We start from the raw sequence: 72089 nt of genomic DNA on the forward strand, positions 1-72089 counted from the left end.
TCTTAGGGTCTCCGGCAGCAAGTGGGCTTGGGTCAGACCTGCACTGCTGTCTCTGGACATAGAGCCAACAGCCATCAACAAGCTCTTCTCTCCTCCGTGAACTTGTCTCATCCTCTCTGAAGGTGAACAAAACCAGCAAGATCGCCCACACCCGACAGCACCAAATTCCATAGATTATGCACAGTGGGAAGGACTATGTGGTTTTGCCTGCTCTGAAATCTACTGCTAATCGATTAAACCGATGACTCCGAGTTCCAGAATTACAAGGAAAAAAAGAAATAATCTCCCCACGGTCTCCACACCGCACAGAAGTTTACAAACCGCGTTCATGTCCTCCACCTTAGCCATATCTTCCTTTTTAACTAAAGAGTCTCAAATGTGTTGAGGAGGGTCCCTGGGGTGCACTGCTTACTTTATGGAGCTCGGAGTTGAAGTCTGGGGGTGACGATGCAATCGGGCCAAACTCCCGCCCCATTGCATTGCTTTAATGCGATAGGCCTGCCTCCGTTGGGTGATCTTCGGCCCTCTCTGCACAGTCGCTTCATGCTGTTGCAGGCGAGCGGCAAAAATACCATTGTTGCTGAGATCATAAGGCAGCTGGGCCTTGAGAGGGCTGAAGACTGCAGAATGGAGCCTTGGGCACTGTTGCATCACCCCCTGCTAAGGTGTGCAGCTGGCACCAGTCGCATTCCTCTAGTGATGCCACTGTGCTATCCTTTCCTTTTGCCAACCCTGTGGGGTCTTTCAAGCTTCAGAGCGCTGAAGGCCCTATTCTTAAAAAATTAAGATAAAAACTTGTAACGGTTATGCATCCTTTCCTTGGCAATGTTGCACCCCCTTCCCACTGATGCCTTTTTGAACAAAGATTTAACAACTGCAAGTTAAAGTTATACGAACACGAACAGCGATGCTTAAGGCTCAATAGAATACGGACAGCACTAAACTGGAAAGAGACACTATGGTAATAAGGATGGACTGTACTGCAGTTTTTCACACCATGTGTCAAGACACAGACTATATGACTAAGGGCGCAATCCTAACCCCTTATGTCAGTGCTTTCCAGCACTGACATAAGGGCAATGCAGCTCCGAGGTAAGGAAACAAACATTCCCTTACTCTGAGGAGGCCTCCGTGAGTGACCCCCAAATGCAGGATGCAGTACATGTCCCATTGGCACCGCTATGCCAGTGCTGGAAAGCACATGCACTTGAAACAAAATACACACTTGTATCACACTCAATGTGTTTCAAGTGCAGGAGTTGTGAAGTTATTAAAGTTATTAAAGTTCCATCTCACAGATAAAAGAAAAAAACAACAGAATCATGCTCATTTTCTAAAAATTCACCCATGAACCAAAATGATCTTGAAAAAGCAAACTATTTTCAGGGATTATTGATTCCAGATCTGTCAGGGAAGCACACTTTTGGGTCTACTACATAGTGTGGCTTGGCTATAGACAGTACTGAATCTATGCATTCAAGGAATACACAAGACATCCTTCCTATCCCTGGATGTTCAAAGTCATGTCTGCAATGACACTGCTGGGCCAGCCAGCGCGGGGGGGGGTGTGTGTGTGATGTGATGGCGCAATCACGTCAAACCCCCCCACACACACATCATTGCATCGGCCCCCTGCCTCAGGAATGGCTTTGATTTGGAGTCAAACAGAGAGGTGGGCAAGCAGGAGGGCCCCTCACTTAATTCACCACTCTGAACACTGGAACAGCAAGTGCTGTGCAACCTCTCTCCCTGCCCCCCCCCCAGCAGAGAGCATGAAAAACCTCCGGAGGGAATGCATGGCTACTCTTCTTTTTTAAGTTTCTATATGCACCAGTCAGGGATGTGCGATGTGGTGGGGTGGCAGGTGAGGCTGAACTGCCCTGTTGGAGTTTCCAGAAAAACTGCTGCATGTGCTCCAGTCGCTTTCTGAGTCAGAACAGTGGATGGAAAGCTTGTGTACTCACAGTGGCGGCTACGGCGATTTTTGGAGGACTTTAGGCAGTTCTGCCTCATCTGCCGCACCCACACTGCACATCCCTGACTTGCGCTAGTCAAAGGAGGGTGATGCTACCAAAACTTCACGTAAAGACAGCAAGTGTGGAGATTCTGCAGGAGTTGGGCTTAGACTGGGAGATCCAGGCTCAAATCCTAGCTTAGCCATGAAGCTTCCTGGGTGACCTTGGGTTAGTATCTCTCTCTCTCTCTCAGCCGCATTTACCTCACAGGGCTGTGCTGAGGACTAAAGGAGGGAAGGAACCATGTATACCACCCTGAGCTATTTACTGGTAGGCAACATCTAGTTGCCATCATACATTTTTGAACACCAGTGTTCACCAGGCATTCCAAGCAGAGGTGCACTGGTGCTTTAAAAATGGGTGTACTTTTGTATGCAATTGTCACACATTTGCTGCAGGAAACACTGGATAAAAACAACAGCCTTGTAGCACCTTAAAAAAACAAAACATTTCAGCATAAGCTTTCATAGGTAATGGTGCACTGCTTCTATTGTTTTCCCCATAGCAATGGCAAAGTGCGAGTCTGCCTTAAAATTGCTCATCTGTTCTGCTCCTCACTGCCTTGAGGCCTAGCCCTCGTCCTCACATACACTCACCCACCCACCCCAATAAGGATTCAGCAGTCTGCTTTGATCCACCCACCCTCAAATAGCTGTAGACAGCAGACTGGTTGGTTTTCACAACTGCACACCAAGCCCTTCTCTCCTTCCCTCCTCTAGCTTGCTCAAGAAAGATGTGCTCTTCCTGCATTATGTCCTCTATCCTGATGTTACATAACAAAGTTTAGTTCTAAAGGAGAGCAAAGACAAGAACAAGAAATTCATCATTCTACAGGAGGGCAAAAGGTTTTTGCCACATCATACACATTGCAACACTAAAACTTACATCATATTAAAGATTCTAAAAGCTGAAAAGTGATGACTCAAGGAACCATGATGGATGGACGAGAATCCTCCCCACCAGTGGAGTAGCTAGAGAGGTTGCAAGGCATTAAGTTTTGCAGGGAGCATCACTGTGGTGTGCAAACTGCCCCTCCCCTTTGGAGCCATTCCGGGCAGGGGGGGCCAAACAAGAGGGGTACACCTGGCTCTGAAGGAGAGGGGCAGCTTGAATGCTTTGGGGAGGCTCCCTGCAAATCTTAGTGCCTTGCAGACCCTCGAGCTATGCTACTGGATGCACACTGCAGAGCTCTGGGTGGGCTGGGGCTAGTTCATGTACATTGGCATCTCAGACAGCTTGCCCAGTAGAGATGAATGGATATACGTAATTTTCCTATTGCCAAAAACTAGAAAGATGCATCTGCACATATGAAACTGTGTGCAAATTGGATGCTATTGGATCAAAGACTCGAAAGGAATCACCAGCTTAAAAAACAGTAGTACTAAGGCAACAATCCTATCCACACGTTCCTGGGCATAAGCCTCATTGAACACAGTGGGATTTCTGAGTAGGCTTGTGTAGGATTGCACTGTAAGATTGATTGTTCACTTTCTCTGTCTCTACTTGACCAAAACAGAACATCAGAAGCCGCAATGAATACAGAGTCAGGACTTGGCATTCAGTGTTATCTACAGTGACTGGCAGTGCCTCTCCAAGATTTCAGATAGGGGTTTTTCCCAGCCCTACCTGGAGATGCAGCCAGGGATTGAATCTGGTGCCTGCTGCATACTAGGCAGGTGCTATACAGGTAAGCTACAGCCTCTCCTCTTAACAAAACAAAGTAAGGTTAAAAAGAAAAATACAGAACATGATTATCTGTGTTTGTACAATCTGGGTATCCCCCATTGGCAGTACATCCATCTTAGTGCTAAGCCATTTTGTAGCCCCCCTTCACACAGCCACTTGTACAAAAGCATGGGTGGTTTGCAAGCTCCTTTGAAAATATTCTTCTGGCTTCTGCGCAAAAGGTTTTGGCGGTGCCTAGGACATGCTATGGCAACAGCAATGAGCGTTCACTCTTTGAAGCCTGGAACCAGGGCCTCCTCCCGCCCACCCCCCTGCTTACTCCCCAGAGTTCAAATAGCCTGTTCTCTTGTTTCCCTTTTCTTGCAACCCATTCAGATGGAAAAAGCTGTTAAATCTGCAGTTTGAACTGATAGGTGCCTGTTTTCCATTGGTCTATGTCTCCATTCAGCATCGTGCGCTCTGTGAACATGACGTTTCCCTCTGCATCAATGAGGATGACTGTATTCGCCCTTTTAAAACAGGGAGAGAGCAAGACAGAAGAAGAAAAGATTAACCAGGTTTTCCTCTAACCATTTCCTGAGTGTTGCAAATTCTTCCAATAAAACTTACAAAAAAAAAAAAAAAGAGAGAGACTCACAACTTATTACATGTAATTAGAGGTGTGAGAAAACAGTTTTATATTTCAGTGGATTTTGGTGTTAGAAGTGCAGAAAGTGGTGCTGTTTTTATTCAAAATTTACATTATAATTATAGATTATAATTACTTTAAAAGTGCACTAGGTAGGTGATATCAGGGGTATAGTGTTAGCAGATGCAGCCACAGTCATTTCCCCACTAAATCAGTGGTTCTCACACATTTAGCACTGGGACCCGCTTTTTAGAATGAGAATCTGTCAGGACCCACTGGAAGTGATGTCATGACCGGAAGTGACATCATCAAGCAGGAAAATTTTTAACCATCCTAGGCTGCAATCCTACCCACACTTACCCAGGAGTTAGTCCCATTTACTACCTTCGTTAAAAGAATATACATAGTGGCTTATGAAAAGTACAGATCCATAAAATTTACCCAATGCAGTCACATGCCATGGTAGAATCAAGTCTAATATATTGAAAATAAAACATAATGTTTCAATAAACATTGAAAATAAATGAATGGGGACCCACCTGAAATTAGCTCACGACCCACCTAGTGGGTGCCGACCCACAGTTTGAGAAACACTGCACTAAATAACAAATATTTATTATTTATTATAAATGGTAATAAATACCTACTAAACACCCAGTGGGTAATAAATACCCACTAAACAATAAATAAATTAAAAATTTTTTTTGCAGATTCTGGATCTTTGGGGTTTTTTTTTTTTACAAAAATGAGAAGTGCAGAAAGCCATATAATGTGTTTTTATTTAGTTTTCATCATTTTGTCCCACCTCTACTTTATCATGTATAATGCACAGAAAAATATATGCAGGTTAAAAAGAGAAGAGTAAAATGCATTCTGTTCTTCCTCCTTTCACACTACAGAACTGAAGCTGCAATCCTATGTCCACTTACCTGGAAGCAAGCACCACTAACTACAGTGAGACTTACTTCTGAGTAGACAAGCATAGGATTGCACTGTTAAACTCTGGATTTGCTTCACTGTTGAATTTATTGGTGCAGGTATTGGCAACCTTCAGTCTCGAAAGACTATGGTATCGCACTCTGAAAGGTGGTTCTGGCACAGCGTCTAGTGTGGCTGAAAAGGCCAATTCGGGAGTGATAATCCCTTCCACACCGGGAGCAAGTGCAGTCTGTCCCTGGTCTGTCTCCCTGGCTATGGGCCTTCCTTCTTTGCCTCTTTGCCTCAGACTGTTGGCAAAGTGTCTCTTCAAACTGGGAAAGGCCATGCTGCACAGCCTGCCTCCAAGTGGGCCGCTCAGAGGCCAGGGTTTCCCACTTGTTGAGGTCCATCCCTAAGGCCTTCAGATCCCTCTTGCAGATGTCCTTGTATCGCAGCTGTGGTCTACCTGTAGGGCGCTTTCCTTGCACAAGTTCTCCATAGAGGAGATCCTTTGGGATCCGGCCATCATCCATTCTCACGACATGACCAAGCCAACGCAGGCATCTCTGTTTCAAGAGTGAATACATGCTAGGGATTCCAGCACGTTCCAGGACTGTGTTGTTTGGAACTTTGTCCTGCCAGGTGATGCCGAGGATGCGTCGGAGGCAGCGCATGTGGAAAGCGCTCAGTTTCCTCTCCTGTTGTGAGCGAAGAGTCCATGACTCGCTGCAGTACAGAAGTGTACTCAGGACGCAAGCTCTGTAGACCTGGATCTTGGTATGTTCCGTCAGCTTCTTGTTGGACCAGACTCTCTTTGTGAGTCTGGAAAACGTGGTAGCTGCTTTACCGATGCGCTTGTTTAGCTCGGTATCGAGAGAATGAGTGTCGGAGATCGTTGAGCCAAGGTACACAAAGTCATGGACAACCTCCAGTTCATGCTCAGAGATGGTAATGCAGGGAGGTGAGTCCACATCCTGAACCATGACCTGTGTTTTCTTCAGGCTGATTGTCAGTCCAAAATCTTGGCAGGCCTTGCTAAAACGATCCATGAGCTGCTGGAGATCTTTGGCAGAGTGGGTGCAAGGCTTATTGGTGCAAGGCTCTGTGATTTTCAACCAATGTGGTGTGAATGGTCCACAGATATGCCACAGGAGTTGGGGAGGGGTCAGCTGGGCCATTGGGAGATATGAGCCCCACCCAGCAATGTGGTGTGCTTTGTCAACAGATGGTGTGTCTTGACAATTTTAGCACCTTGTCAGCATGCAGTGAGATGAAAAAGGTGGAAAACTGCTGGTCCACACAGTGTCAGAGGACGAGAAGACAGTATTTAAAAACAAACTAAACAAAGGCTAATAATTTAATTGCCATGTTCTATGCAGTCCTAGTCCAAATATAAATTTTACCTGGCAGCAATGGTGCTGGCATGAATGCCTCTGGTGCACATTCCCCTGCTACCCCCTGCTGCCTTAAATTAACTCACCTTTCCAATCTTTCCTTTGATCTCAGGCAATAATGCCAGATTTCACACCAGGAAAGAATACTGCTGTTCCAGTACTAAGGATAATGATGAACAGTTCCATACTGGCATCTCAGTGTGTCTATTTTTTGCCAACACACACACCCCAGGAAAGTGACAATGGTTATATCCACTGATAGATTTGCGATATGGAATTAGAATTGTTCTTAGTTTCTGTTTGACAGACAATTGCGTTCACTAGTAAGCAAGGGATACAAGTCAATCAATACTCTTGACAAGGAATGTCATGAAATGCCCCTTGTCAAATTGGAACATTTCAATACAGGCATCTGCCGCTTAACAACAGTTCGCTTAATGACGGACCGCACATATGATGGTGGTCAAAGCACAATAAAGATGCTCTTAATGAGGCAATCCGGTCTCCCATAGCCTGCAGCAGAGTGTCTATTTACACAACAGAGAGGCTCTTAATGCAAAGAAGAGGCAATCTATCTCCTGTAGCTTGTGCAGCCAGCTAGTGTCTGGCAGGGAGTGTCTGTTGACACAACAAAGGCACTAGATTGGGATGAATGTTCACTTAGGGCGCAATCCTAACCCCTTATGTCAGTGCTTTCCAGCACTGGCATAGCAGTGCCAATGGGACGTGTGCTGCATCCTGCAGTTGGGTGTCACTCACAGAGGCCTCCTCAAAGTAAGGGAATGTTTGTTCCCTGACCTCAGAGCTGCATTGCCCTTATGTCAGTTCTGGAAAGCACAGACAAAAGGGGTTAGGACTGCGCCCTTAATGACCTAAATTGCATAACAATGGGGAATAGGAGAATGTATCCCAGTCCACACACTTGTACAACAATTATACATGAAGCACCAGAAAAATTCTCCTGAAACAGAAAGACACAAAAACAGACAAAACAAAACACCAGAATGATGTTTGGTCTCATGGAAGCCAAACTCTGCATTCTGCTGAAGTATAACAAACGTTTATCCCTTATGTTCTTCGGTCATTACTATTCTGTTTGGCTGTTTTACTATTACTACTACAAATATTTAAACACCACATTTCAACAACAACAACAAAAAGAAGTTCAAAGTTGTTTACACAGCAAAAATAAATAATAATTTATTGAGCCACTGTTACTTTAGGCAGACTGTGTGGATTAGGTCTTTGGTTTTAAAAATTTTCTAGATCACCAGCCAGCATTCTCATTTGGGTGCATGTGGCCTTTTTTTTTTTTTTTTTTAAATCTTGCATTTGGATTAATCATGTTTTTCCTTGCAAAGGAGCAGTTTGATGTGATGTTCAAATTGGAATCTCTCCCAGCTACAGTTTGGAGCAATGGCTCCAAAACTGGGAGAGAGGGGATGAGGGACAGACTTCTTTGGCATCCAAGCCATGACAGATTCTCATTTTAAAAAGTGGGTCCTGGTGCTAAAATGTTTTGGAAGCACTGATCTAGTAATTCGAGTACAGCATTAGGTCCAGGGAAGCCAAAATTCAAATCTCCCTTCAACCTTTGGCTAACCACTGACTCCCACCATAACTGACCTCAGAAGGTTGTTGTGAGGATCAATGTGGGTGGAGAAACAGAAGAACCATGTGTGCTGCCTTGCGCTCCTTACAGGAAGGGTTCTGAAGTTTCCCCGAACCATTTTAAAGGAGCCTGTGCTAGTCAAGGGGACCATTTTGAAGGTCTCTGCTGTCTTTGGAAGGTCTGCTGGCTTCCTGAAGGTCTCCTACTGGTAGGTAAACTGCCCTTCTCCCAAGCCCCTTGATCCAAATGGATCAATGGTTCAATACCCATTGATTTGCTATCTACTGGAGTTTTCAGGAATCTAACCCCAGTGAATAATGAGAATGGACTGTAAATAAAATAACAGAAAGAGGGGATCAGAACATACAGAGACAGAGCGGTGGGAGAAGTTTGTGAGCCCATGACACATATTCAGTCCTTCAAACCACAGTTGAGAGGATTGGGAACCTTATGTCTGAAGCAACCCTAACTGTTCAAACAGTTATAAGCATTAAAAAAATATGCTGAATATTAAAAAAAAACCCTTTGTAAGAATGAAGTTGAATCACTGACTGATGAAAATGAAAGTTAACGGACAGTAGGGTTTGTGGGCACAAAGTGTTTTACCTAGTTCCATAGTCTGGACAACGAACACACACAGCTGCATATTTGTTCAGGAAAGGAAGGACAAATTCTTTCCCCTGATTCTCCATTGCAGGGTCTGGCAACTGACTGGAAAGGAAGGAAAACAGACACACATCACATTTTGGCTCTTCCCAGTGCCTGCTTTCTGCAATACAAGATTACGCCCGAAGTTGTAAAGGTTTCCCACATTATCTTACATGTCTATGAAAAATGCATCACCCAGGCTCTCTGCGGGGATGCAATCCGGCCATCAAGAACTACCCAGACTCACTTCGCTGATCGGTCTGTTGGTACAGCAATCCCTTGACTTTCATCCACTTGACTTTCATGACTTTACTCTTTCAGTTGCTTTCAATCATAACCACATTTCAAAATTTCATCCACCTGCTTTTCTCTTTTCACCGATTCATCCAACCTTCCACCCAGTCCATTGTTTTTATGTTTATTTTCTTTTATTTCTGCTTATTTAGGTTTTGCATGCATTTCCACATGTTACATAGTTATTTACATTTTGTGTCAGCCAAAATAAATTTGCAAGCTCAATAAAGTTATACACTTGTCCATTTTTGACTTTGAACCATACTCTGGTCCCGAGCCAGACAAAAGTATGACGCATGGCTGTAGCTTTCCTAGATGGCAAAAAAGCAAAAGCAAAAGCAAGCCCATCCATAGGAATTGTTAGAAAAATTTGCCTGTAGGCAAAAGCTCAGTGCAGACAGCATGCTGAACCCATAGTTAACAAAGCAAGCATTACCACTGCTTGCTGCAATGTACAAACTGACAAATCCGCATTTGTGGGTTTGTCTGCTAGCTGCAATCAGAAACATTTGTTCTGAGTAAACAATTTATTTATGTCTTGACTTTCCTCTTCTGAGGAGACCCCAACAGCTTGCAACACTTTAAAAATACAAATTCAGCAAGAAAATCATGGAAACATAAAACATAATCCCAACCCTAGGAGCATTAAATGTAATAAATTTGTACGCTTAGAGCAGGGGTGCCCAAACCCCAGCCTGTGGGCCAATTGCAGCCCTCGGGGACCCCCAATCCAGCCCGCAGGGAGCCCCCTGTCTCCTGTGAGCCTCTGGCTCTCCAAAGACTTGCTGGAGCCGGCGCTGCCCCACGACTGCCCAATGTGAGCTGCGGGACGAGTCTGCACAGGCCTTTCGTAGCAGTAGCATGACTTCACGCCTGTGTGTTACACAGCTGTTTTAAAAAAACTTGGAAGTGCCTGGTGTCTCCCACCGTGTCCCTTGGTGATGGTCATTTCATCCCTCAGATATACCCTCTTTCACTTATTCTGCTCTCTCTGGTGGGGTGGGCAGCATGGCTTCATGCTGGTTCTGCCTTTTCTATCTGGAAAAATATTAGAAGTCCTTGGTGTATTTATTTAAATTTTAATTTAAATACATAATATAATTTAAATTTATTAATTTATTTTTGCCGGCTCTTGACACCATGCCAGACATACAATGTGATCCTCACGCCAAAACGTTTGGACACCCCTGGTTTAGAGTACAACAAGCAAAATATAAAGGATGAAAGTGACCCTGTGCCCAATTGCTCCAAAAATGGACAAACAAACTCCATTTAAAAAGCAAACCTCTTTCCTTTAAGAATGTAAGAACATAAGAACAGCCCCACTGGATCAGGCCATAGGCCCATCTAGTCCAGCTTCCTGTATCTCACAGCGGCCCACCAAATGCCCCAGGGAGCACACCAGATAACAAGAGACCTCATCCTGGTGCCCTCCCCTACATCTGGCATTCTGACTTAACCCATTTCTAAAATCAGGAGGTTGCGCATACACATCATGGCTTGTACCCCATAATGGATTTTTCCTCCAGAAACGTGTCCAATCCCCTTTTAAAGGCATCTAGGCTAGACACCAGCACAGGGTTGAGTGAATTCTTTCTTCACTCAATCAAAATAGTTGCTGAAAAGAAGAGCTGAGTCTTGTGGCTTGTGTAACTATTTGGGTTGCATTTTTCCAGTGCTGACAGAAACATAAGCATGCGTCATTCAATTTAAGTTGTTTTTTTTCTAGTTTAAGCAATGTGCAGGAGGCACGATCAACAAAGAAACAGCAGTGGAGGCCGACTCTTAAAGCCCCCACCACAAATCCATTCTGTTTTGTGCCCCAATCCCAGGCCGTTATTTCAAAAGAAAAAGAAAAATACAACACACACAAACCCATCAGGCTGCCTTTAGAGCAAAGACTGTTTAGATCCATCGTGACTCAGCAACTTGATTCTACACTGCTGTGTCATGTTTAATATTGCTGTTTCCAGGAATTTTATTATATCGTGTGGGTTTTTTTTATTAACATTGATTTGTTTAGGTGCCTTGGGCGTGCTTTAGAGAGGACAGGAAGGATGTAAATGCTTACCTTAAATAAATAGCTAAAATAAATAAATTTAAAAGCCTCTCTGAGAAGCTATCACTTTTATTCCCAGACATCCTAATCTACCAACAAAATGCCAGCTCTTTGGAAGATGGATGGACAGAAGGTCACTCTGGAACTACAGGCAGCTCCAATGAAGATTTAAAGTCACTCCTGAATTTTCTCGTCCACCCATCAATGGTTTATACTTCTGCCTTTCACAGCTCCCAGGAGCCCCAATTCAAATCCCAGTCCCCACCTTGTTTGGAATGCTGAGCATTGTGGACAGGTGAAGCGTGCACATGCGGAAACAATCAAAGCATAAACATTCTTCTACAAGCCGCATTTGGCTCTCCTTCCCCAAGTTGTGATTCCTACACCGGAAGCTCCCAAAATTGTGACAAAAACATGTCTCAAAAGTCTGAAGTCTGCCCATTCCTGCTTTAAAGGATCTGCACATTCCTGGACTGACTCTGTATTCGGTTATGCATTGCAAGCGTTTGTGCAGCTGAGCCTTTCAGTCGCTGTGCTCCGATTCGGGACTTGCCAGGTTTGGATCTTGCCTCTGTCACTAATTCACAAGGTGGCCTTAGGCAAGCCACTCCTTCTCAGTTGGACAGCCCAATCCTATGGCGCTAGGTATTGCTGTTTGCAGGGTAAGCCATAAGGCCTTCAGAGGCCTGCACCCCATCAATGCCACAGCAGGGGCCCTGACCGCCACTAGAGCTCGGGTGGCGCAGGCCCAAGGGGAGGGTAATGGGAAGCATTTCTGGGAGGGGGAGGGAGGAACAGGGCTGAGACTGGCCCAGGCAGGGGTAGGACTGGAGGAGGCTTCCTCCACCGAATTCTATCCCTCTTGTCTGGCTTGAAATCCTAACACAGGGCTTCTCGAGACTGTGCCAGTGAAATAGGTGGCACAAACTTGAGAAACCCCATTGAGCACGCTAGGGCGTTAGTCAGGGTAAGGAGATGAATGTCCCCTTACTCCAAGAAGACCTCCAGCCTGCTCAGATTCAGCACAGGATCCAGTGGTAGCTGTTTAGTGCTGCTGCTCCTGTGCTGGATAGGACTGGGCTGTTGGTATTACCCAGCTGCAATATAGGGCTAAAGCCGCAATCCTAACCCCTTATGTCAGCGCTTTCCAGCACTGTCATAAGGGCAACGCAGCTCCGAGGGAAGGGAACAAACATTCCCTTACTTTGAGGAGGCCTCCGTGAGTGACATCCAACTGCAGGATACAGCACATGTCTCATTGGCACTGCTATGCCAGTGCTGGAAAGCACTGACATAAGGGGATAGGATTGCGCCCGAAGACTACTTACCTTTCAGGGTTGTTTTTATGGATAACACTACAATACAGGTATCCCCCTCTATTTGCAGATCTGGTATCCACTGTTTTGGGGGGGGGGTTGGAACAGATCCCCGCGGTTTTGGGGGGATGCCTGTAATACATTATTATTATTCTTAAGAACACTTATATACTGCTTTGCAATCAGAGTAGTTCACAAAGTGGTTTACATAACAAAATCAATTTGTGCACTCGGAAAGTGCCATGCAAAATACTATGTTGTACTAATCACCGTCCCTATTACTAAAGTAAGACCAGAGACAGAGTCTTACGGTTCTTGGTTATTCAGCACTTTGATGAGCTCTTGCACCAGATCTTCCTTCGTGAGGTCCTGGCTGTGCTTGACGACATCAGTGAAAAGCTGCTTGCCATACTGAAGCTTCTTCCATGGCGTCTCCAGTAAGCAATTGCTCAAGCCATAGATCCCTACAAGAAAGTTGCCAAAAAACAAACACCCTTTTGGTAGCTGAAAAGTGTTTCCATGAAGGCAATTCAGAATTAGCAGAAGTTAGCATGCTACAACCACTACCCATCTGCTGTGGAGCTGACTTATATACCAAGACCATTGGTACAATCCAGTGACTGGCAGCAGCCAACCGGAGTCTCACCCAGTCCTACCTGGAGAATGCCAGGGATCGTACCTGTGACTTTCTGCGTGCATAAAAAAGGTGCTGGCACCACTAAGCAATGAAATTCAGGCAGAAATGCAAGGTTGAGAAACAGGTGGGAGAAAATGGTTTTATTTTTTCACAGATTTCAGTGTTTTCCAAAGTTAGACATGCAGAAAGTGGTTTTGGGTTTGCATTCAAAATTTACATTATAATTATGCATTATCATAACTTTAAAAGTGCACTAGGTACAGCGCACTAGGTGGTATAGTGTCAGCAGATTCAGCCAGTCAGTACCCATGCACCCACACATCAAATAATGAATAAAAACCAAATAAAATGTTTTATTTTTTCACAGATTTCAGGTTTTTGTTTGCTTTACAAAAATGAGAAGTGCAGAAAGTGGTGTTGTGTGCTTTTATTTTGTCCCCACTGTTTTCTCTCCCCTCTGTCAATAACGCAGAGAGTTGGCGGAATGACACTTTGCCATCTTCTCCTTCCCTCTTGCATCTCCCTCCAAAAAGCTGTTCTAGAGAGGCAGGGGATCCTTCCAGAAATCACTGGATGTGCAGCAGGAAGGGAGGGGGGGAGGGAATGATAATCTGGAACTACCACCCCTGTCATGTGACCCACGGTGCCTTCCAGTCACAGAGTAAGTCTTCTGATATCCAACCCAGAGCACCCAGGAAAAAGACATCACATGCAAACTCTTACATGCTGCTATTCAAAAACATTGTCTTATTGGCATATTGTGTAACTACTTCGCCAACCATTCCTTTCTTTGCTTCACTGGCTTTCTTGTTTTTATAAAGGTTGTGTTTGCCCTGAGTCATTAGGAATATGGTGGGCAAAAGCACCCAAACAGGTATTAAATAAATAAGTAGGATCAAGGAAATATAATCTGACAAATCTAATCAGCCTCTGCTGTGGCTTGGCTTGAGGGTAGCATGGAAATGTAAAGCTTCTCATCCACAGAGGTTGTGTCAATTTAGACTTTCTCCCCACCCCTACAAGGTCAAGCCAGCTAGTTACCATCATCTCTAAGAAATGCAAACCAACTGTCCCTAGGCATTGTTGCGAGGGTGTGCAAGACGTACTGTCAGATGCTACACTATGCAGTAAAAGCCCCATCTAACGACCTGCCTGTGGAAGGCCTTGCAAAGCGCCCAACGGATTATTCTCAATAAATTGGACGATATCATTCATCGCAGACATTCCTTTCCAGCAGATTTCAAATGGAGCCTTCCCTAGCGGGAGGCTTTACACACAGCATTGGCAGCTGCGGGCGGGGGCAGGGAAGCGCACAAGAGAAATGTTGCTGGGGCACAGGAGACGTGGTTGCATGTTAGGAAGAAAAACGAGAACCCCAGTATAGTCCTTATAATGCATTTCTGCTGTGTACTGCCTCCTGCAGGCACCAAGAATGGCTTCATTTGCATCAGCAATCAAAAAGGAATTAGAGAATGGAGCAAGAAGAAGCGTCCACTTCCACTATGGTTCAAGACACGGGGGATTTCGGAAAAAGCTCACTTCCAATAGATGCCTAGTTAGATCCCGCATTCTTGGGCAGCTCCCAGACAAATTACAGCCCCAATTTGGGCAAGACCCTGTTCTGTTAATTCACTAGCACTACGGTTAAACTGGATCAGTGGTCCCCAAACTGAGAATAGCAGGTCCAGGGTACTGGTGGTGTCATGGTGAACCCCCAGGGATGTTGCAGGATGTTCGCCACTTGACAGTGGGAATGCAAAGACTGAGGAGTGACCAAAAAAAGGCAGTAAAAAGGCTAAGTGGACAGAGCTCCATCAGCGCTATTTTTGTTGCTTGAAGCATCTGCCTGCCCACCCCGAGCAGCTGTAGCTCCACAATCTTGAACCCAGGAGTGACGGCAGTTGTGTAATAATATTATCACGTCACCGTCATCACTCCTGGGTCCAGAGCTCCATGTCGACAGTGGTAAGGGCAACAAAAATATCTGGGAACTGCTGCTATAGACAAATGATGGTAGAGCACATCACACACCGACAGCACTACTTAATTGTACTTATCCCCTTTAAACACATGAAAGGCACATCTTTTGAACAGGTTTCTTAATGGCGCACAGCCACATTGGCTGACAGCAGAGATCGCTCTCCAGCAGTGCCCTACATTTGCTGGCCACAATCCAGAAGAATAAGCACTAGCTGAGTGATATAATGATTTCTTCCACTGCCCTCCAAACAGCAGCTACTCGTCCTGCAGAGCTCACATCTCACAAACCCTTTCTGAATGAGAAAAGACCAGGGATGGCACTGCCAGGCTCTCCAAGCCCCCAGTTCTTATAACACTCATCTCTCGACTTGTGTGCATCAAGGCACACAAAAAATAAAGCCATTTCTACAGGTGCCCCCCTGTATCCGTGGTGGAAATCTCCCCCCTCCCACGGATACAGAAACCACTGATAAATGTGGTTTCTACAAAAAGTGGTTCAAAAATTCAGCAACGGGACCCATTTTTTAGAATGATGATCTGCTGGAACCCGTAACTTGGAAGTGATATAATGGCCAGAAGTGACAATCAATTTAGGCTTCAAACCTAAGCCACGATCAGCCAAAGGTCCCATGACACAGTGTTCTTGGGCTGTTACTTCGCACAGCTCGGAAGTCAAAGCAGAATACAGACGTGGATTCCAACCACACAGCCCTTCCCCCTTTCTAGTGTCCCATCTTCCCATCTATTCAGGGCAAAATACCAGGCCTCTCTCCCACTAGGAGCTCATCCTGCCTGCCGGTTCTGTACCCTGTATTTTCAGCTCTGCCTTTAAAATGTTGGCTGAGTTAGGTGCTATATGACCCACCTGAAATGGACTCCTGCCCCATCTAGTGGGTCCCGACCTACAGTTTGAGAAACACTGCATTCCCCCCACACCATCATCTTCCTGGATACTTTCACCCTTTCCTTGTTAGGATGGCACTCCAGCCCCCTGATCACTTGCTTGCCCTCTTCTGCACCCTTCTCAGCTCTGTAAACTCCATTTCGAGGGGGGCAAACTGAACTACTGTACAGGCATCCAGGGGGGATAGGTTCCTGCTGCTACCACAGATACCAGAAACTGCAAACAGTAGTGAACCCTACAAGAACCAGTTCACAAATTCCCCCCCCCCCCGTTGTGCAAATGACTTACTTTTGCCTGACTGCAGCCCTCCTGTGTCTCATTATCTCTGATCTGTGCAGTTACAAATGCTAACAGGAAGTGGGTTGGAGGACTGAAAACAACATGATGTTTAGCAGCACAGAGTACAGATGAAACAGACAGGAGGGCTGCAATTAGACAAAGATATTTACACGAGGGGGGAAACATGAACTGTAGAAAAATGAAACCGTGGATACAGGAATCACAGATACGGGGCGCCTTATACGGTATAGTGGTTCACTCATGATGTTAGATAAAACTAAACTCAGAGACTATTTCCACAAACCAGAAGATGTACTGGGTCAAATTCTACACATGCCTTATGAATGTCTCCTTATGGACTAGTGTAGATGGCTGAAAGCCCTGCACGATTCTCTCTCCTGCTGCCCTCTCTCTCCTTGCTACTGAAGTCCAAAATGGTAATTAAAAATATGGCCCCCGACTCAAGGTGTGTGGGTTTAACCCAGCCCTCGAAATGTATATCCAGCATGCCTCCAAGTCCAACACAACACAGCATGAGATAAAGGACTGTTGCTAGTCTAATCTAGACATTAGATTCCCTTTTTCAAGACAAAAACACAACACACAAACACGCCCCACTGCTTTTAAATAAACCACAATACCCACAGTTTTCTGATATAACCCACCGGGATTTAGGAAGATAGGTTCTGGGTCTCCTTTGTTTCCGTAATAGTAAATTACATCTCCCTTGGTGGTGCTAAAAGATAAAAAAAAAAAAGAGAGTTCTCCTTGCAAAAATAGCAACGCACATCTTTGATTAAGTTCTAATTTCATGCAAGCCTCAACACAGCAAGACACTCATTTTCAGTTCAGAGATCAACCAATTACTTTTCTGCCTTCGCTTACAAATTTAAAAAAAATCATCAGATGACATATTCATGATAGAGTCACAACTTTAAATGCGCTTAATTTTTTTATTATAACTACCACCCCACATAAATGTATTTTTATAAAAGGCTAGAATTGGAGCTACACATAGGGAATGAGAAAAATTGCTTCCCACAAAGGTTTCGTAACTACTTGTTTAAGGTTGAAATCTGGGAGGGAACAAGCGGGTAGAGACATCAGGAGGATCTGCGTCACCTAGGGTACAAGAGTGTCACCCCCGTGATGGACCTCCTCCTGTACCAAGCCATACAGAATAAATTACAATATCATACACACAATCTAAATGCAGTGGCATCACTAAAGTTTGTGTAACCCCCATCTATTTTAATAGATACAATTCAAGTCAACCAACAAATAAGTTCCCCCACCCCATGCACATTCTAGAGGGTTCCTTGACCCTCTGTAACAGTTTTTCAAGGGGCTGTCATAGTAAGAATATAGATTTTTAAATATAGTCCTACAGGTGCTGTGAACGTGCGAGTGTTTTAATCATCACAGACAACCATCAAGAGTCATGCCAAAAAATACGTGTCTATCTTGAAATAGAGACATCAAACTTTAAGCGAGACCTGCCTTCGGAGACCTGTTTGGCTTTTCCAGACTACCTCTTACAGTACTACAAAAATTGGAGAATGGCGGGGTACAAAGACTGAATCTGAGCACCATGGGCAAATATGGTGCTTTTACAGCTGGCTCCAAAGGTCAGTTGCCAGTATCTAGTTCTCCTTCCACCCAAGCAATTCAGTGGTGCTATATGGGGACTATGTTCTCATAATGCATGAATACCACTTGGGTAAGCAGTGGTGCATCATGGAAGACGGGTAAGCACAGATCAAACGGAAGGGTGGTGGGAAGAAAGAACACACACAAATTATGGTACAAGCCGGACCTCTTTATCTGTGGGGGATCTGTTTCCAAACCCTCCCCCCCTCCCGCAGATACCAAACCCACGGATACTGAGATCTGGGAGAGGAAGGATTTTTAGGATTAGGATTTTTAGAAATGGGCTATGTCAGATGCAAGGGAGGGCACCAGGATGCAGGTCTCTTGTTATCTGGTGTGCTCCCTGGGGCATTTGGTGGGCCACTGTGAGATACAGAAAACTGGACTAGATGGGCCTATGGCCTGATCCAGTGGGGTTATGTTCTTATGAGGGTCCACAGAGGTCTCTAGATGTGGTTCTCTGTGGTTCCTCCAGCCACAGGTTTGGAATTTGTTCACTGGTTCTAAATCCATGGATATGGAGGACTCACTGTACTTTCCAAATAGCTATTGGTTTAACCCAGAAACAGATGCTTATGGAAATAAATCCACATCAGGAGCAGCCCAAGGAATCTATCATTCACTATTTTTCAGCAGCAATACTGCAAAAATTTCTGATATGCTCAGGCAGTTAAAATACTCTCTTCAAAAGACTACTTTTCTGGAAGCCCTAGAATCATACGGGCTGGTTCATGCAGTCTCTCAGCAGTGGAGTGGCTGTAACAGAGGTGCTCTCACACAACTCCTGGTAACAGCTTCTGTATAATATTGGATTAATTAGCAAATCTAGATGTTGGCATCGTAATGCATTAAATGCCTCTCTTACCCATATGCTTTGGTCATGTTATTTGATAACATGCTGTTTCTGGAGCTAAGCAATCAAAATAATTAATATTGTTTTAGAACAACCACTGATGTTCATGGATGCCTTTGTTATCTTGAATTATTTGGCCTGTGGGTCAAACGAGAAGGAACTCCCTGCACCCTTGCAATGGCAAAAAGGCTGATAATGAAAAACTGGAAAGCGATTCAGTGGATTGCGAGCCTTTTAACTCTATTCACTTTCAAGCAAACGGCCCAAAGGGCCCAAAATTCTATGCATGTCTACTCAGAAGCAAGATGCATTGTATTTAAAGGGTCTTCCCCCTGGGGGCTGGGGATAAGAATAGGCCCTCAGTTTGGCTGTACTTGTCGTAAGAGGTGACTAAACAGCCACCGGGTAGATGGGACTCGATAGCCTGGGAAGGCAGCTCATCTGAGAGAAGAAAAACTCTGATCCCAAACCTCCACTGCCTTGTGGCTACATCCAGTTATGGAAAAGGCTTCAGGAGTCAACCTCGAGGCAAAATCCAGAGCCGGAGTCCCTGAGGCAGTTCATGGCTGAACACAGTCACGTTCTGGCAACTCCTGCGACGCCACTGGAACCAACCGTATTGGCCTCTGCCTTTCCATTGGACCATTTCAGCAACGTGGAGAGGGGGGATTTGCTGCATGGGTAACAGCCTATCCTCCATACCTACTTTACCCAGGCTTCGCGCACTGGAGAGGACACTCTGTTCCAGAACCACCATTCAGAGCGTGACACCATAGTCTTCCGAGACTGAAGGATGCCAACACTCCCAAGAAAGTGTGCATAGGATTGCAGACTAAATTAATTAGATTTTATTTTGTTATAGAGGGGGGTGTTAAAAATTTTCCTGCTTGATGATGTCCCTTCTAGCCATGGCATCACTTCCAGGTTAATGTCAGCATTTCTGGTGGGTCCTGACAGATTGTCATTCTAAGAAGTGGGTCCTGGTTCTAATGCCTGAGAACATACGATAGAAGCAAGTCAGACTCCAGCGGAGCAGGAAGGAAATTGGACCAGACATCTATTCTTCAGGTTGTGCCTTTTTTGGGAAGAGGAACGGGAAAACGCTTCAAGCTGCCAACAGATGGCTCACTCTCAACATCTTTCAATCCTAAAGGCCAACGAGGAAGTAATTCCTCAAACCGCTCTCCGTTTATTGGGCTGGACATTGGAATGAGATCATATCAGGCAGTGTTTCACTCAAGCGATTTACTTATTATTTACAAGAGGGAAAAATGCATTTCTGCAGCCACCAACAAATGAAGTACATCTGTAGCCTGGATTTTAATTATATACAAGGACTGCAAAGTGTAGCAGAAATATCTTTTCCCCTTTTAAATAGGATTCTTCCCCCCACACAGCCCGCAAGACTCATTTGCATAAAAAAGAACCAAGTTTTTTTTATAAGAGTATATAGCTTTCCCACAACAACCATTTTCGATTTTGTGCGAGAACCGAGGAGGCACTCCGATAGCCCTGATGCAAAACAAATACAATCTGAATTTAAAAAAAAAATCTCATTAAGTTAAATGTAACGCATTGGGAGTTAAGCTGTCAGTGCACAAATTGGCATCTGTTACACAAACCCTAACAAGCAATGCTGTTCTTTATTTAGCTATTTATCACCCATCCTATATATAGTGGTTGTAATGCAAACTGGGATTTATGCTTTCTCAACCCTCGCTCATGTAACCATTTTTCCCCCTGCATCAGTTATATGAGGCGGAAATGACAGGGCAAGAGAGATCAGAACAAGATGGAAAAAGGCTCTGGGTTTCCTTGGCCGGGCTGCCTTTTCTTTCCTACTTGTGGGGAAAGCTTTGGAAGAAGATGGGCCACAGGTTTATTTCAAGGAGTTAAAAACAAAACAAAGCACACACAACACAACTCCTTGTAGGCATAACTGCTAGTTTAGCTCACATGATGGTGCAGCTTGGGTAATTTCTATATTTTTGCTATCTCCTCTCAACTATTGAGAGTAGTGCACTTATGCTTTGCAAAAAAAACCAAAGCCATTCTGGAAGGTGGCCAGGCACAAAAGACCATGCATTGGTTTGCTGCTTGATTTGTTCAGTTTCCACCCCTTCAGTGCCCCCCCCCAATCTGGGGAGACTCTGCAGACCATAATGGGGAAGGGCTGCTTTCACTCATCCTGTAAATGTGGTTCTCAAACTCTTTAGCATCGGGACACACTTTTTAGAATGACAATCTGTCAGGACCCACAGGAAGTAATTCAGGGCAGAGCACCTTGCCTCTCTCTCTCTCTCTCTCTCTCCTCTCTCTCTCTCTCTCTCTCTGCAGTGCAGTTTGGGAACCACTGTCCTAAATCTTCATATTCAAGGAATACTCAATGCAAATTTAACCTGCACCATTTGTAGGTATGCATTTTACAGTGTGGCCAGTGCATGTCTATTCAAAATAAGCCCCCACAAGTCCAATGGGACTTACTCCCATGTAAGCGTGTATAAGATTGGAGCCTTAATAATATGAGCTATAAGCTGTCAATTAAGGGCGCAATTCTAATCCACTTTCCAGCACCAACTTAAGGACAAAGCAGCTCCAAGATAAGGGAACAAATATTCCCTTACCTTGAGGAGGCCTCTGTGAGTGCCACCCAACTGCAGGATGCGACAGTTGGGATAGCTATGCCAGTGCTGGAAAGTTGGTTAGGATTTGGGACTAAATGGCATAAAATCTGCACATGAACAAAACAACGGCTTTGAAGAAAATTTGTGATGTTGTGATCTGATGATGCACAAGCCAACATCTTAGGAAAGCCATTCCTTTTGGTCATGAAAGGATGAGGAATGTCTTCTTTCTCTAAGAAGGTACCTGTCACCTTCTTTTGTAGGCATCTGTAGTAAAAACGGTTCACTTAAAAGCAGCTGCTGTCTGATTAATTGGGGAGCAGCTTCCTAATTCATCAAACTAACTGATTAATCTGCTAAATGTAGCCCTAATAAGTATTATTAACCGCACTGCATATGGACATGATCAACTCAAACATAAGTCATCCTAAGTACTATGCAACAATCATGCTAGACAAACCAATATCTGCTTTGAAATGGAAGAAATTTGTCAAGTTTTAAGATTGCTTTGTAGTTCTGATAACGCAAGACAAAAATACACACTTCTGATTTATCCCTTTATTTTCCAGGGAAGGAGCCCCTTTTAAATTTGATAAATATCCCCTCCCAACAACAAAAAAACCCGAAGCTGCTGTTATTCTGCACCGGCCGTTAGTCATGTTATGCTTCCTTCTAGATATTTATTTCCCTCAATAACAGACATTCTAGCAATTCCTTACAAACCAAAGTTGATCAAACTGCCGCAGTGGGTGAACTCGCAATCTAGACATTGCAACTTGCCAGGCAGCCCAATCCCAACCTGAGCTGGCACAAGCAGGTCAACCGGACTGTGCTGCATCCAGTCAACTCAGGGTAAGGGGACATTTTTGAGTCCCAGTCATTCCTATGAAGCTACTTGGATCTGTGTCTGCGAATTTGCTGACACGAATCCAAGTAGCTCATGTAAGGTTGCCAGGGCCAGGGGTTAGGATTTGGTTTGCACTGCTGCAGCCGATCCTGCCCTCTCCAGGGCCCAAGCCATAACCCAGTCTCCTTTCCCCTGTCCCAAATGCCACCCCCCACTTCTGTTTTGCCCTCCCACCATCCTCCCACCTCCTGCACTGGCCTGTCCAGGCCAGTGTGAACTTATGCCATCTGGGGCTGGATCCGGCCCTCTGCATCGGCCCAGGTGACTCCGAAGTTGCTGTGAACATGCTTTATGGCACGTCTGCAACACTCAGCAGCAAGCGTAGCGAGCCTGTGCCAGCTTATTTCCAACCCAGGATCACGCTCTTAATACTCACATGCATCTTTTAGTGTTCATCTATTTCCCTCTCTAAAATTTTAGCTTCTGGAAACCCTGGAAGGGTTTGAACAGAGCCTGTAAGAAGTATGAAAATGCACAGGTTGCAACTGATGGAGGGGGAAGCCCACAAGCGAACCAAGAGCCTTTCCATAAAAGGCCACCTCATGCTGACTGAAGCAACACCAGCGATATCCTTCAGGCATCAGTCTTTTGTGAGAAAATATTTATAGCTGCCTTGAGCTTCTTGAAAGAGACTAATGCAGTAATAAGATCCCTTGGAGTTGGGGGGGGGGAGAAGGGGAATACAACCAAACACACAGATTTACTAATTCAGGACATCTGCAGTTTATTTTCCTACATTCCAACATTCTATTGCACATACCTCAAAACCATAAAGCTGCCATTGGCCTAAGACAGTGAATGATTTTTGACAGCTAGAAAACACAAACACATTCCAGGAAGGGGGGGGATTCCAAAGTTTATTAGGGGGAGGCAAATAGCCCTCTAATAGAATTAGAGGACAGGTCCTCTCGTGGATTGAGAACTGGTTGGAGGCCAGGAAGCAGAGAGTGGGTGTCAATGGGCAATTTTCACAATGGAGAGAGGTGAAAAGCGGTGTGCCCCAAGGATCTGTCCTGGGACCGGTGCTTTTCAACCTCTTCATAAATGACCTGGAGACAGGGTTGAGCAGTGAAGTGGCTAAGTTTGCAGATGACACCAAACTTTTCCGAGTGGTAAAGACCAGAAGTGATCGTGAGGAGCTCCAGAAGGATCTCTCCAGACTGGCAGAATGGGCAGCAAAATGGCAGATGCGCTTCAATGTCAGTAAGTGTAAAGTCATGCACATTGGGGCAAAAAATCAAAACTTTAGATATAGGCTGATGGGTTCTGAGCTGTCTGTGACAGATCAGGAGAGAGATCTTGGGGTGGTGGTGGACAGGTCGATGAAAGTGTCGACCCAATGTGCGGCGGCAGTGAAGAAGGCCAATTCTATGCTTGGGATCATTAGGAAGGGTATTGAGAACAAAACGGTTAGTATTATAATGCCATTGTACAAATCTATGGTAAGGCCACACCTGGAGTATTGTGTCCAGTTCTGGTCGCCGCATCTCAAAAAAGACATAGTGGAAATGGAAAAGGTGCAAAAGAGAGCGACTAAGATGATTACGGGGCTGGGGCACCTTCCTTATGAGGAAAGGCTACGGCGTTTGGGCCTCTTCAGCCTAGAAAAGCGACGCTTGAGGGGGGACATGATTGAGACATACAAAATTATGCAAGGGATGGACAGAGTGGATAGGGAGATGCTCTTTACACTCTCACATAATACCAGAACCAGGGGACATCCACTAAAATTGAGTGTTGGGCGGGTTAGGACAGACAAAAGAAAATATTTCTTTACTCAGCGTGTGGTCGGTCTGTGGAACTCCTTGCCACAGGATGTGGTGCTGGCATCTAGCCTAGACGCCTTTAAAAGGGGATTGGACGAGTTTCTGGAGGAAAAATCCATTATGGGGTACAAGCGATGATGTGTATGCGCAACCTCCTGATTTTAGGAATGGGTTAAGTCAGAATGCCAGATGTAGGGGAGAGCACCAGGATGAGGTCTCTTGTTACCTGGTGTGCTCCCTGGGGCATTTGGTGGGCCGCTGTGAGATACAGGAAGCTGGACTAGATGGGCCTATGGCCTGATCCAGTGGGGCTGTTCTTATGTTCTTATGTTCTTATGTTCAGACAGCAAGGGCAGGGCCGGCCTTAGGAGATGTAGGGACCAATTCTGGATGGTTCTTGCAGGAGCCCCCTACTTACCCACAATAAGCCAGGCTCCTGCTGCTTCCAGAGTGGCCTGGTTTTGGGTCAAAAAGAAGCAGCAGGGCCGGAGCCGCTTCCGGAGTGGCCAAGAGGAAGCAGTGATGGTCAGGAGGGTCCGTGAGAGCTCCACTCACTGTACCTGCCTTAACGTGAGCTCTGAGCAAGGGACACATCTTTACCCCAGATAGCTCATCCAAGAGGCTGACTGAGGTGGCTGCCTCAGTCATTGGGCAACCAAATGTGGAGGGTTGGGAAGAGGGGGCCACTTTTGTCCACCTACATGGTTCCAGCATTCTTCCTTCTCCCTTGATTGCAGAGAACAACAGGAAAGGCAGAGAAAAGTGCTATATAGTGCACCACCCTCCTCTCTTTCCCTTCATTTCACTATCAAAGCAGGGAGTGAGGACAGAAGGTGGGTGGTATATCACAGTGCAAAAGGGGGAGGCATGTAACAGGGTGGGCAGACTTGCTTAACGTAAGAGGTACATACAAGAAACTTCAGATGTTTGAGTGCTGTAATATTTAAGTAGCATTTACATTCTTAAATATGTTTAGGGCCCAGTCCTATCCAACTTTCCAGCCCCAATGAAACTGCAATACAGCCCCAAGGTAAGGGAACAAATGTTTCTTCACCTTGAGGAGGCCTCCAAGACTGCCCTCCCACCAAAGGATGCAGCACACACAGCTGCATCAGCTCTGGGGATAGGATTGGACCCTTACTCACCCTAAGGCCTTACTTTTCCCTCCTCTGCCCCACAGGCTCTGAAAATAAGACATACTGGCATCATTTCATACTCAAAGGCTCTGAGAATGAGCCCTTATTTATAGCTTCATAGTACAGCAACACCTCAACTTTCATTGCTTTGCTCTTTCGGCCGTATTCATTTATAACCACATTTCAAATTTCATCCACATGCTCTCATCTTTCACACAATTTCATCTAACCTTCCACAAAATTCATCAACGTTCTTATGCTTATTCTTTTTTATTTCTGCTTATTTAGGTTATGCTCGTGTTATATAGTTATTGACGTTTCTCACCAACCAAAATAAATTTGCAAGCTAAATAAGGCTCTGCTTTGAGTTGCGTTCATTTTTTATTTGGGCAGGAGGTCTGGTCTAGAGAGTAGAGCCTCCGTCTGCCTGAAGATAACATCCACAAGGTCACCAGTTGGAGGCCACCGGCACCATGCAACCTTGAAGCAGCTGACAAGCTGAAGCCGAGCTATTCCATCTGCTCTGAGCGTGGGAGGATGGAGGCCAGAATGTGAAGCCAGATCGGAATGAAACACCAAAATGTAGTGGTTCTTGAAAGAAAGAAAGAACCTTCTTTTCAAATTGTAAAAATCCCTATGTAATAAGGGATTTAAATAAAGCCTGCCTATGTAAACCGCCTTGAATAAAGTCTTGAATAAAGACCAAGAAAGGTGGTATATAAATACCTGTTGTTGTTGTTGTTGTTGTTGTTTATTATTATTATTATTATTATTATTATTATTATTATTGATATGCATCCATGCTTTGGTCCCTTACCAGTCAGAAGTGCAAGGTAATGCTGTAAGTTGTTCAGAATTATATTTCAAGAACCAGTTCTATAGCAAAAGGGAACACAATACACAGCCACCCTTCTGTGCAGACAACGTGGTCATTCGGATCAGTCCATGTCATGAAAACAGAGCCTCAGGGTAATGAATCGGTAAGGCATGACTGAGGGTTTAGCTAGCCAGGGATCGCCTTGTTCCACTGGGTGTCTTGCTCTCCAATCTTACCAAGCAATGAATATTTGACACACACGCCAAGCACACTGCCTGGATTGTTTTATAGCTAGCATAGGAAAGGGAGAGGGAAAAAAATGCTTTAAAAAAAGGAGAGAAGAAGCTGTCAGGTTAAAATGATGAACAGCTGTTTCACCAGAGGAATGCATCTCACACAAGTTCTATCTACTTCTGTCAAAAATGCGCATGGAGTAATCAGAATGGACCTTTAACGATTCCGGCTTCTTTTATATATATTTTATATCTTGCTTCTTTTTTTGTTTGTTTTATGCAGTGAGAAGACTATGGTCATATATTCCACTGAATAAAATCGAGGACACCATCCAATTTCTCATAACCAAACAGTCACATCAATCTGATGCTGGAATGATACAGATGGGAGAAGGAGAATGAAGGAAGACGGGACCTCGTATCTCTGCATAATAAGCCTTCTCCCTACCACTTCTGTCATAATCCAGGATGGTGTAGTGGTTCGAGAGTTGGACTTAGGCCTGGAAGATCCAGATTCAAATTCCTGCTCTGCCATGAAGCTTCCTGGGTGACCATGAAGCTTCCTGGGTGACCGGATGCAAGGGAGGGCACCAGGATGAGGTCTCTTGTGATCTGGTGCGCTCCCTGGGGCATTTGGTGGGCCGCTGTGAGATACAGGAAGCTGGACTAGATGGGCCTATGGCCTGATCCAGTGGGGCTGTTCTTATGTTCTTATGACCTTGGGCCAGTCACTCTCTCTCAGCCTCGCCTACCTCACAGGGTTTTGCTGTGAGGACAAAAGGAGGGGAGGAACACCACCCTGAGTTCCTTGTAGAAAGGACAATATAAAAATGTATAAAGACAGTTTTAAGGCTGCAAGCTCTGCTCCATCCGCATTGGTGCACACTGCTGCTGGCTCATAAACCAGCATGACTGTCTTAAGTGAGCACATACCTCTACCAAAAAGGAAGAAATGTCAACAAGGATACTGTCCTTTCCTTTCTAATTAAGTGCAAAGGATATTACACCACTGTACAGAGGAGGGGAAAGCAGGACTCCTGTATCCGATGAGAAGACAAAAGCCTGGCAGGGTCTGGCTACTGCATGCAGAGTCCTCAGCTGTTGGAATTGTACCAAGAGAGAGCTGCACTGCCCATTTCCACAGCACCCCCGCCAGTCCCTTCCTCTCCCCTCCATCCAGATTCTGGGAGAGCTTTCATCTTCGTTACACAGAGGCCAAGGGCAAATTAGCAAATCACAGGACGCCTTACAGTAGTTACGATTCCACTGGGATTTTGAAGATCAGCACTCTACCAGGAGACACCAGGAAATGTTTTAAAATGAAAGCTTCTGCCTGACCTACCATGACTCCAGGCAGGTCTGCAGCAGAATTCTAATGGTCCACTTTACTCCAAGGAGGGGCAGGGAAAAAAGCCTCTTGCCAACCACCTGACCTTCAGCTGCGACATTTGCAAAGCACTCTCTCAAACTGTATGTGTGATTAGCAGGGGACGCATTGCCCGGGAGCAGGCCATCCTGTCCCCCTGGCAGAGGACAGACACTTTCCAATGCAGAAAGAAGGGGCTCGGGCACAGACGCACAACTAGGGCAGAACCTGAGGCGCACCTGCTTTGGGTGCTATGCCAAGCAGGGGTGCATGACAGATCCCCAGGTTCTGCCCTAGCTACAGAGGAGATGCTGGCAGCTTCGCATCCTCGTTCCTTCCCGTGGAGGCTGCTCCTTGAAGGGGAGCTTTCACAGGAGAAAGAACAGGGGGCACAGACTGCTGCGAGCGCACCTCCTTCGGAGAAGACTCGGAAGTGACATCACATGACATAATGTCACATGACATCACTGCCCTGGGCGCTGGGGCATGCATTACACCTCTGAATGGGCAATAACTGAAAGACCAATGCAAAACAGTTCCAGAATGTTTCAGTTCACAGCACTGCAGTGGGAGAAGTTAGGGCTTTTCACCTCTACAGAGTTTTAAAAAAAAATTCAAATCAAGGAACGTAGCTGAAAGGTGATAAGGAGGGGAGCTTGGCACCCCCACAGGAGCACTTCTCAACAGACACCCTGATCACAGGACAAGGTATTTGCATCCTGGAAGACTGCGTCCCAGTAAAATGCGTCCTGGTCATTGGCATCCCAGGAAATTCACATCCCGGTTTTTTGAGTCCTGGTTGTTTGCATCCCTATAACTGGCCAACAAACAAATTACAACTGGGCAACAAACCCCATGTGATATATGTTAATCCTATCTCTTATCCTAGCCCTAACCCTACTTTTGCATTTTAAAAAAATACAGTGTGCCCCCGGGATCTGCTGATCCAGTATCTGCAGATCTGACTCACTGCACATGCTGTAGATACCAGGGGAAAGCCACTTCTGGTTTGCTTGTCAAACTGGAAGTGGCTTTCTGAGGCCTACTGAAGCCCATGGAGGCCTCCATGGGACTTTGAAGGTCTGCTGGAGGCCTCAAAAAAGCCTCACCGACACAGAGAATCCATATGGCCATGATTTCTCATATCCACGTACTGTGGGGAGTCCTGGAATGGATCCCCCGCAGATAAAAAGGGCAGTCTGTACATCTAACATAAATAACAAATGTCCAGGATGTCCCCCCCAAAGGGCGCAAATGTTCAAGGATGCCAATTACTGGGACACGTTTGGCAGGGATACCGTTGTCTAAGATACAATGGTCCTGAAATCCCTGATCACCACACAGCGAAGCAGGGAACTGCTTACACAAATTGACAACTATTTTTTGGGTGCCAACACAGACGAATAAAGGTAAAATTGTTCTCTTTGTTGACTAGAAGTGCAAAATAGAAGCTGCTGAGGTGGCAGCCAAAAAGGAACTGAGGGGGCAGGCATTCTTCCGTAAGGCCCTCACTGTGCACCAATGAAGGCAGGGGAGAACAATCTGCATAGAGTCGGAGGTTGGCTCTGTGCATGTGCAGAATTCCACTACACACCACTGGCACAGACACAACCAAAAAATGGTTCAAAAAACTGAGAAAGAACTAGAGCTTTTGCTCTGACAAATGCCTAAAGTATGAACATTCAGGGATATCCATTATATGCACTCCGCTGGATCTCTGTTTCTCCCTATCAGCCAGTTCACTAGGACGTTTTTATAGACTTACTTCAAGTCTGCTGCTATTAAATTAAATCCATTGTAAAGGTGTCCTTCCGAGGCAACTTTCTTCAAGTAAGAGTAGCTGTCTAGATCCGTAGTCAAAAAGTTTGTCACCAGGGCACCTGTAAAAGAGTAAGTGGGCGGAAGGGGGAACAAGATTTAGAGTCTGCTGGAATGATTTCCTAGGGGGGAAACTTGACATTTCACCTCACCAGGCTAGCTCAACCAGGTAGGAGAAATGAACAAAGGTTTCAGCCTTGCCACCGACAAGGGACAAACGCTGATCAATTGCAGACACTGCCTTGGAGTTAATCAGTTACCTTTGCTGTACTGGCCAGAATGTTTGTAGCACATTTTCAGGCATCCTATGTCTCCTTCAAAGAGGGAGCTTGGTAATTCTGTGTAAGCCCCACAGCTGTCCCCTCTCCCATCAACACCTGTGGATTTTATTTTCTGCTAGTCAAGCCCACTGCACAAAATATAGTCGGACCTTGGTATCTGTGGGAGAATACTAAAACCCTTAATCGAATGTGCAGGTGGGCCCTTCCTGTACTTCCTGGATATCTGGTCGTGTCTGGGAAGCCTTCTGAGTTCTGGGGAGGCTCAGAAGGCTTGCCTAGAGGCCTCTGAAAGGTACTTCCAGTTTCAGCTGAAAATGAGAAGTGCCTTTTGGAGGCCTTCCAGAGAGCCTCTGAGGAGTGGGAAGGCCTTGTGCTGCCTCCCTAGGCCTCAGCAGGCTTCCCTCCCGGACGTGACAGGAAAACTCTTCCACTTGCATCCAGGAGGTAAACGGAGGCCCTCCTGACCCACATTAGGTCAGATTCACAGGTCCTGAACCCATGAATGAGAACAGACCTGTACATACTTGCTAATTTGCATTCAGCTTATGTGCGCATGGGTGGAAGCTGCAGTTAAATTCAGCTCCCTAGAGCTGGTGCGGAAATATGTGAGAAGAGACGCTGAGCTCTTGCTCTGAGTAAATAAAAATTCCCCACCATTATAATCTCAACCTAAGTACGCGTCCATAAATAATTGCACATTTTTATCCTGATGCCACTTCCTCTCCTGTCTTCTGTTCTTTCCCTTGTGTCTATTTCTAGATTGTGAGCGCCTTGGGGCAGAGAACTGTCCTCATACCTGTTTGGTATCATAAGAATAATGAATGGTGCAAGCGCACCCCAGATGTGGGAATAGCAGCGAGGAGAGTTTCCCTAACACACAGCGAACAAGAACAAGAACCAAAAATGGGATATGCAAGCAATTTACATATCTAGAACTCAAGCCAAACCTTTCAGGTGTTGCATGTCGGCATACCTCTTCCTCTTGCGTTCTTGTCTATTTTGGGCTGCATGTAGTTGGTCAGGGCTGCCATTTTTCCTTTCTTGCTGATCCCAAGCCACGTCCCGCCTTCTTTTCCTTCCTCCATATCCAAACCTGCAACCATTAAACAGGTCAGGGTTAAACTGCCTGGTCTCTCTTCAGAGTCTTTGCTGTTTGAACAAAGCAGTCACTTTTAAGGTACATGTCTGAGCAGTAAAAGCTAGGGATGAGTAGGAAAGGTCAACAAATTAAAACAAGCACATAAGAAGAGCCCCGCTGAACGGACAAAAGCATGCAGGGGGTGGATAGAGTGGATAGAGGATGTTCTTTTCCCTCTCACACAACACCAGAACACAAGAGGACAGCCACTAAAATTGAATGTCAGAAGAGTTAGAACAGACAAAAGAAACATTTATTTACCCATTGTGTAATTAGTCTGTGGAATGAGACTATAATAGTTTTTGGGGGGATGAATGCTGGGGTCTAAATTAGAGCTCAAGGCTAAAAACTAATAGTTTGGTTTTTTAGAATTTTTTAGCATTAAAAATTCTCTAGCCATGAGCTCTAGTTTAGACCAAAAAACTATTATAGTCTAGTAAGGGGCCCAGTCGAAAAAGCCTTAGGATGCAATCCTAACCCTTTAGGTCAGTGCTTTCCAGCACTGGCATAGTGGTGCCAATGGGACATGTGCAGCAGCCTGCAGTTGGGTGTCACTCACAGAGGCCTCCTCGAAGTAAGGAAACGTTTGTTTCCTTACCTCAGAGCTGCATTGCCCTTATGTCAGTGCTGGAAAGTGCTGGGTTAGGATTGCGCCCTTAGTATGTTTAGTCTGTGGAACTCCTTGCCACAGTATGTGCTGATAGTGTCTGGCCCAAATACGTTTAAAAGGAGATTGGAAAGATTTCTGGAAGAAAAGTCCATCACAGGTTACAAGCCTATGTAATCACAGGTTTGGCCTGATCCAGCAGGACTCTTCTTTTGTTCTTAGGAATCAGGCCAAAGGCCCTTCTAGTCGAGCTTTCTGCATCTCGCAGTGGCCCACCTGAAGGCTTAGGGACCTGAATCCTATTACCACTCGCTTGCACCTGCTATTCAGAGACAGCCTACTTCTAAAACCGGGATGGGTATACCCGTCATGGTTTGTAACCTGTGATAGACTTTTCCTCCATAAATCTGTCTAATCCCCTTTTCAAGGCATGTAGGCTTTCAGGTGCCATCACCACATCCTGCGGCAAGGCATTCTGCAGATGAATTACGTGCTGGGTAAAGAAACATATTTTCTTTTAAATTTAAATATAAAGATTTCTGGTTTGAGCAGGCTTTGGGTTTTGAGTCAAATTGTTGTTGCAGCCCTTGAGCACAAAGCAAACAATACTGAGAGGCGTGAGACATGCTGTATGCAGCAACTGGCTCACACATACCTATTATCAGATGCAGAGAGACAGGAGAACTCAGCCATCATTTGGTGGTCTTTATCAACTATCCTATGCAGAGCCGTAGGGTGCAAGGGAGGCATTACCTGAATGTACACGTATTCCCAGAGGTACCAAAATACCGGTACTGCTTTTTGTACAACTATTGTGGCAACCCAAAGACACATTAGGACAGGGGTTCCCAAACTGTGCACTGTGGTGAACTCACAAGGGCTCCCACATGATGTTCCTGGCAGCCTCTCCTTCCGGCATTCCCAAGCACTGCCATCTTGAATCTCGCGCGAGATCCAAGATGGCGGTGTCTGGGAAAACCAGAAGAGAGCATTGTGACCATGGTAAGTTTGGGAACTGTTGTGTTAGGCTGAAATTTGCTTCATGTCTCAATCATCACAAATGCCACCTTTCTCGTCAACAGTGAGCGATACACACCAAAAGGGAAGATGGCTCCCATGGAAGCTCACCATATCAGAATGACCATGTGAACTGGTCATGTTGATCCACTGTAAATTTGGAAGCATTAAGGAAAGAATGTAACTACATGAAACACCGCATACCACCATTTTCATCTAGTAACTATCGCCAGGTCAAGCCTCAAAAGATGGACATTAAGACACCAAAGACACAGGGCTGTGTTTCAGCATATTTGCTTTTTTCCTAATGTCTGGTTTCATTTAAGAAAGGAGGGCATTACTAATTCAAAGGGCTTCAGCCACACAATAATGAACCCTAAATCATTAGACGCCCTTGAGAACGATTTTCAATTCAATGCACTCCTGCCTCATAAAACCAGGCAGAGACAAGCTCAGAGAGAGCAGGACAATAAACACATCAAAAGATGGGGTTTAGCATCTCTCCATTTCACAACTGGCAGGCACTGGGTTTAAAATTCAGATTTCAGCATCAAAGGGTGGCTTTTTTCCCCTCTGTGTACCTGCATATTCAAAGGAGACAAAAAAATGCAAAGAGAATCCAGGCAGGATTCTGAACCTAGAGCAAGATTTTCAGAAAGCAAAAAGGAACTGCGGCACAGAGAGAGACTGATATATTCCCACAATTCTTCCTGCCAATGACAACAACATCAAGTATAGGAGAAAAATCTTTGTACGGTTGAACGCTGTTTTTTAAACAATGTTTTGCCTGCCCACGTCTCATTTTTATTTATGTGCATGGAGAGGACTGGGCTTCAAGTTCAGCTACCTAGACATATAAAGGATGTATTTTTAAAGAAAATGCAGGTGGACAGCAGCCTGGGCAACTTTTGGATGTTTGCAGGCAAGCAGCTAATAAGCTCAGAACGTCAGAGGGCTGCTTTTTTAGTTATTGGTCAGTAAACTGCAGACTAATAAAAAGCAATGAACTGCACACTTCAGAAACTCTCGCCTTCTGCTTGAAGCTGTTTAAACTATTTCAAAGCCACTGATCAATGCCCATACGATTAAAGATGAAAGCCAAATGTACCCAAGTCCTTTTTTACAAAGCACAGCTTTCTGGTTTCTCTGCCAAAACCACACTCTGTGCAAATGCTTCAGAAAAGGGGTTCACCGTACCACATTTATGGGAGAGGAGAATCAGTTTCTATTATATTTAACTAGGGCTCAAATCACTCCATTTCAGACGTCAAATTAAACCATTGCTAGAGAAGCTATAAAAAAAAAAAAACCAAACCATTTTTACCAATAAAAAGGTAGTGTTTTTAAAAGTACCTGCAGCTACCGTACTTTGGAGACCACATTTTTAAAAAAAATCAAAGTCTCTCTTACAGATGGTAGGTAGGTGTGCATTTCGATAGAGGCTTCTTGCCGATTCAGAGGAAGACGCAAAAAAGAAAGTGATATCCAGTTCAATGAAAGGTGACATACCACCGAGGATTTCATTGCTGCTGTCCCAGAAGTCTGCCGATTTGGATGGTCGAAGGTAAAACTCATCTCTGTTTGCTGCCAAGATGAGCCTACAGGAAAAGAACAGGAAAGGAAAGTGATACTGTTGAACAGTTGTCGACCAATGGGAATATTGGGGCCTCAGTTATATGCAAACATCGTGTTTCTGTCTCAAGATCTAGGATGCAGCAATTGTGCAAAGGGCTCTTGCACTAGTGGAAACATTACAGACCTATAAAAACCCATCTATATACGTGGGGGGGGGGAACAGCATTTCACACCAGAAATGCGGCATATCATATCATATCAAAACCACTAGCTCAATAAATCAATAAAAGTTTCCCTGTCCCAAAAGGGCTCACAACCTGAAGAGGTGCAGAAAAGGCACCAGCAACAGCCACTGGAAAAGATGCCAAGCTGGGGTGAAGAGGGACAGTTGCTCTCTCCCTGCTAAATATAAGAGGTTGCCACTTTGAAAGGTGCCTGCAGGATCAGGACCAGCTAATTCCACATCTTGTTTCACAGCGGCCCACCAATTGCCTCTGGGAAGCCCGAAAGCAGGAGAGAGAGAGGCACTCTGCTTTCCAACTATGGCTCCCCTGCAGCTGGTATTCAGAAAGCATTCGCTGCTGAAAGACATTACACTTTACATATACTGTAAAGAAAACTAAGTTGTGTGGATACATATTGTCGTTATAATGATTTGGACATATTAAGGGATCTAGCAACGCAAGACGATTTGGAATGTATTGCCTCTGTTTCGACTACAGTGAGAACATTAAATTGGTACTTCTGGGGAATAAAAAGCAGGTGTGCTTTTTAACTGCAGATATAAGCACATGCAGATATAACTCTGACAGTCTGGCTAAAAAAACATGCAGTGTTGTTGGTACATGAAGACTGAATTATTGAAAGGGAAAGCAAAGCAGACACAGTGGACAAGTTGGTAGAGAGATTTTATAACGCTTGTGAGCATCAGTTAAAATTCTTTGAGCAATTCCTGTTGCTGTCCAGCCATCCACCTTCTTTCCTAAAAGGGCAGCCCAATTCTAATGAAATTCCCCTGCGCTGATGCAGCGGGGCCATAGCTTGCACTGTATCCCACAGGGGAATTTTGCAGTCTGGAGGTGTCCTCGAGGTAAGGGAACATTTGTCCCCTTGCCTGGGAAAAGCCCCAACCACAGAAATGGGTCTACTAGGACCTGAGCCTGCTGAATTGCTGGTGCAAGTCCAAGTAGATGTGTGTCAGCAGATCTGGCCTGGGAAGGGTGACAGGAAATGGCAGGAGCCAGTGCTGCTGCTCCCGCGCCCTCCTGGGCCTGATCAACCCTTCTCCAGCCCCGTTACACCCCTTCCATGCCTCTCCCACCCTTCTCAGGCCCCTCTGCTGCCCAGTGAGAAGCTTACCTGCTCTGACGCACGTCAAGGCCTGCACTGGTGTCAGAGGGATGGCACAGGCCACTACTGCTTTAAGGCATGTTTGCGACAGTCTGCACTGGTGGAGCGCTCACCCCGCCAGCACAGATACACAAGAGGATTGTGACATAAGGCTGCAATCCTATCCACGAGTACCTGGGAGTAAGCCTCAATTATTATAATGGTATTTACTTCCAAGTAGACTTGTATAGGATTAGGTTCTAAGGCACCTCCAACTCTATGGCGTTCCTCATTAACAAAGATGACCCAACTACGCGCACCTTCCAGGTGACCTCCAATTTTTTCTACCCAACCCCACTACCGGTGATCTCACAGTAACTGACCTTTCCACCAACTAAACATTTCTTGGCCATAAAAAGAACCATCACCACCACATCCGGAAAATAACTGGATACAGCATAAAACATGCAAGTCAAGTTCCTGCAAACTACGTCTCACCAAAAATAAATTTGAGCCTGGAAGGTGATTCTTCCTTGTGCCCCGGAATTTGTTTTCCTTTCCCAGAGGCAGCACAAACTTGCCTTAACAGCAGTACTGCATTGCAAGCCAGGTGTTCCCAAGTCATCAGAACCACTGACTGAAAGCAACATGGCAAACTCACCAAGCCCCTAGCTCAGAATAATGCAGCTGCGCGAGATTCCTTTCCAAATCACTTTCATCTCCCCATACTCCCCTTTAAAACGGTAATAGCCAGCACTCTGAAACGCTTTCAATCCTTGATCAAACATTGATTACTGTTAATTATGATCATCTTGGCTCATTGGGGCTCACGGGCTTTGGATGCTGAGAAGACGGGTTCCGTTCGGTGAGATGAAGAAAGGGAGTCACCGCTTCTCCCAAGTTTCTGTAATAAAGAGGTTTTTTCCCCTATTGAGGCAGGTACTGCTTTGTATTTTGAACGTTCTGTTATAGAAGCGACCAGCTTGGAATTTTACAAGAAAAGCAGGATATAAATAAATGATTCTCAGGAGCTCCTATATTATTTTTGGCCAGTTCAATCAGGCACATGTACAGGGTATAAATGCCAAAGGCGCACATAAAGAAAAAAATTAGGAAGGAAAACAAAGTTGATTCCACAGCACCAAATCCACCTGGCTGTGTCAATGAAGAGGGGAGTAAGCAAGCCCTCCTTCATCGGCCTGGCTGAGAAAAACTGCCATCTGCCTTCCCAGAACTGCCTCCCTCAAAAGCCGTTTCACCTACATAACCTCATTACCCAGCAGTCTTAAAAAGTTTATACCTGAATATGTTTCTTTTCCTCTTCCTTCCCCATCCTCAACTCCTTTCATCTCATGTTTCTTGGAACAAAAGTCAGTCTTTTCCAACTGCAAATGGCCTTGAGTGCTTTTGGCAGAGAGCTGGCACGTGTGTGTCAATTAATTAAGAAATTAATTGGTGCATGCAACTTGGGTAACACAGTTATAGTTGTGTAAACACCAAACACAGCTTTCTGGCACTTTATTAAACACACATGCTCAAAATTACTTCTTTTTTTTTGCCATTTAAACATATCCTAAAGCAGATTTTATACCCTGTGGAATTCTCCTTCTATCACTTTTCCTTACAATCTGAACTGACACCTCTGATGAGCTAAATCTTCATATAGGATGCTATTTAAATTGTCTCTCCTTCCCTGCAACATGCAAGCTGGTTCTTAAAGGAGTACGTGCAGACCTGGTGCCCTCATGTCACCTCTTGAGTTCCAATAGACGTCTCTACCACGCCCAAAACCTCTTGGTCCCCCCTTACCAAATGCTGCCCCCCCCTTAACAGATGATGAGCCAGCCTCTGCTCCTCCTACTCTCCAAAGTTCTAGCTCAGCGCTTCCCAAATTTACCTGGCTTGCGATGCCCTTGGCACCTGAAAGAAAGGGGCGGTGACACAAAATGCAGCGGTGATGTCACCACTACCTACTTCCAGGTTAGGACAATGTGGCAAACCTCAAAATAGCGGTAAGAGGGGTCAAGGCAGGCAGGAGGGATTTCTCTAGCCTGTGTTTTTTTTCGTGCTGCAGCTCTGCCCACCAGACTGAGCCTCCTGTCGCTATTTAGAGGCTTGCAGTATGGCCTCCCTGCAGGGCAGACGGCAGCCCGCAACACCCCAGAGTGTCATGATGCACACTTTGTGAACTGCTGTTCTAGCTGGAAAAGTTTCTGAATCAGAGAGAATTTTAAAAAACTGATAAAACTGGAACTCGAACCCGAATGTTTTCACAGTTCAACTCCCTGATTTCTAAACACACATAACCTCTCTCTAAGTTAGCTTTGCTCTTTTTTTTTTTAAAAGAATGACTAAAGTTTATGCTTTTCCTATTGTTTTATCTATTGAAAGGTACTAAGAAAAGGCTTGTAGAGGTCTGGTTCATATGGTAATTCAACACATGGTTGAATATGCAGGTTGTATGGAGGCAAAAAGGAAGGTCATTTCTCCCCAAAGTTTATACAGAAACATGATTTCTGAAAGAAGAGACCACAAGAGCAGTCGATATGGGCAGAAAAAGCCTCAGAGGAAAACATAATCCACATACTTTGGTATTGGGGCCTTTAAGGTCTGAGCTTCACTTGGCTATCAAAGCAAAAAACAGGATGCGTTAAGTGTTCATTCTGAGTTCCTCCTGGAAGATAGAATCTGCTCCTCACCATTATCGATGGAGCGGGTTTGAAAAAGTTCAGAAAACTTGCGCCCGCAAACAATTCCTTTTTAAGCAAAAGCACACAACTGGACAAGTTTCCACCAAAACTTCTGTTCAAAGTTTTTGGCATTCAACTCAGTAACCCGCCCAAAACACACACACACACAAGCCTCAAGCAACTTGGAAAAGTGTTTCTTGATACTAGCAGCTGATCAGAACCAATCTGAGCAACCTCCTAAATATATAAATAGGCCCTAAATATATCTTCTGCTAGTCATCAGGGAACCATTTTTGACTATCGACAATATGCAGTATGCCAGGAAAAGAAAACAGAAGCAGCCTAATGACAGAATTGATTTTCAGTAGCAAGTTGGTAACAATGACCCTGTAAGTCAGTGGTTCCCAAACTTATCATGGTCACAGTGGCATCATCACCTGGCTTTCCCGGGTGCCACCATCTTGAATAATAAAAGTTCCTGAGCAATTAAAGATGGTGGCACCCAGGAGAGCTGCTAAGAAGAGGCCACCTGGAATATCCTGCAGTGCCCCTGTGAGTTCAACACAGTGCCCTGGGCACCATGGTGCACAGTTTGGGAACCACTAATGTAACCCAGGGATCTGCTTCCTGGCACATCACCACTTATGCAACTGGAGCCACGTGCAGAGCCTACAGACCGGTCTTGGGACCTACCGCACAAGAGCACTGTGACATGAACCTGGCCTTGAATGACTTGGAGGAGGCCGATCTATGGTGCTAATACAGTCTAAGGGTTGCAGACCCCAACACAGAGAAAGAACCTCCTGCTCCACAGTGCCTACTTGCTAAGATATGGAGGGAGTGCATTGGGTAGAAACACCGTCCTAAGACATCCATGACTAAAAACCACTGAAAGCAATGAGGTATGATAATGATGGTATGTCAGGTAATCAGGTATGTCTAGATTTCTTAGGATATAGTCAATGGACACTAAGGGCGTAATCCTGAATTGCCCATGGATCAGCGTAAGTCCCTTGTGCTGGCCCAGGAGGGTTGCAAACGTTGGGGCTGCAGTGGCTGAGCCGCTTTGGCACCCTATCTTGTGTGGGATACAGCGCAAGCCTCCTGGCCTGCCTGTTCCAGCGCAAGATAGGATTGTGCTGCATGTAAAGCAAATTACTGTCTTTTCTGCACTTGAGCAATGAAGTATACCATTTCAGAAAGGTACCCAGGTTTAATGCAGGAAATTAGTCAAGAAACCCCAATTTGAACATTCCAGGGTGACTTCTCATGCAGCTTGCTTTTTTAAAACCAATTAGTTTTAAAATATTTGGTCATTATGAAGTAATTTTGACGATGTAGAAAAGCCCATAAAGCCGGCCTTAATTCATGCGAAGAGCGGACCTTGGCTACAATGACGATACTTTTCTAATCCATGATCTAAACCCATTTTATGTGCAGGTACACTATCTTTAATATCAACTACAGCTTGATTTGCCAATGCCTAAAACTTAGTCTCCAGGGTTATTTCCAAAAATACCTCCAGAGAAGAATATATTTCTGGGACTGTATTATGGAGGTAGGATTCATGGTGCAATAGATATTGTTCAGTTCAGTAAGACCTTTATTGGCATAAAATACAGAGAAAGAACAGAACAAGACAGGAATGTACAAAGACAACACAACATAAGCAAAAACATCAGTCACTGCCCAGAGTCCCAGGGCAATAGATATTGTGAAGTATGGAAGCTCATCATGATAACCATGTGTCCCCTAAGACTGTAGAACAATTAAGGTGCAGCTTTAAAATGCCATTATCAAGAGTGTTTTCTTTTCCTGGTCTCTTATTCCTACTTTGAAACGTATTATACGTTTGATACATTTTAGAAAGTCCTCTGTAACTGTTGCATCTGCAAATTCAACTAACCACAGAACAAGAATATTGGGATGGGCTTCCTGCCTCCACTCAGATCCTCCTTTTGGCACTGTAGGGCAACTATTGACAGCAAAGTGCCTGGGATACACTGGAACTCATGTTACAGGGATACAATCAGCGCTGTCCCCTCCCATGTGCATTCACTAGTGTTCTGCCCGAGCCACACATCCTGGTCAACCGAACGCTGCTGTTCTCATGCAACAGAGACAGGTTTGCAGGGGGAGGGGATCAAAGCACATGGGATCACTGTCTGCCTGATCATCACATAGCTGGGTCCCTACGACACCCTGATTCAGTCACAGCGACCCAGTGTTCCACTGGCCGTGGCATCCCATAGCAGGGCTAGCAGAGGAGGTACAAATCAATCCAGAAAGAGTGGTTGGCAACCTTCAGTCTCGAAAGACTATGGTATAAGCCTACAGCACCCAGTATTCCCAGGTGGTCTCCCATCCAAGTACTAACCAGGCCTGACCCTGCTTAGCTTCCGAGATCAGACAAGATCGGGCATGTACAGGGTACGCTGGTATCTGCTCGGGATCCATGGATATGGAGGGCACATTGTACTTCATTTAAAAAAAATTTGGATTTGGATTTGTACTTCATTTAAAGATCTGGCTCATTTAATCCCAAAGTTTTGGAATGAACTGAAATAGTTTTAACACAAAAGTATAAAATAATTGGGAACCCCAGATAAATATGAAAAGGCTTGTCTGAGTGCTAACCCATGCAGGATTACTCAGAGGTAAGTCCCATTGGGTTCAGTAAGATCTACCTCTGGGGGAACTTCCATAGGATTACAGCCCTTAAGGCAGAGGTTCCCAAACTTTTTCAACTGGTTTGGTTCCCAAACTTTTCCTAAGACCTCGCAGACCACTTCTCCGCGAACCACGGGTTAGGAAACAGTGCCCTAAATTAAACTTCAGTGGAATGCAAATTGGAGAAATTTGCTCATACATGTGTAGCAACACTGTGTCAACGTCGGACCCGTGGTTGTGCGAGATGCACAGTGTTTCAAATTTGTATTAGTCAACTAATTTTGGGGGGCACAGCAAGTCATGTCCTGAACTACAGGAATGTCACGCCAGCCTGCTGCAGCAGCTCTCTAGAGATGCCCAATGTTCAAATCAGTTATTGCATGTAGCAGTGCACTTCAGATACCACTGTCAAATGCACATCTGGTCATTATTATTAGGCTTTGTGCGCAAATGCACCCGGCTTCCCTGGTATGCTCCAATTCATCCACTCCCTAGCCTGAGCAAATCTTGTCTCATTTGGATCTGAAATCAGGCAAATCAGCGGCCTGCCTTACAACCCAAATAAAATGTCCGGTTCAAACAGCAGTGCCCAACTCCCAGTTTAAATAAGGGCATAGTATGCTTTTGTCAAATAAAGTAAGGGTGTCAGAATATAGAAGAGAAGGAGGAAGCACCTGAGCATAAAGCTACTAAAATATTGTTCCGTCATTAGTGTTTAACTTCTGTTCCAACACTTGATAGAAACCAAGGTCTGAACTTTTTTGGCAGGAGGGAGAAAGAGGCGGTACTGTATCTAGAGTGTGGCAAGTGGGAACATCTGCCATGGGTGCCTGCCACTTGAAGGGGGATGCTAGCTTACCCATATTCTACTGATGGTGCGTTTCTGCACCACCATCAATGGTGCATTTTTGCACCAGTTTCAGGGGACCTACAAAAAAAGAGATAAATATCTGCAGAAAAAATTCAAGGTGTTTCCATATACCTGAAACAGAGGCGTTGCAAATGTGCAACGTTAGTAGGAAAGGGAATCATTTTTGCAGTACTGTCCAGGGTGCTGATATATGGATCTTTATTCTAAATCAGGGGTGCCCAAACCACAGTCCTGGGGCCACTTGCAGCCCTCGAGGAGTCCCAGTCCGGCCCACTGGGAGCCCCCAGTCTCCAATGAGCTCTGGCCTTCCGGAGACTTGCAGGAGCCCGTGCTGGCCCAACGCAACTGCTCTCAGTGTGATGACCAACTGTTCGACATCTCGTGTGAGCTGTGGGACAAGGGCTCCCTCTACTGCTTGTTGTTTCACGTCTGTGATGCAGCAGTGGCAGCAAAGGAAAGGCTGGCCTTGCTTTGTACAAGGCCTTTTACAGGCCATGAGCTATTACAAGACCTTCATTCATTCACATAAGTTCCATCTTTAATATATTCATTTATGTATATTTATTCAGATTTGAAATGTAAATTAACTCTTTTTCCCCCCAGCCCCCAACACAATATCAGAGAGATGATGTGGTCCTCCTGCCAAAAAGTTAGGACACCCCTGTTCTAAATCATAGTCAGAAGCTGACCTTACCCAAGAAAAACCTTTTTCAAAAAAAGTTTTACTGAGTATTAACTTGGTGGGATAGGGCTGGCTTCCCACCCCATGATCTCTCCTTCTCTTTAGGGGCACAATTTCAGTGCTTGCCATGATACGCCACTGGAAAGAGGAATGCAAAGTTTAAAACATACTATTAATTAATACACCTCCATCCTCTCCCGTGAAGTAGCTGTATCAGAGAGCAGCACCATAAAAGGATACTTTCCCAATAAATTATATAGAATCCTAAAAATAGCTATGTAACCTCAACCACGTTAAGATTTATGTAACTTCTTAATGTGGGAGCAGAAAGATGGAAACAAGAGAAATTGTTCCACCAAAGCAATTTCCTGCAATATAATTCTGTGCCATAAAAACATGAGGGTTGTTGAAATCTGAAACCTACATTTACGAAAAGTGGCAATATGGATCACAAGCACGCAACCAGAGGAGTATATGCAAGAAAATCTCATCTGCAACTCAGACCTGAATCATATATACAAGGCGTAATACATTTATCCCTCCCTTTACCAGAAACAATCCCATTTTTGGTTATTTTGCGACAGCACCACTTCTTGGTATTTTGTCCATTCAAGTTTTGCTGTTATTGTAGCATTCTCCCACCCTCCCCCCTTCTGCATGGTATGTTTCTGGAAACTTGGCTCAATAAGCTGCATGTTAAAAATGTCTGCAATGTATCCATAAACAAGTGTATAAATTACAGCAATGAAATCACCATCGGTTGGCTCAAAAGTCATTTTGACAATTATGTCAAAACACACTGCAAAATAACAGACCCTGCAACAACTTGCATCAGGACTTTGAATGTACTTGGAGCTTGCATTCAAATTGTAATTCCAAGGTGCTACCACCTAGCTCTATGTTCTGGGAGTGCAGGAACTTGGTTCCTGATTTTGCACTGCACAGCACGAGGTCTGCTACAGCAGACAGAGACAACCCAGAGAGAGGCACAGGTTGCATATGTTTTTCCAGCTAGCAGCACCTGTAGGGCTGAAGTTTATACGTACATCTCCTTCCAGCACTTTCTGGTTGCGAACATTTTTCAACTTCTAGCATGCTCGCCACACTTGCAATCTGGGAACTTCAAGTTAGAAGCTATTAAACAAGGCAGCCTCCATGCATTTGAGTTCTAATGACTGGGTGCCGTTTTGTCACATGTCAATGAACTGAAATAGACATGCGTTTCTCAAACTGCTCCCCTGACATACCACGCTGTTGTGCTGTCTTAAGAGGTACCACTGGAAGTAACTGGCAATGATGTCATCACCAGTTACTTCTAGGTTCGGAGACCACCATGGGAACTTCCAAGATCAGTAAGAGGCTCAGGGCAGGTGGGAGAGCTTTCTTGAGCTCAACAACAGTGTGCTAGAGCTCTGCCGTCAGCTCTAGCTTCCTATCGCTGTTGGAAGTTCCCACTGCGATCTCACTGCTGGGAGGTGGGTGCTATGCATACCACCCACCATACTACTGGTGGTACACATACCACCGGTTGAGAACCACTGTGCTAGAGGCATTCCAGTGATGTCACTTCCTGCTAGTTTCTAGCTGAAAAACATAAGCAGCCACAGAGACAGACACCTGGATGGACACAGCTCTGCAACCCATAACTAACCATTTTAAACAAGAAGGGAGCTTCAGTTCTAACCCCTGACACATAAAATGGTAACAGTGGTAATCTGTGGTTGCCAATTCCACCCCAGAAAGTGTAAGAGGCTGCAGGAAGAGACACTGGCATCCCTAACTGCATTAGTTTTCCATTTAGGAGACAAACAGCAGCCTAGGTTAAGATCACCAACAATCCTGCAAAAGTAAGCCCAGATATGGTTTTTTTTAGATGCCGGGGACAGCAGTAAACATTTAGGCAAGAAGAGACTATAACTAACCTGTACGCATTTTTTGAAACGGGCCGTGGGTCAAACTTAAAGAAAAGGATGCACATGGGTGACAGGCAGGGGACGTTGTGCTTCTTCGGGAGGAGGTCAGCAAGCGGTCATACTGCAGTGGCCTGCAAATGAAACAGATGTGATAAAAGGGACAAGGTTACTTGGGAATTCACAAGCACACAGCTTCAGTTCTCAACAGGAGTTCAAAGCACCTGCTGTTCTCATTAACAACATTCCATATTGAAATCAACAGGGTTTCCTTTTTAAGTTTGTTTTAGTCTGAATGACTTATACATAAGTGGGCCTTGGAAAAAGCAGAGCTCTGGCTCTACTGAAGACCCCCAACATCTCAAAGAGGAATTTAAACGGAGCATCTCAAGAAGAGGAGGTAAGAATCATATTGAACATAGGAAGATGCCTTACACAATATAAGACGCTTGGTCCATCGAGCTCAGCACTCTCAACAGTAACTGGCTGGCAAGGACTCTCTGGGGCTTTCAGACAGGGGTCTTTCCCAGTCCTAGGCAGAGAGGCTGGAGAAGAAATCACAACTTCAACCTAGTTTGCAAATCAGTTTGTGCTAATCATGTGCAATTTTCAATTGCAGGCATCCCTCTGCATCCATGATATCCAGTTTCAGTTATGAGCAGCTCTCTGGATCTCTCCCCCCAACCGGCACACATTACCTTCCATTTCTGCCATCAACAAGCAGTCATGTTTCTTGCTTTTACAGGTGTTACAAGAGAAAAGTGACAAGCAGCCAACCAGCCTGCATACTAGCAGGTCACAAGAACCTTAACAGGAAGCAGGACAGTTCCTGCTTCCCATTAACCTTCTGTGTTCTCCTAGCATGCAATCTGCTTTCCTGTCATGTTCCTCTTGTAGCACCTGTAAAAGGAAGAATCATGACTGCTTGTTAATGAAAAAAAATGGAAGGTAATGGGCGTGGGGGGCACAAAGGGGACACTGCACCTATAGGGTCCCCCGTAATCTGTGGTTTCCATATCCACAGGGATGCCTGGAAGGATGGAACAGATCCCCTGCAGAATCAGGGGATGCACGTAGTATGTAAATTCACAGACTATGGACAAATCACAGTTAAGGCTACTTCTCTGCCGATCCATGGAGATGGAGCAAACTCACGGAGCGGAGTACTGAGCAAATGAAAAACAACAGAAAATAAGCCACGTTAAACTACGGTTTGCCTATTTTGTTACCAGAAGTTCAAACCATGGACTCAAGGCTTGTTAGGACAAACCATGGTTTCCATGTTGCATCTTAACCCAGCTGGATATGCATTTGTACGAGCGTGACAGAGTGTGTTTGGTGTAGGAACACTGTATAGATTTCCCAACACAGAATTCCGGCATTTGCAGCATCACTTAAAGATTCCAGCCACGTCTAGATGGCATGACAAATGTTCTGGAGAGATCAGACCCTTGCAAGGCTTTCCATGTGTTTTCTACATTGCCCCACTGGGAACACGTCTGGTAATAAAACGACAACACAGCCTGACTTTTTCCTCCAGCTGAAACAATGATGAGAATGTTACTAACCGAACAGGCTCCCACATGTTTCATGGCTACAGACAGCTTGCATGTATTAAGGGTTTTCCAGAATGTAGAGATGGTGGTTCGGAGGAAGGAAAATCGATACCTGAACTCCATAACGGCTCTGAATAATTAACTTAAACCTTGCCCCCAAAGAATGATGACCAAAGGGTTTTATTGAAAACAAATTAAATTATTTTTATGAGCCCAGGAACATTGCTAAAAGGTAAAAGCGATCTCTTCCCCATTTCCACACTACAAATTCCGGTTCTAATTTCAAGACCCGTGTTTCAGGGCACCTGGCAAAACCTTCCCACAATATCCCCACATTTTAATTCCAACAGAAGGAAGCCATTTTCTACAGCATTTCATGCTACTCTGCTTGTACCATTAAAAGCAAAGTTATATGTGCGGCGTTTATATAAATTTGAAATTAATCATCTGGCAAGCTGTAGTCCTAACTCAATACTGAAGATAGCTTACTGCCACTGTTGGGCTACAACAAACTCCTGCTGCCAATATCCTGCTAAAGACTTCTGCAACTGCAAGTAAAATAATCCAGGAATGCAGTGGCTCCCAAACTTTTCTGACGGGCAGCTCCCTGGACCTATTGGGCCATTGGCTGTGTCTCCCCATTACAGCTATATATTTTATTGGGCGGCAGGAATCTTTCATGAAGATTCCATGGCTCCCCTGGCTGGCTTCCTGGTGAGCCACAGCTAACAGTTTGGGAACCACTGCAGGATGGATGCAAGGTATTCAGGCATTTGAGGCAGGATGCCAAACGCCATCCCTTACCGATGCTACATTACCTGCTGTCCCCCTATGGCAGCACAAAGAACCACTCTGAGCAGTCATCACCCGTGGCACATTGTATTTAAAGACTACAGTAGATGGAACAAAATAGGAAGCGCGGAAGAGTGTACTGGTTAGAGATTCCTCCCACTGTGGGAAATCAGCTAGGATGTCTTAAATCTTGAGCTGTCTGATTAACAATGTTTTACAGTGGGATCCTACACATGTTTATGCGTAAGGATGTCTCAGTGCATCCAAGAGGGCTTACTTCCAGGTATGTGGGTCGAGGACTGAGGCTGGAGTCCTCGACAATCAATTACAGGTTGGCCCTTGGACCCTTGCAGATACTAAATCTGTGGACACTGAGATCCATCGGAGGAGGGGGGGTCAGAGGACCTCCGGACATGATTAGAAGTGCCTTCTGGTTGCGCCTGGAGGTGTTATGAGGCATAAGGAGGCTTCTGAGAAGCACTTCTGGTTTTTTTGATTGCAGTTAGGAATGGAGGGATAGAGGAAGGAAAGAGGTTTGGCGATGCCCTGTAGACACAGTTTGGGACCTGGAACAAGTCATATCCATGGGTCCTGAACCCGAGAATAAGGAGGGCCCACCTGTAAATTTTCCTATGGATAACTGTAGTTCTGAAGCAAAAAACGCACATTGTGCTTTTTGATGGGGGATGTATGTAGCAGCAAAGTCAGCTGGCTGGCGTGCTTTAGGGCATGTTTGTGACGGTGCACACGCCTGTCCCACAGGAAGGAGCCAGCTTAGGATTGGACTGTAAGAAAGAGGGACCAAAGGTCAGATCATGTAGGAAGGAACTTCACACACTCCACCATTCTGAGCCTTCAGCTCCTTCCTAGAAACTGTACTATCATAACCAAACTTTTACAACATGTCAGCCAGCAGGTACAGTGCAGGCAGGTGCAATGCAAACATCAACCAATATATAGAGCTCATCAATGTATGTAAAAGAAAAAAATATGCAAGTCAGCAACTCTCCCAGCACACAAGTCAAGGACTCAACTAGTTGTCATCCTTTTTCTTGACTGCAAAATAATTCCCAGATGCAACATCACCTACTGCTTTGCTGCTTAATCTTCTGACGCATTATTTCGCTCAGAAAAGCACCGAAGTCATGATGCTTCTAAGTATCACAAAGTATCTTCCAAGCATAAAAAATAACACACAGAAATTATAGAACCAACATGAATTGGTTCAGTAGATTGAGGCAACTCATCTAATCACAAAGTATCTTCCAAGCATAAAAAATAACACACAGAAATTATAGAACCAACATGAATTGGTTCAGTAGATTGAGGCAACTCATTGAGAAAAATTCAACACCTGAATCTTTCGGTTTGGCTGTTTTGAGGGGAATAAAATTCATTTTGCAATTTAGCAGAGATTAAATCCGAAGGTGTTAAGCTTTCATTAAATACTGTAAACAGAAAGGCATTTGTTAACTTCTGCCCTCTGCTGTCAAGAGCCAGGATTTTCTCTCTCAAAAACTCTGAGAAAGTATAGAGGGATTATGACTAGCGGTGGGAGAAAATGGTGATAAAGAAATAAAAACACAGAACACCACTTTGTGCACTTCTCATTTATGTAACCAAAACCCCCTGAAATCTGCGCAAAAATAAAACCATTTTATTTGGTTTTTATTTGTTATTCATTATTATTATTACTTATTATTCAATGGGGTGCATGGGTAAAAACTGTGGCTGTATCAGCTGACACTACACCACCTATATCACCCACCTAGTACTTTTTAAGCAATTATAATTTATACTTATAATGTACATTATGAATAAAAACACTTAACACCACTTTCTTTGGAAAACTTTGGAAAACACAGAAATCCGTGCAAAATAAAGCCGTTATCTCCCACCTCTAATTATGACACAAAATTACAGACATGGTGTGAATTAAGGAATCTGGCTCACTTGCTAATTAACACTTGTTTTGTGGGAAAACAAAACTAAAATTAAAGTACAGGTGTGCCAAGTGATCCTATACCTAATGCTAAACAGGAAATGAAGTTAACTGCTTCCTGTTTCGCGTTAGGTCTATTTTCATAAGGCATTCAGGCTACCAGCAACCTGCTCTCTTCGAGCTATAAACCTGAATGCTTATAGCACCCTATTTAAAGCAAGAAACACTTAATAGTATGCCTTTAAAGAACGATAATGGGTATATGGGGGAATGCAACGGGGGGATCAGCAGATAATTAAAACCATGGTATCTGTGAATAATTGAAACCGCTGATACAGGAGCCCGCCTGTACGCTTTTCAGACAGAAATCCGTAAGTGGGTATTATTCCAGACGGGTCTTGCTGCAGAGCACCTTCAGGAAAAAAGACAGCTGGAATGCAAGCTCTTTCGGAAGAACTTCATGAAACTACAAGTGATAGGTGCAGAAAACTCCCTGAAACGGAGCATTTTTCCACATAGAAAAAAAAATGTTCCATTGTTGTATTTTTTCCACTGAAGATCTTTCAATTTCTAAAAATGCATTATTTCAAATGCATCACGTAGTCTAATGGATCACGTAGTCTAAAAATTAATCACGTAGTCTATAGATACAGCTGTCAGACAGTTTCAAGGTTGTGATTAACGTGTCTTTCCTATGATTATACCCCTTTTTTCCATGTTCTGTTCAACATATTCCAAGAACACAAGAGGGGGCCACACAGGGAGATTGTGCACTCAGCAGAAGAACTGACTTCAAGCATTTACATGCATACATGTCGAGATGAAGCAAGCTTTTGAAACAGGATTTGAATGTATGGTAGAAATTTACACATGAAAGAACAAGAAGGTATCTTCTTGAGTGTTTATGAAATCTCTCTCTCCTTCTCCCCCGCACCCCCCCACCACCCTGCATCAAATTAAGTTAACTTAGCCATTCTTCATCTCTTGGTCTTGTGGGAATTAAAGTATTTTAAAATGTTTTGGTCTTGGAAAAGCAAAAGCATGTTTGAACTTACAGGAATTTGATCTTGGGATTGCCAAAAACAATCTTGAGATTTTATGCAAGTCTCGGAACCAGGAAGTGTATTTGGTTTGGGAGCTCCAAATGCTGTGAGTGGTCAAGAGATATCAAGATCCCCCCTAAAAAACACAAGTGTGCCTTTGCTTCCCAACTGAGGCTGCAGTCCTATCCACACTTATCAGGTAGTAAGCCCCATTGACTGTAATGGGACATAGTTCTGAGTAGACATGCATAGGATTGGGCTCAGAGTTGGTAAAGTGGCCTTGCTTTGCTTGTCTAGCATAAACTCCCCCACTTTTCAAATGAAAACATTGATTGAGGAGTCCGTTCATCCCCCACTACTGAAGGCTATATACACACTAATTGCCAACTTGCCTTCTCTTTGCTAATCTGAAAATTCTTAATTGCAGATCACAGTTGATGAATTATGAACACAAAGAAATCATCTTGACAGAAAGGCATATGAGTCAACAGTGGCATTTTGCAAAACAGACAATTCCAACCCTGATCTACTCTCAAATTAAGAAACATGGTTCCCGTATACTCACTCTGGGAGCAGGCAAAGAAATATCCACAGCAAGCAACTTCTCTCCCCACTTCCCCTACCCACAGGCATGTAAATCTCAACCAGACCCAAAACACACACAATACACCAAGAAATTCACAGCCCTCTCTGATGGAATGCGGCAAATTACAGAGATTAAAATTAGCAAGGATTCTTGAGGCCTGCACAGAAGCTGCATCTCCCACTAAGGGGAGTAGATATAACAAGTTTTAAGGACAGATGCTGGATAGCTTCTATAAGCAGCAAAAAGCAGTTTGTTGGGTGCCCTGCCAGCAAATTAATTGGATTACTCAATCAAAAGAAACTGTAGACAGTTTAATTGCTTGTAACTACTCGCGAGGGTTGTTCTATAAGGTATTTCCGTCTCCATTAGCTGATTAGATCACGCTACCGAGTGGCAAAGTTTACTCCAGCAAGCAGTCGTTGATTTGGTCCCAGCATTCAAGGCAGCCCAGCTGTTTGCATCAAGCTGCTGCCCACCAATGGGGCTCAAAAGAAAACAGCCGGCATGAACAACAGATGTCCGCCTTTTAAAGAGGAATGCGAGACCACGAGCTTGCCGCGTTCGCAAAACATGGCACTCTTTTTCATCTTGCAACTACTGATGCTTTCCTATCAGTATAGTTGGGAGAAAATGCTGAAAACAAATTAAAAACACAAAACACCACTTTCTGCACTTCTCATTTTTGTACACAAAAGTCCCCCTGAAATCTGAAAAAGGTATAATTTAATGGCGGGGGGGGGGTGTGACCATGGGTAATGACCATGGCTGCATCTGCTGATACCATACCAGCTATATCACCTACCTAGTACATTTTTAAAGAGATGATGATAATGTGATTTTGAATAAAAACACGTTACATCGCTTTCTGCACTTCTAGCTTTGGAAAACACTGAAATCTGTAGGAAAAAATAAAACCATTATCTCTCACCTCTACCTATCACTGTGAGTTGGTCTCTGTCCACCTCCAAGGGCAAACCTTATTCAAACCATTTTGCAGGAAGGTGTGTTTACACCAAGCCTTTTCAACTGTTGGAGCTTTACTTTCTCTCTCTTTTTTTTTTGTAAGCACCACTTTTCCAAGTAGCAAAGCGGGTGCCACTTTTGTGAGGACCACCAGCACAAGGGTGGGCCACTTGCCCCACAGTTGCCCCTAAAGCAAGGAAGAGGTTTCTCCTGTTCTCCTGCCCTCCTGATCTCTCCTTCCTCTTTTGAAGGGCTACATTGCCCCAAGGAATAAGCAATTTAAAGTTGTCGGACATTGAGACAACAGCCCAACCCAGTTTTTAGTAGGAGAAAACAGGGATGGATTTCATGACCTCCTGAAGTACCCAAAAATATTGTGGCCGCATATCTCGCTTATACTTACCAGTTGAGGATTCAGGAACCACGGGTCATTTGTACAAAGCATGAAACGACCCAGTCTGTCTGGAGCCAAAAGATTGAGGCAACAAGTTGAAGAGAGACAATCAGACTGTTTGGAAGAGGAACTGGCTGTCTTGTGCCTGCAGAAACCAGAGTTTATGTTGGCTAAAGGAAAGAGGGGAAAGGGCTGACTCAGGAGGGAGGGGAAAATAGAGTGAAAGGTCTGAGCTGCCTTTTTTACTGCTTTTGATTGAGGCTGTTATTTCACAATGCTCTTATTGTGTCAAGCAGTGGGAGAAGACATCCAAAGACCAGTTCTGCTGACGCACAACTAAAACGTTCATGAGTCCTTTATGGATTCTAGCAGGTCAACCTTTCTGAGTTACCAGAGGTAGCCCTGATCCTCACACGCTTAAGGAGGAAGGGGGCTGCTTGAGCAAACCCAGCAGAAGAGGTCCTCCACTGAGCCACTGCACAAACAGGTGCAAGATGGTGTGCCATGAACAGCTTCTTCAGCAAGGGGTGAAGCTACCAGGTATCACAGATGCAGAAGTTCATCCAGATACCTGCAGGAGTGAGGGCGGGAGGAAAGAGTAGGGGAAGAGACTGGAATGCCCGCAACTTTGCGTTGCACATGTACACAGACACTGAAAGCCATCTTTTCGGATGAGGAGTGAAGGGATGGGTTAACCCTTTCTCCACATTCCTCTGTTCTCAGCTGACCCATGCAAAGACATTTTTGTCACAGAAAAGTGGCACTCAGGGTTTTGTTACATGCACTGGTATGTCAAATGGAGTTACAGTGGGCCCTTGGCATCCAAGAGGATCCATTCCAGGACTCCCCCATGCATACCAATTTCTGTGGATAATGAAATCTGTTGAAGGGTCGCACAGAACCTCCTGGATATGACTGGAAGGCATTTCCAGTCATGTCTAGGAGGTCCTTGAGGCTCTCCAGACAAAGGCTCAGCACTTGCGTTGAGCCAAATCTGCAGATGCCAAACTCGTGGATAAGGAAGGCCAACTACACCTCCTTAGAATACAATATCAAAGGGACCACATCCAAAGCTGCTGTGGGCATGATCTCTTGGTTAATATTGTCTGCACCGACTGATAAGAGGCTCTCCAAGGTTTCAGTGGTTCCCTAGCCAGAGACATTCTGAAGGTGCATCATATTACCTTGTGGAGCTCTGCGTTCTGGAAGTTGGGGATTATGTAATGATATAATCATGTCACCCTTGACCCTCCACCCTATCTCATTGCTTTTAATGCAAAAGGTATGCCTCTCTTTGGCAGTCTTCGGCCCTCTCCAGGCACAGTTGCTTCATTTTCTTGTTGGCAAATTCTCAAGTCTCAGCGCTGCCATGATCTCACTACGTGGACTTGACAAGTCACACCCTTTCAGCCTTGACATTCTCAAGCAAGGATATGGTGATATTAATACTTACTCACTGTACAGAGCTGCTGTGAGATCAATACCAAAATAGTGCATGTAAAACTCTTTGGACAATCATAACACAATTAAATGGGATCACAGCAGCACCCTACTTCAACCACCACAGATGCAATAATAAGTGTCCACTTCTGAACTTGCCCCACTGTCTCAGAGACTCCAGATGTCCCATCACAACCCTGGCAGGGGAGCCCAACATCGTACGGCCAATACATGGCTATATGCCTGGTCCTTCCACTGTCCCCTGGGCCATCAAGGGACAGGGTTGTCTACTCCTCGCAGGATGAGGAACTCTCTACTCTGGGGCAATGCTGGCCCTTTAACCCCAAGGCTGGACCAGGTGGAGCTGTCAGTGCAGATGGGAGAGAGAGCCCAGGAAGGGGAGCAAATGCCCATTGCTTCCAAACCCTGCTTCACTGAGGTCCAATACATTGAGGATAATGGTATAGCACCAATGACACACATGGTGCATCAGGAAGAGTAGAAAGACAGTGCCTTGCCTGATGGAACTATAACCTAAATCAGGGGTGTCAAACTCATTTGATAGTGGGCCAAAGAGCATTCATGGTGTCTGCTGTGAGCCGGAAGTGACAACATTAAGCAGAAAATGACATCATTCCACTGGTGACGGCCAGAAATAAGCGCTGTTTGCACACAGAAACTCATTACCTGCAAACGACAGAAGAGAATAACAAATCTTGCAAATCTTGATCATGTTCTTAAGATATGGGAGAACCCAATTATCATGCAGGTTGACCTTTCAGCAGTGACATCTCAGCACCTCTCAGAGGCTGAGAGGATGCATGTGAAGTGACACCTCGGCAGAAGTGGTGCTCATGAAAGGGCAGATAATTGGGCTCTCCCAGCACCTCAGCAGTGCCTCCCTCTCGCACCTTTCTTGGTCTGCATCTTCCCCCATAGTGTTCCTTGCGTTCTGAGGTCTCCTTAAGCCTCTCCCTCCCAGAACCTCGGCAGAAGTGGAGCTTTTGAAAGGACACCACTGGAAGAGCCTAATTTTTATGTGGGTCAGATAAAGAGCTTCCGTGGGTTGCATCTGGCTTGGGGGAGGCCTTTTATTTGACACGCCTGATCTAGATACTGACCCAAAGGAGGCAACAGACAGATTAGAGGGATGAAATCAGGGACAAGCAGGAGAAGCACACACAACTGCTTCAGTACAAACACGTTATTATTATTATTATTATTATTATTATTATTATTAACAGTATTTATATACCGCTTTTCAACAAAAAGTTCACAAAGCGGTTTACAGAGAAAAATCAAATAACTCAATGGCTCCCTGTCCCAAAAGGGCTCACAATCTAAAAAGATGCAAATGAATACCAGCAGATAGCCACTAGAACAGACAGTGCTGGGGTGAGGTGGGATTTAATGGGTGAGGTGAGGTAATTTAGTTGTGAATGCAAGGGGGAATGGGAAGGAACATGGATTTCTGGGTAACTCAGTGGTTCCACACACTAATTATTGGTCTAATTAAAATAGGTCTGCTTACTAAGAACACATGTCAAGGGTACAGATTCCTTTACTTCAAATAAGTGCCCGTTTGACATTAATAACATTGCTGCAATTATTATGAGATATTAAAAAGTAACAAATGCTCATAAAATACAATATCGCTTTGCAATTTAATCCTGATGATACCCAATGGCGAACATTTAGGGCTCATTGAGAAGTTTGCCTCCCTCCAATAAAATCTGTAATGGCACCCTAGATGCTCAGCGAATATCCAAGGAGGACAGGATGAGTTCTCCCAAGTCATTTATTGATGCATTCATTCCATTCCTAGCCTGCCTTGCACTCAAAGCATCTTGCCACATAAATAATTATGCAGGCAATAAAAAATAAGTTATAAGAAGCAAGCAAGTGATATGAATAACTAAAACAGCAGTGCAGACTAAGGAAACAGCAAAACAGCAGAAAATTGCACATTAAAAGCCCCTCTGAATAAACCCTCGTTATGAACAAATAAATTCTCCCCAGAACAAACCTCGGGAGAATGCAGAGAAGAGCTGGGAGCTCCCCAGACCTTCTCTTCTTGGCAACTTCTTGTATAGCACACAATATGACACCACTTCGCTGAGCATTTCCCCCACCACCATCACATTACACTGTGTAACAAAATTTGAAAAATTTTGTGCTTATCTGAATACTTCAATGTTTCTTTATTAATTTTGTTGCGAGGATTTAAAAATGCAGTTGTTTTGGGCATCAATAGTTTAGCCACAATTAACACTAAGCAGCTAAATACACTAAGCACTAAAATACAATATGCATTACAATGCATTAGAGCAGGGCTGTCAAACATAAGGTCCATGTAAACTCTTTATCTTTATACTATCTTTATTTTTTAGCATTAAGTCTAATATATTAAAAAACAATATTGAAATGAATGGGACCCACCTGAAATTGGTTCATGACCGACCTAGTGGGTCCTGACCCACAGTTTGAGAAAAACTGCTTTATCTGGCTTCCGGGCTCAGCCAGGACTACCATCAGCCGCTAAGCTGTGCTGAGATGTCACTGCTGAAAGGACAGCCTGCATGGTAACTGGGCTCTCCAGTATCTTGAAAATATGATCATGATTTACATATTTTCCTCTTCTGTCGTTTGCAGCTAATGAGTTCCAAAGTGAGGAAAAGGTGCTGATTTCTGGTCATGACATCACTTCCTGCTTCATAAAGTCACTTCTGACCCTCAGCAGGCATCATTAATGCTGTTTGGCCTGCTGTATGAAACGGGTTTGACACGCCTGCATTAGAGGGTGTCACTTCAAAGTTCAGCAACTGAGAGAAGTGATGCCTCAGCAGAAATGATGCTGATGAAAGGGACGTCTGTGAGATATCTGGGTTTTCCCAGCACCTCACCAGTGTCTCTCTGGGCACAATCCTAGCTCGCCTTGCTGTAAAGCACATTTGCGCCTCCTCTAGAGTTGGCTGGGTCAGCGCAGGGATGCATGTTGGCCCGCAGAGGCTGAATCCAGCCTCCACATCGACTAAGGCAGGGAGCCTTGTGTTGGACAAGCTCGGCTGACACAAGGGTTTGGGGTGGGTGAAGAGAAGGTGGGAGGGAGGTCTTCTGGGGCAGGGGAAGGGCAGTTCCAGGGAAGGTGGGGAGTAGGAGACGTGGCTGGGACCCAGCGGACATGCCGGATCCTAGCCCCCGTTCCTGAGCAGCACAGAGTGGCTGCAAGTCTGCTCCACTCTCCTCAGACTTATACCACCTCCAGAGGTGGCGCAAGTTCAAGGAGACCCATTGGGGCTGCAGTGGCTTACTGGGGGGAATTTCCCCTTACCTCTAGCTGAGCCATTCTGGGTCCCTAACTTGCACTGGATGCAGCGCAGGCCTCCTGGCCTCTCTGTTCCAGCGCAAGATAGGACTGCGCTATCTCTCTTGGTCTGTGCTTTCCCCCATAGCGTACCTTGTCTTCTGAGGCCTCCTTCTGTATCTTCCTCCCGGACCGTTGGCAGAAGCAGCACCATTGAAAGGGCAGCTCTTGGAGAGCCTCATTATCTGGTGGGCTAGAAAAAGAGCTTCTGTGGGCATATGTGACCCATGGGCCACCCCCTGGTTTAAGCTCAAACCATGATCAGAGGGAAGGCATCGCCAGAAACCAGAAGACCCTTGCAAGCCCAAGACTCCTCAGTGCTTGCCAGTGGAGATGTCAAGCTGTGGTGCTACACCTGCAAGCCTTCAACCAACTGACTAGGTTCTTATTGTGCACTGTGATCTTGCAACACAGGAGCAAACAACACCAAGGTAGATGCATAACCTCCATTAGTGTCTGGGAAGCAACTTCCTGATCATTACTTCCTTTGCTCTCCCTCCTCCCCAATAATTTGATTTGGACTAGCATCGTTTAACTCACCTTAGAAAGCAGCTGCAATTCTTTAAAGATTACTACAAACCTCTAAAGTCATTATTAATGAAGCTTCCTCTGCAGCAGGAGCTACAGAGAGACCAGAGGAGAATGAGATATAAATCAAAAAGTGATGGGAACATTAAGGTTGACATTTCCAATATTTTGCTTGTCTCACATCGCTGCCTCTCGTTATCACCCCTTTGTTCCATATTTTATTTATTCTATGTGATTAACTTTATATGGCTCTGTTAAAAAACATGACAGCTTAACATTGTTATAATAATTGAAATCTATTCAGTTCCTTGATTTGCTAGTTTGTTGTTCAAACAACGGCGACAACGACAAAAAAAAACACACACTTGCTTAGCTGGCTTTGAATAGGGAAAGCACGCTGGTAAACTGATGCAAAAAAACCCAACAACAAACAAGGCAGGATTTGAGTTTTAAGTCACGGCCACAAAATAAAAGGTGGGGGGGGGGGGAGAATGTGCACATAGATGCAGTTTTAAAGACATGATCAGAGTGGAGCAAGAAAAACTAACCATTTTTCAAAAGGGCATTTGCTCTCTGTGCTGAATGCCCATTAAAGTTAATGTCTGGAATATGGATAAATCTCTCATCTCTTTACATACATCTAAGAAACATTTGCAACATAAAAGAGGGTACCCAGGATAGCTTGGTTGTGAGAAGCCATTCATGTTATTGGTTACTGTTCCATGGTTGGACTCCACCCTCACTTATTTGTTTTCTCACTCTCCTGCTGGGTGTAAACAATGAGAGAACAATCATAGGCATGCCTTCTCAGAACTAAGTTCCACTAAGTTCAATGGGACTTACTCCTAGGAAAGTGCATATAGGATTTCAGTCAGGAAAGTGCATATAGGATTCAGTCAGATATAATCCAGGCAGGATTATAGTAGGGGTTCCCAAACTGTGCACCACAATGCCCTGGGGTGTCATGGGCTGGCCAGCATCAAGACTGCACAGTACGCTGGAAATGGCTGGTAAAAGGCTCTGCTTTGTGGGCAGAGCTCCTGCACATGGTTTGTGTGTGCTTGGAAAGGTCGCATGGTTCTCCCTGAGCCTCTTACCAGCCATTTCCAGTGTTCTGCGCAGTCTCTGAACCCAGAAGTAACTGGTGATTATGTCATCGCCAGTCACTTCCAGGAACCATGCGCCGCATTTGGAGCATCACAGGGGCATTGCAGGATGCCAAAGATTGGGAAGCACTGCATTATATAACCTAAGGATAGTATTTAGCAGCACGTGCACAGGGATGTGCTGGACAAACAGCCCCATGCAATTAAGTAGGCAGGGCAGGGCTGCTCTGGGTGTAAACAGGATCAGTAGATCAATCATTGTACAAACTAATCCCTCATTATAACAAGCATATAACTTTAAATCTGGTATGCAAATTTGTGCGTTTCCTTCTACCTTCCCTATCTGTTTTCCTTTTAGTACCACAACTACAACACACTAAGACTGGGCGAGTTTCTCTGCCTGGAGGAAATTCTTAGAGACAACAGGTAAGAAATTACCTGCAAACTTGTATTTCAGATCACTTTTTAATATCCAATTCCCTAGAGAGAGTGGTTCTTTTTTTTTTTAATATATCAAATACCACATAAAGCTCTGCTAAAAAACTTTTTTCCAGTTTACTTTGGGAGAAATTAGCATCACTGATTATCACAACTAGAAATGTATGTGAGTGCCTATTACAATAATCCTATTATTAGATTACAATTAATAATTGCAAACAGGATTTGCATCACAGAGGCAGATTCACATGTGCATTGAGTCCAATCTGCAAACAGTGTTACCCATCTGATTGCCTCAGCACATTCCCAGATTGTAGACACCACACACATTTGCTGTTTCAATGCTTCCAAAAGAGCTAAGTGGCGCAATCATCCACAACGAGCAATCTGTCTATGGTGAAAACAGACAAGGTTTTTCCCATGGGTTGAACTGCATCATAGATCAAGCCAATGCACACTGAAATTGATGTGCAAGAAGACCCTCTCTGCAACTATGCCCGCAACAAGCTGTTTGGGTTGTATCTGGAGGCTGCCTTCCTCCTACAGGACTCCTCCAAGAGGGGAAAACCTTAAGATTTCACCCACTGTGTTCATGGGAACACCATGCTTGCCTAACACCTGTTCAGTTGTTCACCTAATCAAGAGAAACAGTCCAGGCTTCCCAGACAAAAAAGGGGCAATTGTTGGGGATGGGTCCCCAAATTGTACAAAGACATTATGAAGTGTGTCATGCTGCAGAATCACACATGCAAATCCCACAATCCCTTCTGCCAGCAGCTTTTTGTCTTGCATTCCTTTCACAAATTCCCTCTACATTCCTCCAATGTGGGATGCATTCCTCTCACACGGTTTCATTCATTACTCTCTAGCCGCACTTGGCGAGGACCCAATGGCTTGTAAAGAGCTGAACTGGGCCCCAAAGATCCAGGCTAGATTTACGACGGGCTTTTGTCTGAAGTCACACAAAGACCTGGCAGAGCCACGCCGACACTACTATGACAACAACATAAAGCGGTTTGAGAAATTTTTGTATCATGCTGATAAGAATATTAGTGGAATATGCTGTATTTGCATTTTTTTGTGTTCTGGTAGGTAATGGTGAACAGCAGAGGTTCCCAGAGTTTGTTCTGAGTTCTAATTATTATATGTGGGCCCTTTTAATCCATGGGTTCAGAACCCATGGGTTCGACTCACTGTGGGTTCCAAACCCATGATGGAGATCCCCTCCTGACCTCCTGGAAGTGCATTCTGGTTGCATCCGGGAAGCTTTTCGAGGCCCTGAGAGACTGAACCTCCAGCTTCCAGATGTCAGGTGAGGGCCCTGACCCACAAATTTGGTTACCTATGGGTTTCATCATGCAGATGCCTGCTGATGCCAAGGACCAAATGTACTGAGATTCAGATATTACTTTTACTTGTTATCTCCAATGCCAACAGAAAGCTGTGCATCTCTCCAAACGCTGCCAGCTTACACAGCCAATCTCCAGGGCTGAATTACTGGGGTCTTGCCTGGCAAGCTATCTGCTCGAGAGAACTTTTTTAAAAATCATAGTTTTGTGCACATCTTGTAGGAGTTCAGATGCCTTAGGCTTAGTCTCCGCCAAGATGTCAGAGAACAATTCTGAACCCAGGCTGCACCACCAGTTCCTGCTGACGATAAGTTAGAGAGAATTAGTCTCAAAGTGCTCCCAGGCTAAGAAGCAAAAATACTTCTGTCACAGCACAAAGTGATTTGGGAGAACTGGCACCACTACCTTGCCAGATTTCATTTAAAGCTCACATTTGTTCCATATGGAAGTCAGTCATGAGTGGCTCCGCACCTTTTCAGAACACGATTTATTTAGAACTGACATTTAAGAAGCAAATTCTGGATAAGTGTTACTAGGAATTTCCAAGACGTTTGTGATTCAGAGTTGCACTCCATTTTTATACCAACCTACTAAGACTCCTTTTTAAAATACATTAAAACATTTATGTTCTACATTCTGTGCCAAGGAGGTCTAACATTTGGCAAAATTTAAAATCTCCGGGGAAGAAAACAACAACCCACAACAAACAGCAGACAAAATGAGACTAACAGACAATTAAGCAGTAAACAAAACTAGCAGAACAAAAATTCTGTGATGCCACTGCAGAAAAGTCCCTTTCCCAAGCAAACCTCAACTGTAAACCAGACTATGGGGGGACACAGAGCAGGATGAAGTTATGGTCTGCTAATTAGCTAAACCCCTGCTAATTGGGTAAGAAGCACTTTTTCAAGTGGGGGCTCCTCTTTTTAGCAGGCGGAGAGTAACTGGCCCACCTCACCCCAGCAGTGTCTTTTCTAGTGGCTGTCTGCTGGTGTTCTTTTGCATCTTTTTAGATTGTGAGCCCTTTTGGGACAGGGAGCCATTAGTTATTTGATTTTTCTCTGTAAACCGCTTTGTGAACTTTTCGTTGAAAAGCGGTATATAAATATTGTCGTTAATAATAATAATCATCATCATCATCATCATCATCATCATGGTCAGTGAATATGGAAGAAGACAGCCATTGAGGTATTCATCACTAATAACAGTATATAGATAAAGTGCCAAGCGTTTTATAATAATCATCATGACACCATTGAAGTAGAGTGGTCTGTGGGCATCTGCAGTGTTGATATCTCCTTATGTGAATATCCACATAGGGTGAGGGACTCAATCCCCTGCATTCCTGGAAGCCACTTCTGGGTCACACCAAGGCCGAAGATCCCCCTCCCCCTTGGCTCAGAGCAATCCCAGAATGCATGACAGAAGCATCTGGGAAACACTTCTGTGATTCATTCTGAAGCATATCAGGACCAAGGGAGGGGTCACGGAACTCAGTGAGACCCAGAAGTGGCTTCCAGGAGTGCCAGAGAATGCCTTGCAACTGATACAGTTTGTGGTGCTAAGGTAGGGAATGTTATTTTTTTTACCTTTTAAAACTATTTTTTAACCTTTTAAAGTCAGGTTTGACAATTTGTGGATTTGGCATCCGGGATCGGTCCAGGAATGGAACCCCTGTGGATGCTGAGGGCCCACTATATTCAAATAGCGTTTCCATACACAAAGAGCTGAGCAACACTTGCCCAGGAATACACACAAAAGCAAGATACAACTGATAACTCCCAGATCCAAATTCAAGGGTCTTTCTACTGGACAACCCCAGTTTCCTTTGGACTGGTTTCCTCCTGAGAATACCAGACACATGGAGCTGAGAGATATCTGGTCTGCCTGCAATACCAGCCAGCATTCAAGCTCAACTGTACTAAAAAGTAGCATGAAGGCAGCCCAGATGACAAATTCTCAATTTGCCTACCTCCATCGATGGATGTCACTGAAAGGTTCAATGGCTCATTTGGACTTGTTTTGCTTCAGGTGCTAAAGATGTCTAAGGCCAACACTGAGAGCGTCTACAGCAGGGGTGCTCAATAGGTGGATCGCGATCTACCGGTAGATCGCGAGGCAAAATGAGTAGATCGCGGAGTGCCGACACCCCCCCTTCAGGTGCCTCTGGGAGGAAACGCCGGGAGTAAGGCCCATTGTACTCAATGGGGCTTACTCCCAGGTACGTGTGGCTAGGATTGCAGCCTCACAGCCTAATCCTAGGCATGTCTACTCAGGAGTAAGTCCTGTTATACTCAGTGGGGCTCAAGGTACACCAACATACATTGTACACATAAATGTTATATGTTATGATGGCGCGAACATTGTAAAAAAAACTCTGGTAGATCTCCGGGCCTTGCTGGGTTTCAAAGTAGCTCTCGAGCCAAAAAAGTGTGAGCACCCCTGGTCTACAGTTTCACTTTGACAATACAGCAACAGAAACAGTACTCTCCAAAGCCGTCGCACACTGCAACTAAGGTTGCCTGAAGATTATAAAACACTCACAGTAGTCAAAGGTTACTTATAACCAGCAGCCACAAAACCAACTTCAAAACGGCTTTGGAGAACCAAGGTCAGATTGCTGATCCACAAGGTATTAGCTAAAAGATTTACAGCAGTCGCAGAAAGACATTAGCACATGTCACTAAACACCCACACAGATGACTATAAGACATGGGAAGAACACTCTAAGATACAGGGGCAGCCCAATCCAGTATTGGGGAAGCACCAGTGGCCTGGGCACTGCAACGGCTGTAGCACAAGTGCCATAAGGCACTTTACTGCCAGTGGGCATTAAGTGGTGCTGATAGAGAGGCCAGTGCCAATTGGTGCTGGGTCTCCACACCAGCTGGACACCAAAGAAGAGCACATGGCGGTGAGTGCTTTGCCCCTGTGTTTTGGGTGGGGGAAGGGCTAGCCAAGAGCATTCAGGCCGGGGGAGGGCGGGGACAGCGCCAGAGAATGCTGTCGAATCCTATCTTCCACCCCAAGCCATGCAGCCCGACGCAAGTCTCCTCGGTTCTGCACCAGCTAAACAGTGTGGATCTGTGTAGACCCATCAGGCAGCTGAGGCTCTACAAAGGGTTAGAGGTTCCCTTACCCCAAGGGACCTCTGGCTTCTGCTCTGGATCTGCATGATACAGTTGCAGCAGTTTCAGTGCCGCTGTACTGCGCGGTGCCATGCAGGCATAGGATTGGGCACTTAGACATTTTAAATGTTCCACTGCCATCAGAAGCGCATTCAGTCGAACCATGCAATTGGGGGATCTTCTCTGAGGACATGCCCCAGACTCCAGAACTCCCTGAGTCATAAGATCTGCACAGGATCCAAGCATAGAGGCAGTGAAGAGGAGCCTGGCTATCTAGGGGGACCCAGTCCAGGCTCGTAACCCAACTATCACATGTGGGGAAAATAGGCTAAATCCTATATTTGCAATTGAGGATACTTGCAAACAATTATTCCTGTTTATCTAAGTAACTGTTATCCAAATCTTGTGAGATTTGCTGGAGCCAATCAGAAGCAGAACAAATACTGAACAACTGCTGACCCAGCAGCTGATCTAGGCCTTTGAGAGACAGATTTCTGCTTCCAACTGTAATAAACTCTCTCAAGGTCTATCAGTTCCAGAGTTCCTTATGTGCACAAGGAGAAGGGAGGGACAACACTAAAATAACCAGGGACGCTGATCAAACAGACAATAGGAGTCAGAGCTACTCAAAAGGATTTATATATCCTAATTCCAGGGAGCAAATGTCTCATCCATGCAGGCACACCCCATACTGCCAGGTCTAGTGGCTATAAACACATCTAAGGTGGAGATGCAAAGAAGTTAAACAAAGGGAACAAAGACTCAGGAGGATACCCAAACAACTGCAACCAGAATTACCCAAACTTACTGTGGTGAAGGTGACCTCCTTCTGCTGTGGCTTCTTCTTCCTGGCTCTACCGGGGGCCACCATCTTAGATCACGTGATCTCACACAATCCTTGCAAATCATGAAATCCAAGATAGCAGCCCTAGGGAAATCTGGGAAGAAAAGGTCACCGAAGACATCCCGTAGTGCCTCTGTGAGTTTGCCGTGGCACCCTCAGGGGCAGTGGCGCACGATTTGGGAACCACTGAACTGCAACTAAAGTTCATGTGGAAGATGGGGGCCTATACTGCAAATCTGTAAGGGGCTACCCAAAAATTATGCCTGGACCATGAATGCACATGGTCCTAATTTCCTAATGTCTTTACTGTTTGTTCCAGCAGGTGTGGCCAATTCATAAGGCCGCCCAACTCAGCCCACCCACTTGCTTCCACTGTTTATCTGCTTCCTCCCACTCCCTGGTTTGGAAAATGAAGAAGGGACAGAGTAAGAGAAGCAGTGGAGAGGAGAGCTGAGGGCTAAAGTGACTCCAAGCTTCTAAGAGAAGTTATAGCCCACTCTCTTCTCCCCTACACTTCCTCTTGTGCTCCATCCTCCTCTTCCTTTTCCAACTTGGAGGGGGGGGGAGTACAAGTTCACACATAACCAGGTTTTTTTGGGGGGAGGGGGTAACATTTGTCAGTGCACCACAGGGCCAGGAGGTATTGAGCTACCCCTGCCCCCACCTATCTTAAACTTGTTTATTACACAGACCTGCAAAATTGAGGGTCAGAAAAAGGTTTTTCAAAATTTATGGTGGTCTTATATGAATTTGGGGTGCTGATTCCATAAATGCAATCGGTTTTGCCCTATCACAGTGGTTTTAGTTCTTTAGTTCACTTTTAGTTCCGGGACCCACTTTTTAGAACGAGAATCTGTCAGGACCCATCAGAAGTGATGTCATGACCAAAGTGACATCATGAAGCAGGAAAATTTTTAACAATCCTAGGCTGTAATCCTACCCACGTCTACACAGGAGTAAGTCCCATTGACTATCATTGTTAAAAGTAAATACAGTTCAAAGTACAGATCTATAACATTTCCTCAAATGCAGTCAAATACCATGGCAGCATCAAGCTTAATATATTAAAAATAAAATATTGAATGAATGGCATTGAAATTGAATGAATGACCTGAAATTGACTCACGACCCACCTAGTCATTATTGACTCATGGTTTGAGAAACACTGCCCTATCACAACTCGGCAAAGTCTTGTTAGTGAAGGTCATAGGCTTCCTCATGAGGAAGTTGCTTTAACCATTCACTAATGAGGCTTCGCCGTATCCCCGAAACAAGATGATGACATTTTTGGAATCAGCACCCCAAATCTAAACAGGAATAGGTCTAACTTTTAAGACAGCAAAATGTGTATTGTCCTGCGTTATTACCCATCTCTCTACAGCTTTATGTTTGGTCTGACTTCTTTTGCTCTTTCAATCTTCTTGCTATTGTTGTGGCAAGTTGCCTTGGGCATCCTCCTATTAGAGTGGAAAGGTGGGAGGTAAATCAAGTTCATGCATATGTAAATATGCAGAATAGCAACACTATGACTGGTTTATGTTTATATACTGTTGAATGTTATAATCCGCCACGCTACGACATCAGAAAATATTCACGTCCTTCACAGTGCCATCAATAAAGTTTAAATACACCAAACAGGCATATCAACCAATTGGCACTCGGTAAGCCAATTGTGCTTCTATTAACCCATCCAATTTTCCTCCTCCTCTCTCACAAAAACAGATAAATCCATGACCAGAAACGTTAATCATCAAGGGATGCCAATTACAGCAATCGACTCAAAGCAAAAAAACACAGTTCAAAAGTTTCCTTTCTAAGACTATAGGTATATGAGGGGATGAAACATCATTCCCCCGTGTTGAAACCTTTTAACTGCATGTGTAAGAAAATAAGAAGAGCCCTGCTGGATCAGACCAAAGGCCCATCTAGTCCAGCTTCCTGTAACACTCAGTGGCTCACCAGATGCCTCAGAGAGCACCCAAAACAAGAGAACTGCATCCTGTGGCCACTCCATTGCACCTGAAATTCTCAGGTAGCCTACTTCAAAAACCAGGAGATTGTACATACCCATTACTGCTTGTAACCTGTAATGGACTTTTCTTCCAGAAATGTGTCCAATTCCCTTTGAAAGGCATCTAGGCCAGGTTCCATTACCACATCTCCAGCAGAATGTCCCAATCTTTGCTGGATTTCCAGGGAGATCTAGGAAACAACCCTGCCTGAACCCCTGGAAAGTCACAGTGCAACAATACTGAGTTTGATTGACCAAGGATCTGATGCAATATATATATACCACTGCAAACCACTGTGCTAGTTGAACTTGGAGGAGCTCTCTCTATATACAGAGCTCCCCAAGTTCAACTAGCACAGTGGTTTGCAAACTTTTACCACTGGGACCCACTTTTTAGGCTGAGAATATTTTAGTTCCAAAATGTGGAACTTAAGAGAATGTGGCCAAATGCACAGAGGCATATGTATCTCTCAATACCGAGCTAAACAAACGCATCGGTAAAGCAGCTGCCATGTTTTCCAGACTCACAAAGAGAGTCTGGTCCAACAAGAGGCTGACAGAACATACCAAGATCCAGATCTACAGAGCTTGCGTCCTGAGTACACTTCTGTACTGCAGCGAATCATGGACTCTTCGCTCACAACAGGAGAGGAAACTGAACACTTTCCACATGCGCTGCCTCCGACGCATTTTCGGCATCACCTGGCAGGACAAAGTTCCAAACAACACAGTCCTGGAACGTGCTGGAATCCCTAGCATGTATGCACTGCTGAAACAGACGCCTGCGTTGGCTCGGTCATGTTGTGAGAATGGATGATGGCCGGATTCCAAAGGATCTCCTCTATGGAGAACTCGTGCAAGGAAAGAGCCCTGCAGGTAGACCACAGCTGCGATAAAAGGACATCTGCAAGAGGGATCTGAAGGCCTTAGGAGTGGACCTCAACAAGTGGGAAACCCTGGCCTCTGAGCGGCCCGCTTGGAGGCAGGCTGTGCAGCATGGCCTTTCCCAGTTTGAAGAGACACTTGGCCAACAGTCTGAGGCTAAGAGGCAAAGAAGGAAGGCCCATAGCCAGGGAGACAGACCAGGGACAGACTGCACTTGCTCCCGGTGTGGAAGGGATTGTCACTCCTGAATTGGCCTTTTCAGCCACACTAGACACTGTTCCAGAACCACCTTTCAGAGCGCAATACCATAGTCTTTCGAGACTGAAGGTTGCCAACTGTGTGTGCACAGAGGCAATCGATAGTGAACTATACCTGGCTGTATGTACTGGAGCCTATGCATTCTCAAATGGGGGAAGCAGCGTATGCAATTCTATCTTATATTTGCTCTTCCAGTTACCATTGGAGTAGACAGAAGAAAAATAAGGCAAAGTACATCTGGTTTTGGCAGCAGTTAAATACTACACCTGCTGCAAGAGATGGCATCAGACCAGATGCCAGGCACTCCCACAGCTGGAGGTCATTTCTTAACAGGAACATGTTTTCCTAGGTCCAAGAAACTGATTTGAACTCACAGAACTGCAGAAAAATCATAGCTGGGGGTGGGAAATTAAAAAATAAAAACAAACAACCAACCAGCTGCCATTCAAGACTGCCTGAAGCAGGCAGAATGGGCAGAGAGAGGATGAACATGAGCTGATTATTATTGAGATTGGCATGCAATAACATATTTTAATTAATTGTTTACTTAACCTTTAATTATATTTTTTTAACCGAGTTATAAAAATTGTTCTATGTAAGCTCGGGGGCTCCTTTGAGAGCTGAAAGACAGGATAAAAATCTTGAAATAAAATATATTGTAGAACAAACACATGCACACAGACAAGCCACATAAAGAAAATATGCAGTACATATCTTAGTACATGCACACACCGCTTAACAACTATTTGCTTAACAACAGACCACAAATATGATGGTGGTCAAAAAACACTAAAATGCTCTTAATGAGGCATTCGTGTCTCCCATAGACTGCAGCAGAGTGTCTGTTACACAACAGAGAGGCTCTTAATGCAAAGAAGAGGCACTCTAACTCCAGTAGCCTGTGTGGTCAGCTAGTGTCTAGCAGGGAGTGTCTGTTGACACAAAGGCAATAGATTGGAGTGAATGTTCACTAAAAACAGGGATCGAAGAACATATCTCCATCCTTAAGTGGCACACACCTGTACTCATTTCTTAAAAACAAGTCAGCAGATTGTCACCGGCATTTTATTTAAACTCAACCGGCTTCTTTACCTTTAAACAGCAGCTTAATGTGGAGGAAAATTGTTATTATAATTATTAAGAATACTTATATAACACAGGTGGATCTCAGAAAGCTACTTTCTACAGAGTCAGAACATTAGTCCATCTAGCCCAGCACAGACTGGTAGCTGCTCTCCAGGGTTTCAGAAATCTCCGATAAATGCAGGAAGCTGCTTGCCTCTTACCAAGTCAGAACCTTGATCCACCTAGGCTGGAGTTGTCAATACTCACTGGCAACAGCACTGCAGGTCAGAGGCAAGAGGCATTACTTCTTCCCCAGCCCTACCTGGAGATGAGACCCTCTGTATCTCCTACAGGTGCTCTGCCATGAGGCAAAGATGCTCCTGACGAAGACAGATACCTGCCTCCTACTAAGTCACAACTATGATCCATCCAGTGTTGTTATTATTAACAGTATTTATATCCTGCTCTTCAACTGAAAGTTCACAAAGCAGTTTACAGAGCAAATCAAACAAACAACTAATGGCTCCCTGTCCCAAAAGGGCTCACAATCTGAGAGGACGCAAAAGAACACCAGCAGATAGTCACTAGAAAAGACATGGCTGGGGTGTTGGCAACACTGGCTGGCAGAGCAGCACTGCAGTTTTCAGACATGAGGCACGCACTCTCAGCCTTCCCTACCTCACAGGGTTGTTGTTGTAAGGACAAAAGGAGTGGAGGAACCAAGTACACCACCTTGAGCTCCTTGGAGGGAGGACGGTACAGGCATGCAAAAATATTATTATTAATATTAATAAAATTAATACCACAAATATGGTCAATACTATTTTACTATTAATTAATAATATTAATATTATTATTAATTCTATTTATATTAAATAATATTAGTACTGATAGTGAGTATACATTTTATAAATACTTATTAATTTGAATTTTAAAACTACTAAAATTAAAAACTACTAAAATTATTTAAGTAGTTATAAATACTTACCGATATTAATCAATATTAATATTAATAGTGCATATAAATATTAATCAATATTAGTGTTAATATTAATGATAACATTAGCTATTACTAATAGCAATATTATTAGTACTACTAGTGACATTAATAGTATTGCTATTAAACAGTATTAATAGTAATTAATATTAGTAATAGCAATTTGTATTAATATTAATACTAATAGTATTAGTACTACAAGTACTATTAGTTATACTAATACTAATAGTTATATAGTAGTAATAATAATAATACTAATAATAGTAGTAAAATAATAATACTAAATTAGTATAAATAATAATACTATTATTACTACTAGTAATACTATTAGTAGTATTACTACTATTAGTACTATTAGTATTGATAATAGTAATAGTTATATAGTACTGATAATAATAATAGAAATACTCCTATTACTCCTATTATAATTATTATTATTAGCATTACTAATAATAATTATATGGTAATAGCAACAGTAATAATAATATTACTATCAGCAGTAAGTAGAAATATTATTACTACACTACTACTACTATTAGTACCATTAATGTCAATGGTATTGCTAGTAACGTTTTCCCAGCCCCCCCCCCTCCAGAGCTGGGCTCTGCCACTGAGAAGCCCCCCTTCCCTCCAACCCCCCCAGAGGTGGAGGGGAGGGCAGGGGTGGGGGACTGTGGAGGGAGGGGCTCTGGAGGCTCTCCCCCTCCCCCTGTGTGTGGGGTCTCTCTCTGCCCCCTCCCCCAGCCTCAGTGAATGCCCCCCATGCCAGGCTGCCCCTACCAGGGGGCAGGAGCAAGGCTGGGGGAGGGGGGGCAGAGAGAGAGCCCCCACCTACACAGGGGAAGAGCCCCCAGAGCCCCTCCCCTCCAGCCCCCCAGAGCTGGGCCCTCAGAGGCTCAGCCCCCCACCCCCAGAGCCCCTCCCCCTACTCACCCTCCAGTCGCAGCCCAGCTGCACAGTCTCAAGAAGCGTTCCGCACCTCGCAGCTACGAGCCCGCCTATTGGCCCTTCCCGCTCCGCTCTCCAGCTCAGAAACCGCCTTCAGTTCCCGCCCCCTTTCCCTGTTCCCCTCGCCGATTGGCCCGCGCGCGTGCCGCTCACGGCCTGGCCCCGCCTCTTGGAACGCTCCTGTCCCTCTGATGGGAGCACTGCCTGGGTTTCCCAGAGCGCCTCTCAGGCAGGGGGTGGGTGCGGGGCGACTGCGTGCCCCCCACCCCGGGGTGGCACTGGATGACTGTGTTCATTGCAGACTGTACGCCTCATGCTCCATTTTCCCCCCTGCTTTTCTCCATGCATCACTTTTTTTTTAATTTAATGCTATTCACTATTTTTATTTCACTCCTTCTATTTAATGCACTTGTGGGTCGGGATCCACTAGGTGGGTCGCGAGCCAATTTCAGGTGGGTCCCCATTCATTCCAATATTTGGAGTATGTTAGACAAGATGCCAACACCCAACACAGTACGTGACTGCACTGGACGAGATATGTACTTTGAACAGGGTACAATCAGTGTTTCCCAAACTGTGGGTCAGGACCCAATAAGTGGGTCGTGTGCCAATTTCCAGTGGGTCCCCATTCATTCCAATATTTGGAGTATGTTAGACTTGATGCCAACACAGTATGTGTTGCACTGTATGTGATCTGTACTTTGAACTGCCAATCAGTGTTTCTCAAACTGGGTCAGGACCCACTAGGTAGGTCACAAGTCAATTTCAGGTGGGTCCCTATTCATTTCAGTATTTTGAGTATATTACACTTGATGCCAATATGGTATGCAACTGCATTGGGGGACATCTGTACTTTGAACAGGCTACTATGTGTAATATACAGTGCATTTTATATACAGTGTATATAATGTATATAATGTAATATACAGTTTCTAAAACTGTGGGTCACCCACTAGTCAATTTCAGGTGGGTCTGCATTCATTCCAATATTTTGAATATATTAAACTTGATTCCAACACAGTATAGGACTGCATTGGGGGAGATCTGTACTTTTAACAGGCTACAATTCAGTGTTTCTCAAACTGTGGGTCAGAACCCACTAGATGGGTCACAAGCCTATTTCAGGCTGGTCCCCATTCATTCCTATATTTTGAGCATATTGGTCCCAGCCTCATACTTTATTGGGGTCATGGCACAAAAAAGGTTGAAGACCTTTTATGAAGACATTACAGCATCCTTTAAATATCACAATAAAACATAAAACCAGCAGCAGTCACCTCAAGAAAGGGCAATGTTTATACAATCTAATTAGCAGGGTTGTCCAGCCACCAGCATTGTGGCTCTTTGGACATTGTCGCCGAAGACTCATGGATGACACAATCATGACAGGCACATCGCACGGAAATTATGTCAATGAGGTGCCAATATTAGGACACTACTCTGTGCATGGTGGGCTGTGTTAGATCTCCATGGATGCTGTCAGTATTGCTGTGGAGGGCTGTGCCAGCAGTAGTAGTGGGGGGGAGGGGCTGCACCAACATGGTGTTGCCTGGATGGAGTTAGGATATGATGGATATCCATGCACCATCAGCACACCATACAAATAGAATTGGGCTATAAGTTACATTAATGCCTCCCCTAAATCCACCTGAAAACTGAGTTTTATTGATAAAAGCCCTGCAGGATCAATTTGTGCTAATTACACACGCCAAAACACATTTGCTTCCTTACACCAATTCCTGGGTATATTTGAGGTGCCGATGCCAAAAATGGCATCCGTTTTGCCCTATCTCGTCTAGTTTTGGAGACACAGCATAGCCTCTTTAGTGAATGGTTCAGGCAGCCTGAACCATTCACTAAAGAGGCTATGCCATGCCTCCAAAACTAGACATGATAGGGCAAAACGGATGTTGGAATTGGCACCCCAAATTCATATCAAACCACCATAAAGTTTGGGAAAAACTTTTCTGACCCTCAATTTTGTAGGCCTGTGTTATTTTACAGGTGGACAAATTGGTGTTAAAAAACCAATTTAGCCTTATAATGTCCTGATCCTTGCTTGGGTTCTGTTTTTTTTTATGTTTTGTATTCTGCTACATCCAATGACTCACTCTCCCCTTCACAAAAGTGCATGATCAAATA

General features: G+C 44.6%; 1 protein-coding gene and 1 pseudogene across 2 annotated transcripts; both read right to left on the reverse strand.

The window, feature by feature from the left end:
• Positions 1–1588: 1588 nt before the first annotated feature.
• Positions 1589–44439, reverse strand: TANGO2 (transport and golgi organization 2 homolog). Of its 2 annotated transcripts, XM_066609871.1 has the most exons (9): positions 44323–44439; positions 34093–34181; positions 30795–30914; positions 29488–29602; positions 17036–17106; positions 12881–13034; positions 8860–8964; positions 4869–4927; positions 4123–4210 (listed from the first exon to the last, which is right to left on the reverse strand). In XM_066609871.1, the coding sequence occupies exons 1-8, from the start codon at positions 44376–44378 to the stop codon at positions 4891–4893; spliced, it is 747 nt and encodes a 248-aa protein (XP_066465968.1). In that variant the 5' UTR covers positions 44379–44439; the 3' UTR covers positions 4123–4210; positions 4869–4890. The 2 variants fall into 2 exon arrangements, with proteins under 2 accessions (XP_066465967.1, XP_066465968.1); XM_066609870.1 differs by lacking the exon at positions 4869–4927 and having other exon boundaries at positions 1589–4210.
• On the reverse strand, positions 40506–40623 carry LOC136634995 (5S ribosomal RNA; annotated as a pseudogene).
• Positions 44440–72089: the final 27650 nt, after the last annotated feature.

Source organism: Tiliqua scincoides, chromosome 14 (assembly GCF_035046505.1).
Source record: "Tiliqua scincoides isolate rTilSci1 chromosome 14, rTilSci1.hap2, whole genome shotgun sequence".
Classification (NCBI taxonomy): Eukaryota; Metazoa; Chordata; class Lepidosauria; order Squamata; family Scincidae; genus Tiliqua; species Tiliqua scincoides.

What these genes read in the sequence shown, in the direction of transcription:
- TANGO2 (XM_066609870.1), bottom strand. Translation starts at nt 44,378, where the DNA reads ATGTGCATCCTTTTCTTTAAGTTTGACCCACGGCCCGTTTCAAAAAAT. An exon ending in GTGCTGAATAACCAAGAACC is followed by an intron (nt 8,965 to 12,880) that starts GTAAGACTCTGT and finishes CTTCCTTTCCAG; the next exon opens with TCAGTTGCCAGACCCTGCAA. An exon ending in TGTCCAGACTATGGAACTAG is followed by an intron (nt 4,211 to 8,859) that starts GTAAAACACTTT and finishes CTGTTTTAAAAG; the next exon opens with GGCGAATACAGTCATCCTCA.